This window comes from Grammomys surdaster, unplaced genomic scaffold, assembly GCF_004785775.1.
Source record: "Grammomys surdaster isolate TR1022 unplaced genomic scaffold, NIH_TR_1.0 205, whole genome shotgun sequence".
Lineage (NCBI taxonomy): Eukaryota > Metazoa > Chordata > Mammalia > Rodentia > Muridae > Grammomys > Grammomys surdaster.
In genome coordinates, this window is record NW_021604650.1 from 1,058,356 (window position 1) to 1,124,643 (window position 66,288).

The 66,288-nt window shown below is 49.5% G+C and overlaps 8 protein-coding genes and 1 long non-coding RNA gene across 14 annotated transcripts in view; 6 read left to right on the forward strand and 3 right to left on the reverse strand.

Annotated features, from left to right (window-relative positions):
- The first annotated feature begins 6,176 nt into the window (after nt 1-6,176).
- On the forward strand, nt 6,177-25,362 carry Stip1 (stress induced phosphoprotein 1). Its single transcript, XM_028771204.1, has 14 exons — nt 6,177-6,329; nt 10,263-10,472; nt 11,617-11,758; nt 11,906-12,047; nt 13,376-13,544; nt 17,037-17,163; nt 17,256-17,358; nt 17,516-17,636; nt 20,173-20,269; nt 21,258-21,382; nt 23,670-23,706; nt 23,839-23,942; nt 24,148-24,320; nt 24,891-25,362. Exons 1-14 carry the CDS (start codon nt 6,321-6,323, stop codon nt 24,961-24,963), a joined length of 1,632 nt encoding a protein of 543 aa, XP_028627037.1. The 5' UTR covers nt 6,177-6,320; the 3' UTR covers nt 24,964-25,362.
- A 1,147-nt stretch (nt 25,363-26,509) lies between these two features.
- Fermt3 (fermitin family member 3) lies at nt 26,510-44,942 on the forward strand. Of its 2 annotated transcripts, none has more exons than XM_028771202.1 (15): nt 26,510-26,709; nt 27,115-27,291; nt 31,044-31,277; nt 31,447-31,566; nt 31,665-31,833; nt 31,943-32,045; nt 40,176-40,283; nt 40,462-40,596; nt 40,685-40,734; nt 40,818-40,942; nt 41,088-41,194; nt 41,320-41,559; nt 41,887-42,011; nt 44,140-44,281; nt 44,394-44,942. In XM_028771202.1, exons 2-15 carry the CDS (start codon nt 27,132-27,134, stop codon nt 44,571-44,573), a joined length of 1,998 nt encoding a protein of 665 aa, XP_028627035.1. In that variant the 5' UTR covers nt 26,510-26,709; nt 27,115-27,131; the 3' UTR covers nt 44,574-44,942. The 2 variants fall into 2 exon arrangements, with proteins under 2 accessions (XP_028627035.1, XP_028627034.1); XM_028771201.1 differs by having other exon boundaries at nt 27,118-27,291.
- Trpt1 (tRNA phosphotransferase 1) lies at nt 44,863-47,833 on the reverse strand. The gene is made up of 7 exons (XM_028771205.1): nt 47,445-47,833; nt 47,194-47,275; nt 45,766-45,935; nt 45,502-45,676; nt 45,311-45,367; nt 45,128-45,238; nt 44,863-45,017 (listed from the first exon to the last, which is right to left on the reverse strand). The coding sequence occupies exons 1-7, from the start codon at nt 47,502-47,504 to the stop codon at nt 44,923-44,925; spliced, it is 750 nt and encodes a 249-aa protein (XP_028627038.1). The 5' UTR covers nt 47,505-47,833; the 3' UTR covers nt 44,863-44,922.
- Nucleotides 47,834-47,863: 30 nt separating this feature from the next.
- Nudt22 (nudix hydrolase 22) lies at nt 47,864-50,774 on the forward strand. Its single transcript, XM_028771206.1, has 6 exons — nt 47,864-47,945; nt 48,203-48,696; nt 49,047-49,145; nt 50,044-50,141; nt 50,271-50,364; nt 50,590-50,774. Exons 2-6 carry the CDS (start codon nt 48,220-48,222, stop codon nt 50,746-50,748), a joined length of 927 nt encoding a protein of 308 aa, XP_028627039.1. The 5' UTR covers nt 47,864-47,945; nt 48,203-48,219; the 3' UTR covers nt 50,749-50,774.
- A 98-nt stretch (nt 50,775-50,872) lies between these two features.
- On the forward strand, nt 50,873-55,218 carry Dnajc4 (DnaJ heat shock protein family (Hsp40) member C4). Of its 4 annotated transcripts, none has more exons than XM_028771209.1 (7): nt 50,873-51,182; nt 51,452-51,565; nt 52,855-52,948; nt 53,428-53,612; nt 53,703-53,864; nt 54,851-54,937; nt 55,021-55,218. In XM_028771209.1, the coding sequence occupies exons 1-7, from the start codon at nt 51,124-51,126 to the stop codon at nt 55,130-55,132; spliced, it is 813 nt and encodes a 270-aa protein (XP_028627042.1). In that variant the 5' UTR covers nt 50,873-51,123; the 3' UTR covers nt 55,133-55,218. The 4 variants fall into 4 exon arrangements, with proteins under 4 accessions (XP_028627042.1, XP_028627040.1, XP_028627041.1 ...); XM_028771207.1 differs by having other exon boundaries at nt 50,879-51,182; nt 53,700-53,864; XM_028771208.1 differs by having other exon boundaries at nt 50,879-51,182; nt 51,455-51,565; nt 53,700-53,864.
- On the reverse strand, nt 52,452-55,946 carry LOC114624301. The gene is made up of 3 exons (XR_003711905.1): nt 55,858-55,946; nt 55,142-55,317; nt 52,452-53,377 (listed from the first exon to the last, which is right to left on the reverse strand). It is a non-coding gene; the product is annotated as an uncharacterized LOC114624301 (long non-coding RNA).
- Vegfb (vascular endothelial growth factor B) lies at nt 55,462-60,178 on the forward strand. 2 transcript variants are annotated; one of them, XM_028771211.1, is made up of 7 exons: nt 55,462-55,774; nt 56,300-56,342; nt 56,628-56,824; nt 57,010-57,083; nt 57,277-57,312; nt 57,517-57,752; nt 59,788-60,178. In XM_028771211.1, exons 1-6 carry the CDS (start codon nt 55,715-55,717, stop codon nt 57,728-57,730), a joined length of 624 nt encoding a protein of 207 aa, XP_028627044.1. In that variant the 5' UTR covers nt 55,462-55,714; the 3' UTR covers nt 57,731-57,752; nt 59,788-60,178. The 2 variants fall into 2 exon arrangements, with proteins under 2 accessions (XP_028627044.1, XP_028627046.1); XM_028771213.1 differs by having other exon boundaries at nt 57,618-57,752.
- Nucleotides 60,179-62,009: 1,831 nt separating this feature from the next.
- On the forward strand, nt 62,010-64,607 carry Fkbp2 (FKBP prolyl isomerase 2). Its single transcript, XM_028771006.1, has 6 exons — nt 62,010-62,121; nt 63,371-63,539; nt 63,877-63,989; nt 64,106-64,152; nt 64,345-64,380; nt 64,456-64,607. Exons 1-6 carry the CDS (start codon nt 62,024-62,026, stop codon nt 64,605-64,607), a joined length of 615 nt encoding a protein of 204 aa, XP_028626839.1. The 5' UTR covers nt 62,010-62,023.
- Nucleotides 64,608-65,007: 400 nt separating this feature from the next.
- Ppp1r14b (protein phosphatase 1 regulatory inhibitor subunit 14B) overlaps nt 65,008-66,288 on the reverse strand; it is a 7,738-nt gene continuing 6,457 nt past the window's right edge. The window contains exons 3-5 of the mRNA XM_028771007.1: nt 65,704-65,787; nt 65,443-65,475; nt 65,008-65,350 (exon numbers count right to left, since the gene is read on the reverse strand). Coding sequence (XP_028626840.1) covers nt 65,282-65,350; nt 65,443-65,475; nt 65,704-65,787 — 186 coding nt within the window. The 3' untranslated portion in view covers nt 65,008-65,281. The remainder of the gene's footprint in view (nt 65,351-65,442; nt 65,476-65,703; nt 65,788-66,288) is intronic.

Genomic DNA, 66,288 nt, shown 5'->3' on the forward strand with positions numbered 1-66,288 from the left:
AAATTTTTAAATAATTTTTGTTGCCTGGCGGTGGTGGTGCATGCCTTTAATCCTAGCACTTGGGAGGCAGAGGCAGGCGGATTTCTGAGTTTGAGGCCAGCCTGGTCTATAGAGTGAGGTCCAGGACAGCCAGGACTACACAGAGGAGAAACCCTGTCTCAAAAAACCAAAAAAAAAAAAAAAAAAAAAATTTTGTTTGTTTTTTTGGTTCTTTAAACACGGTTCTCATTGTGTTGGCCCAGTTGACCTGGAAATTGCTGTGTGGACCAAGCTGGCCTTGAAATATATGGCTTGATTTTTGCTGGATTTTGAACTTATTATTCAGCGGCTTGAAAAGATTGTGTTGCAATTGGGCCTGGAGAGGTGGCTCAGCGGTTAAGAGCACCTGTTCTTATGGAAGCCCCAGGCTCAATTCCCAGCACCTGTATGGCAGTGGCTCACACCCACAGCTGTCCATAGTTCCAGTTTCAAGATCCTTTCCTGGCCTTTGTAGTCACCGCATGCAGGTGGTGCAGACACATGGAAACAGGAACACTCATACACATAAGGAGAAATCATCTAAAATGAAAGTTACAATAAAAATATATAATTTGATGTGGGTTTTTTGAGAAATGAAATGGAAAGGTAAAGGTATATTATTTATTAACTTATTTATTACATATATATGTGTGTGATGTGTGTGTGTGTATGTGTCTACCTACTCAAATGTGTATATGCATATGTGTATGTGGGTGCATGTGCTCATGGAGAGTGACAATCAGTCTTTCCTGTTTGTTGTTCTCCTGCTATGTGATCTCTCTCTCTCTCTCTCTCCCTCTCTCCCTCTCTCTCTCTCTGTTCTCTGTGTGTGTATGTGTGTGTGTGTTAGTGTGGATGTGAGCATCACATCCTTTGTATGGAAGTCACAACTTTCAACAGTTTGTTTTTACCTTCCAGTTACCTTTGTCTTTAAAGATTTGTTTGTTTGTTTGTTTGTTTATATGCAAATACTGTAGCTGTCCTCAGACATATTAGAAGAGGTCATTGGATCCCATTACAGATGCTTGTGAGCCACCATGTGATTGCTGGGAATTGAACTCAGAACCTTTGGAAGAGCAGACAGTGCTCTTAACCCCTGAGCCATCTCTCCAGTCCCCATTTTGTTTTGTTTTAAAGATTTATTTTTTTAATGTATTAAATTAATTTTTTGCCTTTTTTTTTTTGCAGCATCTTTGCAGCATGCATGTTTGTGTATTACATGAGTGTCTGTTAACCACAGAGACCAGAAGAGAGTGCTTACTCCTCTGGACTAGGAGTTATACAGACAGTTGTGAGCTGCCATGTGGATGCTGGGAATTGAATCCAGGTTCTCTGCAAGAGTAGCCAGTGCTCCTAACCACTGGGCCAACTCCTTAGCCCCTGGTTTGCTTATTTTCATCCAAAGAACAGAATTCTTCTCTAGTAAATAAAATTGTAGGATGACTTGGGTGCACTGTACAGGTTTGCTGGATGATAAGATAAAAAATTCAGTGCCGGGCGGTGGTGGCACACGCCTTTAATCTCAGCACTTGGGAGGCAGAGGCAGGTGGATTTCTGAGTTCGAGGCTAGCCTGGTCTATAAAGTGAGTTCCAGGACAGCCAGAACTACACAGAGAAAACCTGTCTCAAAAAAACAAAAACAAAAACAAACAAACAAACAAACAAGCAGTGACCATGTGGGGAGCCAGCTGAGGGGACACTCTTCTTGGCTTCTGCTCACATATCCACACACTCATACATCCAAATATGTGCTCTGTCACACACATACCCACAAACACATCATACATCACACACAAAATAATAAATAAAAAATAAAAATGAAGTTAAATGGCTGAGACAGATGTGGTAGCTCACACTTGGAACCCCAGCTCTCGGGAGATGGAAGCAGGATTAGAAGTTGGAGGCCAGCCTCAGACACAAGAGCTACTGTCTCAAAGACTTTTATAAGACCTGGTGAGGTGGTACCTTTAATACCTGCATTTGGGAGGCAGAGGCAGATGGATCTCTGTGAGTTGAAGACTAACCTAGTCTACATAGCAAGTTTCAGGTCAGCCAATGATACTTACCTTGTCTCAAAAAAAGAGACCTTTTTAAAAGGCCAAGACATGGTGAAGAGATGGCTCAGTGGCTGGAGCACTTGTGCTCCTGCAGAGGACCTACTTTTGGTTCCCAGCACTCACATGGTTGCACACAATCTTCTACAACCTCAGTTCAAGGAGATCTGATGTTCTCTTCTGGTATCCATAGGCACCAGAGACTCACATGGTGCATAGACACACATGTAGGCAAATACTCATGCACACATACCAGTGTCAGAAAACGTTACCCTAGAAACTGAGGCTCCCTCCACACGCGGTGGTCTCCAGTTGAGAGATGGTGTGAATCCCTAACCTTTGAGGGGAATCCTGAGCTCCTGTTTGCCAGGGCCAAGGCAGCCAGCCTCGCTTCAGTGCTCTTCTGAAGGATATAAGTCCCCATCTATCCCTTGCCCTGCTGCACGCCTGACAAGACATGACCTGGGAGCACAGGCTGGGAAACACTTTGGGAAGTTGTCCCTCTTACTCACTCCCACATCAGAAAGTCAACACAGCTTTCTCTGTTGCTATCAGAGGAGGAGGTGCCAGGCCCCTCTAGCTGGGCTGGGTGAGGGGTATGAATGAGGAGACTCAAGAAAGCCGAGCAGGGCAGGGCGGGTCAGGCCTGTGATTGCAGCACTTGGGAGGCTGAGGCAGAAGGATTCCAATGTCAAAGTTACAGTAGGGCTACACAGCTAGAACTCTCCTGTCTAAAAAACAAAACAAACAAACAAACCTTCAGCTTCCAGATAACACTGCTGGAGGTCTAGTGATGTCACCATCGATGGACTCCCATGCTGGAGCATAATTATGGGACCTGAACTACATTCCTGGAAGTGTCTGCCAGGCATGAAGAAAAGAAATCAGGAGGCAGGTAGTCAGACAAGCCTGGGAGTTGGGAAGCTGAAATGCTAGGAGTCATTTGAGATGGTATTTATAACCACGGGGCTGGTGGAGACACCCTGCCCCCCCACTGCCCTCGGCTGTCTGATTAGTGATTAGATAATTACCATTGTTCTGGGCCTCCAAGCATCTGGCACAGGGAGGACCTGGTGCTCCGTGCAGGTTCACAAGAACTGAAGAGAACTTCCCCCTCTTTTCTTTCTCCTCCAACTTTCCCAGTTCATCAGGACTCAGCCTCTTTGCAGGAGACCTAGGAGTCAGAACCAGAGAACCATGTCCTCAGTGGAAGAAGGAAGCCAGAGCTATCTCAACTCCTCTCTCTAGCAGTGGAAGGTCTCTCAGAATTCTAAACAACAAGCACTGTTCACCGCACACCACACTGCCATTAAGAGGCAACTGTACAAGTTGGGTGTTTGCTTCGCTGGTCTCACACTGAGTCCAGATATGGCCTTTGCTTTCCTGCCCTCATCCTGGACAGCAGCATTTTGGAACACAGGCCTGAGTCACACAGGGTATGCACAGGGCCAGATGCCCCTGTAGTGACTCTGCTGGATTCAAGGGACCTGAGAGGAGAGAAGGGGACATGGGCTTTCCTAGCACAGCTCATGTCAGAGGGGTGGGACCTAATAAGAGCTCACATTTCTCAGTGTTCAGTGTGACTTTGTTGTGACACTGGAAGCTTAAGCTTCAGAGTGTCCCAACAGTCTCCATCTAAAGACTCACACCTTGATTTTTTAAATTATGTGCCCGTGCATGCCTAGGTTTTCATGTGTGAGTGCATACGTGGTGGTCAGAGGTCAGTGGAAGGGGTCTTCAGTTATTCTCTGCCTTTCTTTGGATCTCTATCTGTTGTTTTTGTTTTGTTTTTTGTTTTGTTTTTGTTTTTTTGTTTTGTTTTGTTTTTTTTTCAAGACAAGGTTTCTCTGTGTAGCCCTGGTGGTCCTGGAACTCTGTAGACCAGGCTGGCCTCGAACTCAGAAATCCGCCTGCCTTTGCCTCCCAAGTGCTGGGATTAAAGGCATGCGCCACCACTGCCCGGCTCTTGTCATTTTTTTAAGGTTTTAAAAAATACATTGTCATAGCTGGACAAGGTGGCACATCCCTTTAATCCCAGCACTGGGGAGATAGAAGCAAGTGGGTCTCTGAGTTCAAGGCCAGCCTGGTCTACAAAGTGAGTTCAAGGACAGCTCTGTTACACAGAGAAACCCTGTCTTGTAAAACTAAAAAAGAAAAGAAAAAGTATCGTTCATGATGAGTGTGAAGCACTTGTGCCACAGTTGTGAGTAGAAAACCCTGTGACATCAGATATCAGTTCTGTGTGTGTGTTCTGGGGATCAAACTCAGATTGCCTGCCTTGCATTGTTGGGGAGTAAACACCTTTTACCACCTTTTCAAGCTATCTCAGCCTTGCCTTGCCTTCCTTTCCCCTTTTCCCTTTTTTTCTTTCCCTTTCCCCTCTCTATTTTCCCTCCCTTCCCTCTCCTTCTTCCCTTTCTTCCCTTTTCCCTCCCTTCCCCCTCCTTTCCCTTCTTTTTTTTTTTTCATTTGCTTAGGCTGGCCTTGAATTCTGATGGGCCCACTTTTTCCAACTCCCAAAATTTGGGATTGTAGTCGTGCACTTTTCTGTTGTTGGAGGTGTCTCTGTTTTTTTCTTTTTTCCAGACAGGGTTTCTCAGTATAACAGAGCCCTTGCTGTCCTGGAACTCACTTTGTAATCCAGGCTGGCCTCCAACTCACAGAGATCCACCTAACCTCCCACCCCCATCCCAGTGTTGGGAATAAAGGTCTGCGCCACCATGGCCAGTTTGGTCGTGCACTCTTTATACATGACTTTCGTAATTTAAAAAAATTGTAACGTTTGTATTTTTTTTGTCAAACAGAAGGCTGGAGGCTCAGGAGTAGAGGGCTTGTGTAGCACAGACAAGACCCTTCTTTCAATCTCCAGTCACCCAAAAAGTACTTTGCTTGCTTGTTTTTCGAGACAGGGTTTCTCTGTGGCTGGCCTGGAACTCAGAAACTCGTCTGCCTCTGTCTCCCAAGTGCTGGGATTAAAGGCGTGCGCCACCACTGCTGGGCTCAAAAAGTACTCTTGCCACATTTGGCTCACACCTGTAATTTCAGCACTCTCCCTCTCCCTGAGACGGGGTTCTGCTATGGATATATAGTCCTGGTATGGAGAGTTCTGGCTGTCCTGGACCTCCCTATGTAGACCAGGCTAGCCTCAGAGATCCGCCTGCCTCTGCTTCTTGAGTGCTGTATGCCACCACCGCTCATTTCCTCTGATCTTAAGCGAGGCAGGAGAAAGTACTAGGTAGATATAAGCGAGCACATAAGGGGTAGCCGGATGGAGAGGATGTGCATTGGCGCTCCTGGCATAGACAGAGCACCACAGAGCCCAAGTTCCTCATCCAAGCCCTGTCCTGACCGCTGGTTATCAGTCTCTGTTGTTCCATAAACTACACGCTAAGCCTGAAACCAAAGGCAGGCCGCGGTGACCAAAGTCTGCAACTGAGTTTAGAGGGTGTGCGGCTCCACTAAGGACAAGCAGCCGGCCAGCCGGGACTCTGCCGGCAAAGCCGAGGCCTGTTGTGGCCCGCAGCATATGGGGAACATTCAGCGCAGGCCTATTATACATTTTAGGAATATTCGCGGCCTAACAGCCGGGATGTGAGGAAGCGCCGGCCAACACACGCAGGCTGGCTAACGGAGTACAGCCGATATAACGCTGTAGTGTCGCTCGGCTACACCCGGCCAGATGCTCGACTCCCACGCACCACCAGCTCGAGCAAACCCTTACAGGGCAGCGGCCTAAACCAATCAGCATCAAGTATAGCCAATTTCTCCCCACCCAGCCACCCAATTGACTTTTTCCTCTGAAAGGCGGTTCCGTCTAGGAGTTCTTCAGCCCAATGAGAGTTGTGGAAATTTCCAGAAAGATCAGGACCAATGGGCGCGGCCAGGTCAGTTACAATGGACGGACTCGCCAACCAATCCGTGTCGTCAAGACCCGCTCCTCCCTCAGTTAGCCAAGCCCTGAAATGGGCGGGGCTTGTCGCGGAGTGTCCAATCCCGAGGTGCAGAGGAGGCAGGGCTGAAGAGAAGATCCGCAGAAAACCAATCAACGAGAAGTCAAGATGATTGACTGAACTTTAAACCAATAGTAGAGGCGCACAGAGCCTCCTGGACGCGCTCAACCAGTGAGCGGGCGAGGAAGGGGCGGTAACCCGGGGGTCCCGGCAGCTTCTAGTAGGTTCCAGAAGGCGGCGCGTGCGGTTGGGAACGCGGAGCGGACGAATTCGATTCAACGGGGTTCCGGGCCAGACTATGGAGCAGGTGAAGGGGGAGGGGCGGCCGGGGCTCCGGGGCAGCGCAGGCCTGTTGGCGGGGAGAAGCGAGTGGTCGGGGGCCGGGCCGCGCGGCTGAGGCGCGGGCGTGAGGGCCGCGGTCGGGCGTGTGAGGGGAGAATGGCGAGCGCCCGTCGCCCCCGCGACCCGCCGAGTGGAGCGGGAACAGGCCGGGCCGCGGCCCGGCCCCGAGGCTTCTGTGTGCCGGGCCGCCTCAGCGTGGGGAGGCCCGGGTCGGCCGCTGCGAACTTGGAGGGATCCGGTGACCGATTACCCCGGCAGCCTTCGGGGTACACGGCATCTGTGTGCGCCCGGGAAAGGGGCCCGCGCGACTGTGCGGAGAAGGCGGGCGCGGACAGTGTCACCCAGTCTTCCTGAGGCTCCAGATACATATGTCTCCCCTCCCCCAATTTTTCTTGGTGACTGTAGGGTGACTTAGGATCTGACCCTTAAAATTCCGTTCCCGATTACACAGGATTTAGTGGTTTTAGACAGTTGTGAGCCGATAGCGAGGAGCTAGAAGTCCCTGCCTGTACCGCTCAGCATCTGGGGCGCAGAGAGAGGCTGTCCTTACCTTGGTGACTTAGCTCAGGCCACAGTGGCCTGCATCTGTGAGGCCTGGAGAGGTTTTGTTACCTTGGAAGCTGTCGTTGAACCGTTGTGATTCATCCAAACACACAAAAAAGAGCACAACTTACTACTTTTACTGTGATGTATAAAGTGAAACCTTTTGTTCTGGAATACCCACTGTGAGGGACCATGGGGCCTCTCTTGTTAGTAAGATTAAATGGAGAGGTTAATCAACTTTTTGTACCCTTGGAGTAATTAAGTTGTGACTGGAATAGATAGGCTGCAGTACAGACAAGAGAAATGCTTTTTGGAATGAGCAGCACCTTGCTCTGTTACAACAGAGGTTATTTTCCTTTATTATTCATTCATTCATTCATTTAGTGTGTAGTGCTAGGGATCAAACCCAAGGCCTGGAGAATTCAGAGCTGTGGTCTACCACAGCCATCCTCCCCACCTTCCTCAGGGAAAAAAAATCCTGCCAGCCATTATACAAGTGTGCAAGTGTTGATGTAGACAGTAAGGGAATGGCTGAGCCCAGGACTGCAAACTTACAGTAAGATTGGGCAGATTTGAGTGTTGAGCTTATGGATGGCTCAGCTGATAAGGAGTTTGGTGTGTAAGAATGAAGACCCGAGTTCAGATTTTTAGTAAAATGTCGGGGGAGGGGAGACTGGAGGATCCCCAGCCAGTCTGTGAGCTCTGGGTTCATTGATAGATCTTGTCTCAGAATAAGGTGGAGAGCAGTAGAGGAGGAGACTTTGACTTCCAACTTCTGTGCACTAGCATACACACAAATAAGTTTGAATATTGAAAATTGTACGTTTGAAGAGAAGAACTCCTTCAGGTAACTCCTACAGTGGCACATAGTTTACATTTTAAGATTTATTTCTGCTGGGCATGGTGGTGCATGCACTTAATCTCAGCACTCATGAGACAGAGGTAGGCTGATAAGTAACCAGACTGCCAGAGAGAGTTGCATAGTGAGACACTCTGTCTCAAAAAACCCGAAACATTATTTTTAATGCCCTGTGTGGTGGCTCAGGTCTTCAATCCCAACACTTGGAAAGCAGAGGTAGATGGATCTACACCTTTGCATAGTGGAGTTATGGCTCAGCTGTAGCTACATAGAGAGACCCTGACTGCAAACAAGGATGTATTTTTATTTGTGTACTGTGTGTACTTTTTCTCCCTTGGCCTTCCTGTAAAGGAATGGCATTTTGGCAGTTTTGTGTCTTTTCCTTTACCTCTGCTTGCCCATCATCCTCCTTCCCTGAGAACATGGTCCCCTGCCTCTTCCTAAGTGTTGAGATTACAGGGCAAACACTGTGTACATGGACATTGGGACCTCTGTTGTATGGAAGTTTCTGATTGGTGTGCCTTGAGATTCTAAAAGCATTTGAAAGAAATAAATTCTTTGTCAGTCTTTTGAATCATGAGTAGGTGATAGTTTCATAGTAGGTGCTGTAATCATTTCAATACTGCTTGACTCAGTGGTTTGGTCTTGGCTAGAGTTAGGTCTCTTGTATCCCTGGCTGGCCTCACATTTACTGTATAAGCCAAGAGATAGCCTTCTTACTCTCCTTCCTCCACCTCATAAGGCTTGAAGTAATAGGTATATGTCACCATGCTTGGTTCTGGGATCCAACCTGGTGTTTCGGCTATCACGTGAGCTACATGCCCATCCCAGTGACAAAGTATACATCCTACTCCACTCATGTTCACGCTATGCTTGGCTTTAAAAGGGAGCTGTGAGCCTGTGATAGTTTTAATCTGAGCACTTAGGAGGCAGAAGCAGGCAGATCTCTGAGTTCGAGGACAGCTAGGGCTACACAGAAAACCCCTGTCTTGGAAAATCGGTGGTAGTAGTGTGTTGTATTTTTTTCCATAGCTAGCTTATATGCAGGGTTTTTGCTTTTTTGCTGTTCTTTTTTTTGTTTGTTTGTTTTATTTTTCTGAGATTGAGTGTCTGTGTAGCCCTGGGTATCCTAGAACTCAGGTTGGCCTGCAACTCAGTGGGTGCCTCTGCCTCCCAAGGCATGGGCTACCACTGCTCTGCAGCGTGAAGTTCTTGACCTTCTGTAGGTCAACATGACTAAAAACAACCCTTTATACACATACACACACACACAGATAATGAAAAGAAAAGCCTTTAGACCTCTAATCTCAGCTAGCGGGTGACCAGAACAGGAAGATCTCATGTTCAAGGCTAGCCTTTGAAAATTAAACTGAGACCCTGTCACAAAATGTTAAGAAGGGGAAGGGGGAAAGGCTGGAGGTGCAGCTTTGTGATGACTAGGGGAAAGGAAAGTTAATACTCTGCTTAGGCAAAGTCTCCTTCATGTTATGAAGCTCCTTGGAAATGGAGAGAATAGGATTGGATGATATTTGTCTTCATTCTCTTACCGTCTTCCTGATAGATTAATATAAAACATTGGTGGGGACTAGCTCTTCCCTTCAGGGTCAGCACAGTAAGTCTTTTTTGGCTCTTGCTGATAAAGGGAAATGGCACTAGAGCCATAATGAACACAGAGGAACAGGATCCTCTTATTCTGGAGCTTCTAGGGCATGAGAACATGTGTGCACATGTGCACATATGGCCATTACAGGGTGACCTGGTGGGGTTGGTTCTTTTTCACCCTTTACTATCCAGGTATCTAACTTAGATTGTCAGGCCTGGGGTTTGTTTGTTTGTTTGTTTGTTTGTTTAATTTCATTGGGGCCCGATTTTGAGACAGTGGTTTCTATATAGCCTGGAAGTCAGATTCCTTCAGTCCTAGGAGTATAGGTGTGTGCCACCATGTGTCTGTCTGCTCAGTCATGTATCTGAGCATGTTCAGCTCTTCCTACGTTCAATATACCATTCAGATTTTTTAAAATTTTATGTTCATTGGTGTTGTGCCCGCACATATATATGTATATCTGTGTGAGGGTATCAGAGGCCCTGAAATTGGAGTTACAGATAAACATGAGCAAGCTATGAGGGTGTTGGGAATTGAACCCAGGTCTTCTGGAAGAGCAGCCAATGCTCTTAACTACTAAGCCATCTCCAGCTACAATTCAGATCTTTGGAAAGCTTTGACAAATGAATTTGCTTTTCACAGTAAGCCAGTTTGCACTAGAGGGGCCGAGTTCTCTACCAGTGGAGGACAGAGAAGTCTTCGTGCCTGTTTTGTTTTCCCTGCTAGTTTCCAGAGGTATAGGAGAACATGGCTGGATTAGCATTTTTCTCTTATTGAGCAGTAGTGGCCAGCTAGTTGATACTTCAGAAGAATAAGTAAAGTCTTAACACCCCAGGGGAGAGAATTCAGTTCTGTGGAGTGAAGCTGTACTGAGGCCTGCCTTTCCTCCTCAGGTGAACGAGCTAAAGGAGAAGGGCAATAAGGCCCTGAGTGCTGGGAACATTGATGATGCCTTACAATGCTACTCTGAGGCAATTAAACTAGATCCCCAGAACCATGTGCTCTATAGCAATCGCTCTGCAGCCTACGCCAAGAAAGGAGACTACCAGAAGGCCTATGAGGACGGCTGTAAGACTGTTGACCTGAAACCTGACTGGGGCAAGGTAAGCTGAATGAAGAGTTGCACTCTGCACAGGTTTTCTAAGAACCTTGGGTCTTGCCGGGCACACGACTTTAATCCCAGCATTTGGGAGGCAGAGGCAGGCAGATTTCTGAGTTCAGGGCCAACCTGGTATACAGAGTGAGTTCCAGGACAGCCAGGACTATACAGAGAAACCCTGTCTCAAAAAACAAAACAACAACAAAAAAAAAAACAAAAAAAACTTTGGGTCTTGTCTGTAGTTCCTAATTAGCAGGCCCTCCTGACCTGTCTAGTTGACTGTAGGTTGCTCCTTAGGACCTTCCTGCCTACCCTGTCTGAAGGTACCCCTTGAAGCAAGAACACTTACTTCTCAAGTTTGTTACTGTCAATTGTAAGACAGGTTTTATTAGTTGTGCAGATAAGAAATGAAGCATTACGCCAGGCAGTCTTGGTTCACGCCTTTAATCCCAGCACTTGGGAGGCAGAGGCAGAGGCAGGCGGATTTCTGAGTTGGAGGCCAGCCTGGTCTACAGAGTGAGTTCCAGGACAGCCAGGGCTATACAGAGAAACCCTGTCTCGAAGAAAAAAAAAAAAAAAAAAAAAAAAAAAAGAAAAGAAATGAAATGAAGCGTTGCTAAATAAACTTGACAGTTTGTGACCATGGGTTGCATGGAGATTTATGCACCTTTGTCTGGATTCTTTTAGTATCAGTGTTGATGTATCCTTTCCCTATTTGCTGGTTGGCCTTGGGTCTAAAAAGTACATGGCAGGAGGGCCAACCAGAGTAGCATATACCTTTAATCCCAACACTTGGAAAATAGAGACAGGTGGAATTTGAGGCCACCCACAGCTACATGAGACCCTGTCTTAGGAAAAAAGGGAGGGCTGGTGAGACAACACCGTTGGTAGCTCTTCCAGAGGACCTGGGTTTAATTTTCAGCATCTACATGGTGGATGAGAACTGTCTTTAACTCCACTCTCAGGGAACCCAGTGCCATCTTCTGGCCATTGTAGATACCAGGCATACATGTGGTGCACAGATACACACGCAGGGAGAACACCCTTATGCGTTAAATGAATAAAAACAAAACCCTAATAGGCTCTTTGAGTTGATCTGAATTTACTTCTGTATGACCTCTATTTACTATAATTTTTGGGCTGTTCAGGGTTATTCAAGAAAAGCAGCAGCCCTTGAGTTCCTAAACCGGTTTGAAGAAGCCAAACGAACCTATGAAGAAGGTTTAAAACATGAAGCCAATAATCTGCAGCTTAAGGAGGGCTTGCAGAACATGGAGGCCAGGTTGGCAGGTGGGTACTCACATTCTCTTTTATGTAATGGGATTAATTTTTAAAACAATGCCATCCTCCCCAAAGTGAAGGTAGGTAGGATATGTTGGATATCATGGAGACTGAAGTTAGCTTTTCATACTAATGCACTTTCTTTCATTTGGGCAGAGAGGAAATTCATGAATCCTTTCAACTTGCCTAATCTGTACCAGAAGTTAGAGAATGATCCTAGGACAAGGACACTGCTCAATGACCCCACCTACAGGGAACTAATAGAGCAGCTACAGAACAAGCCTTCAGACCTGGGCACGTAAGTAGAGACAATAGGAACTCTTTTTTTTTTGTTTTTGTTTTTTCGAAACAGGGTTTCTCTGTATAGCCCTGGCTGTCCTGGAACTCACTCTGTAGACCAGGCTGGCCTCCAACTCAGAAATCCGCCTGCCTCTGCCTCCCAAGTGCTGGGATTAAAGGCGTGTGCCACCACCACCCGTTGACAATAGGAACTCTTAACAGAAGCTCTCTGATAAGGACCACGGAGTAGGACGGGTTTTGTAATTTGCATTTATAAAAAAAAGGTCGGAGCTGGGCGTGCTCCTTTAATCCCAGCACTTGGGAGGCAGTGACAGGTGGATTTCTGAGTTCACAGCCAGCCTGGTCTACAGAGTGAGTTCCAGGACATCCAGGGCTAAACAGAGAAACCCTGTCTCTCCTAGAACTTTAGCTTTGCTTATTTTTGTAATGCTGAGGATCAAACTCTGGCCCTTACTCATGCTAGGCAAATGCTGTTTCTGAGCTGTACTCTTGGCTTTCATCATGTTAGTAGGTAAGAATCATCCACATATAGGAATCTGTTAATAAGTGCACAGGTAAGGAGCAGTTGTAGAAGCCAGCCTTGGTAGTACACATCTCTCATTCCAGCTACTTGGATGATTTTCTTGCTTTTTGTTTGTGTTGTTTTTAGGGAGTTTTTGTACATTACCCTGGCTGTTCTGGAACTCACTATGTACATCAGGCCAGTCCCTAACTAGAGCCCCACTTACCTCTGCCTCTTAAGTGCCAAAATAAAGGAATGCACCGTTGTAGCTGGCTTTTTAAAAGTTCTTGTTTTTTTGTTTTTCCCCTGTCTTATAGCTGGAGTTACAGTGTTTGTGAGCCACCTGATATGAGTGCTGGGATCTGGGCTCTGGTATAATTAATTTTTGAGGCATCTCTCCAAACCTTCATTTCTCTTTAAAAATATTTATTTCCTTATTTTATTTTAACTTTTATTTGTTCTGAGACAGTCTCTCTGTGTAACCCTGGCCATCCTTGAACTCCCTCTATAGATAAGGCTGGTCTTAAGCTCAGAGATCTGCCTGCCTCCAAAGTGCTGGAATTAAAGATGTTTGCTACTACTCCTGGCTTGAAATTTCAGTTTTTATTATTTTAAGTTAATATATGCTTGTTGTCTACATATGGGCAGGCATGTGTGAGTTCAGGTGCCTGAGATCAGAGGTGTCTCTTTGAGCTAGAATTTCAGAAGGTTGGGAGTTGCCAAGCATGAGTGCTGGGAACAGAACTTGAGTCTGTGCAAGAACAGTATGCCTTCTTAACTATAGAGCCATTTCTCCAGCCTATTCTTTCTTTTGATCAATCTAGGAAACTACAAGACCCCCGGGTCATGACTACTCTCAGTGTTCTCCTTGGGGTTGATCTGGGCAGTATGGATGAAGAGGAAGAGGCAGCAACACCCCCACCCCCACCTCCTCCCAAAAAGGAGGCCAAGCCAGAACCAATGGAAGAAGATCTTCCAGAGAATAAGAAACAGGTCTTGTTTTTTTTTCTCCTTTAAACTATCACACATTTACATAATGCCAAACTGATTAGAAAGTAAACATGGGTATGTCTGCAGATGGTAGCTGAGAAATGGTTTGGAGCTAGGGGTATACTTCAATTTGTGAGTGCCTGCCAAGAATGCATGGGGCCCTGGGTTTGAAACTTAAGAAAGTTTCATTATGCATCTTAGGCTGGCCTTAAACTTAGGATGAGTCTCTTCTCAACTGCTGGAATTAGTAAGTTTTTATGTTTTATTTGGTTGGTTGGTAGTTTTGAGATAGGGTCTTACCATAGAACAGGCTGGTCTTAAACTCAGATCTATCTGCTTCTGCCTCCTGGATACTGAGATTAAAAGTGTGTGCTTTATTTTTACTTTATGTGTATGAGTGTTTTGTTCCCCATGTATGTCTCTGCACCACATTTGTCTTAGTTTGCATTTCCATTCCTGTGAAGAGACATCATGACTTAGGCAGCTCTTTTGAAAAAAAAAAGGTCAAGTATTTAATTGGGGCTTGCTTACAGTTTCAGAGGTTTGGTCCATTATCATGATAGCAGGAGGCATGGCATCATATAGGCAGACATGATGCAGGAGGAGCCAACAGTTCAACATCTTGATCTGAAGGCAGCTAGGAGGAGACTTTGAGTGTTTCATACTTGGGCAGAGCTTGGGCATTTAAGACCTCAAGGCCACACCACCTAATGGTGGCCAGGTATTTAAACACATGAATCTGTTGACATCATACCTATTTAAACTACCACATTCATGCCTATTGCCCATGGAGGCCAAAAGAGGGTGTCAGATCTTTGAATCTGGAGTTAGAAGTGGTTGTAAGACAACATTATGGGTCCTCTATAAGTGCTTAACTGTTGAGCCAGCTCTCCAGGGCTGTCATTCTATGGCTTAATTCTTTACATGGATTCTGGAGAATTGAATTCAGATTCCTGCGCCTGCTAGGTGAATACTTTACCAACTGATTAATTGGCTCTCTAGTCCATTTTTGAGTATATGGTATGTGCTGAGCTTGCTGTTGTTGTTTGAGTGGCTAAGAATAAAAGATCACGCTGGGTGGTGGTGAAACACGCCTTTAATCCCAGCACTTGGGAGGCAGAGGCAGGCAGATTTCTGAGTTCGAGGCCAGCCTGGTCTATAGAGTGAGGTCCAGGACAGCCAGGGCTACACAGAGAAACCCTGTCTCGAAAAACCAAGAGGGAGAGAGAGAGACAGACAGACACAGAGAGAGAATGAGAATATATGAGAATGGAGCATCACCTGAGGCACAAGTGTTTTGAGACCTGCCTGGGCAATAGTGAAATTGTGCCTGAAAGGGAAAAAAAAAGTTCAAATACATCAGAGGATCAGTGAGATGTCTTAATAGGAAAAGGCATTGCTGCCAAGCTTAACAACCTGATTTTTGTCGTTGAGATCTACATGGTACAAGAGAACTAAATATTTTGCAACTGTTAGGTGGAGATTAGAAGGATGCCAACAGTTCTTCAGAGGACCCAGTTTTGATTCCCAACACCCACTTGATGATATACAACCATTAGTAACTCTTAAGTACCTTCATTGGTGTTTTTGCCTGCATGTATGTCTTGTGTGAGGATGTCAGATCTTGGAGTATAGACAGCTGTGAACTACCATGTGGTGCTGGGAATTGAACCCTGGTTCTCTGGAAGAGTAGTCAGTGGTCCTGACTGCTGACCCATCTTGTCAGTCACCTAAAATACATGTTTTAAAAGTTAAAAAATAAAAATTTAAAGTAAGTTTGATTTTTGAAAGTGTTCTCTGCATAGGCCTGGGTATCTTAGAGCTGGCTCTATAGATCATTCTGGCTTCAAACTTAGAGATCCACCTGCCTTTGCCTTCATAGCTGGGCAGTGGTGGCACACACCTTTTATCTCCCAGCACTTAGGAGGCAGAGGCAGACAGATATCTGAATTTGAGGCCATTCTGTTCTACAGAGCAATCCAGGACAACCAGGGCTACACAGAGAAACTGTCTCCTAAAACCAAAATAAACAGCAACCAACCAAAAAAATTGTTTTTGTAGCAACAACTTTTTTTTTTTTTTTTTGGTTGTGCATGCCTCTTATTAAAGAAATTCTGTCTTGAACACCCACTCACCCCCTCCAGAGTTTTGTATGTGTGTGAGTGTTTTCCTGTGTTTATCTGCACCACATGCATGCCAGTACCTATGGAGGTTACAGGAAGGTGTCATCCTCTGAGACTGGAGTTAACAATGAGCAGTTGTGAACTGCTATGGGTGCTGAGAACTGAACTTGGATCCTTGGCAAGAGCAAGAAAGAAGTGATCTTAATTGCTGATCTAGTTTTCTAGCCGCCAGGAACATAGATATATAAAATACATGAGGAAGAATTCCTAGCCAGGCAGTGGTGGCGCACGCCTTTAATCCCAGCACTTGGGAGGCAGAGGCAGGCGGATTTCTGAGTTCTAGGCCAGCCTGGTCTACAGAGTGAGTTCCAGGACAGCCAGGGCTACAGAGAGAAACCCTGTCTCAAAACACACACACACACACACACACACACACACACACACACACACACACACACGGAGAGAAAACAAAACCAAAAAAAGAAAGAATTCCTGTGGTGACAGGAGGATTGTGAGGTAGCAGTTTGTGTTGCACAGGGAGACTCTGTTTTGTTTGTAAGTGTATGTTTGAAATGTATGTTTGCTCTTTACAAGCCATTTCCTAGTAGTGCTAGGGTATTGGAGTGCTTCAGCAGTGACGATGGACCCTCCTCATGTGCTGTCAGCATGAACACTGAGTAGAGCAGATAGAATTGTGAGGGGTAATAGGCCCTTCTTTGCTCAGAGTATGGTGTCTGCATCAGTCCCGAGGCTTTGGCCTCCTGATGGGATATGGTTTCAGGTGGGTGTCCACTTGGCGATGCTCTTCCAGAGCAAGAGACATGTGTCTAAAGAATTGTGTTTCCCCTCTCATAGTCAGAAACAGCAGATTGTTGCCAAATTTAGTACTCTTAAATGGGTGAGTGCTGGTTGCTCAGGGTGCCTCAGCTGGAAAAAGGCCCTCCGTGTGGGTGGAGAGAGCAGTTCTGAAGACTCCTGCTGTTCCTTTGGCCCTTTCTGATCTTCTTACTGTGCCTGTGTTCCCTAATAGATAGCCAAGATCTCAAGATAGCCACAACAGCCAGCTTGTGGCTGCCTCTCAAAAACATGACACCAAATTATACCATCTTCTTCAGTTGCTTTGAGTTGAGAGGATTTCCTCTCTCTCAGAGAAGCCCTCTGCTGCCTGGTAAAGATCTAAGAGAGTAGATGGAAAAACGAGTCAGATAAAGTACACTAGAGCCCTGACTCACTTGACTCTGACTAGTATCTGAAGAGACCTTTATGAGGGAGGACTTACTTCTGGTAATGTTGGGGCACGTGCTAAGTGACCCTGTGACAGAGCATGCACTTGGCTGGCAGGTAGTGATGCACCTTTTCCAACCCCATCTAGGCACTCAAAGAAAAGGAGTTGGGAAATGATGCCTACAAGAAGAAAGATTTTGACAAGGCCCTGAAGCATTATGACAGGGCGAAGGAACTGGACCCTACCAATATGACTTACATAACTAATCAAGCAGGTGAGGCTTAGAAACCAGGGTCAAGAGAGCTGTTAGGCACTCTCGAGGGAAGAAACAAGGACTGTCTTGATTGTTCTCATTCTTCATGGCAGCTGTGCACTTTGAAAAGGGTGACTACAACAAATGCCGGGAGCTCTGTGAGAAGGCCATTGAAGTGGGCAGAGAGAACCGAGAGGACTACCGGCAGATTGCCAAGTATGCCTACCACTGAACCCACCATGCTGGGACCTGAAACCCTTGTTGAAAGCCGCAATTCTAGGCTGCTTAGCCAGCTTTGTTTAGAATCAGTTTGTATTTTCTTTGAGGGTTGATCTTGTTTCTGACTCTGCTTTTTCTCTCTTGTCTTCATCAGAGCTTATGCCCGTATTGGCAATTCCTATTTCAAAGAAGAAAGGTACAAGGATGCTATCCATTTCTACAACAAGTCTCTGGCAGAGCACCGAACCCCAGATGTGCTCAAGAAGTGCCAGCAGGTGGGTCTGAAAAGAACAGGGCTATCATGTACCTGTTTTTGTTTTATATGTGTTGGTGTTTGCTTGCATGTCATTTAAATGATTCTAGCCCTATTGTTTGGTCATATCTTGTAGGAAATGCTCTGGACCTATTAGCAAGGTTCTTTTCTTTTTCCTTTTTTTTTTTTTTTGGTTTTTTGAGACAGGGTTTCTCTGTAGCCCTGGCTGTCCTGGAACTCACTCTATAGAACAGGCCGGCCTCGAACTCAGAAATCCGACTGCCTCTGCCTCCCAAGTGCTGGGATTAAAGGCGTGCACCACCACCGCCCAGCCTGTTAGCAAGGTTCTAATCTTGTTACAACTTCTTTTTGTTTTTCCTTTTATTGTTAAGACAGGGTCTAGCCAGGACTACACAGAGAAAACCTGTCTTGAAAAACAAAAAAAAAAGAAAAGAAGCTAGCCTGCTCTATCTACAGAGTGAGTTCCAGAACAGCCAGGGCTACACAGAGAAACCCTGTCTCGAAAAACCAAAACAAAACAAAAAAAAAAGACAGGGTCTGTCTCTATTATATAGCACTGACTGTCCTGGAACTCTATATAGACCAGAATGGCCTAGAACTCAAGAGTAATCCGCCTGTTTAAATGCTGGGATTATAGGCTTGCACCACGATGCCCTGTCTCATTATTTTGGTAGCCAGAGCAGTATGATGCCATTTGTAATAAATAATGTAGTGGAGTGTTTTGCACTCAGTCCTCTGTTGCTATGAAGAGACACCATGACCAAGGCAGCTGCTTGTTTGTTTGTTTATTGAGACAGAGTTTCTCTGTATAACTGCCCTGGCTGTCTTGGAACTATTTGTAGACCAGGCTGGCCTTGAACTCAGAGATCTACCTGTCTCTCCCTCCCAAGCACTGGAATTAAAGACATCCACTGCCCAGCAAGAGAAAACATTTCATTGAGGAGCTTGCTAGCAGTTTCTGAGGTTTTGTTCTTTTATCATTCTGGGGGACATGGTGGGAGGCACATAGGCACTGGAGTAGTAGCTGAGAGCTACATCCAGATATGTAGGCAGAGACAGGGAAACTGGTCCTGGCATGGGCTTTTTAAACCTCAAAGTCCACACACAGTTACATACTTCCTCTAACAATTGCATAGCCCATATATTCCCCCACCCCTACAGCTAAGTATTCACATATATGAGACTATGGAGGCCATTCTTTTTTGTTTTGTTTTGTTTTGTTTTGTTTTTTTCGAGACAGGGTTTCTCTGTATAGCCCTGGCTGTCCTGGAACTCACTCTGTAGACCAGGCTGGCCTCGAACTCAGAAATCCACCTGTCTCTGCCTCCCAAGTGCTGGGATTAAAGGCGTGCGCCACCACCGCCCGGCTTATGGAGGCCATTCTTATTCAAGCTACCACAGGGAGTAATTTCACAAAATGATTTGTCAGGCTCAGCATTGTAGCACATGACTGTATTCTGAGCTACTCTGGAATCCAAGACTCTGGGGTATCGTTCAGAACCAGCCTGGGTAGTATATAGTGAAGGATCCCAACCAGTCCTTCACTAACTCTCGAGAAAATACTGTGCTATGTTTAGCTTTCATAGAGCTGCCCTCTTGTGTGTTTTTACATTTTACACATTTATTCGTTTGGGGTTGGGTATATGTCACAGTGTAGGTATGGGGGTCAAGACAAAATTGCAAAGCTTAAGTTGGCCTCCCATGTATGACCTTGAACTCCTTATAATTTTACCTATATTCCTCTACCTTGCGACAACTGGGATCACAGGTATAGGCTGCCACAACAGTTGTACAGTACTGGTGATTGTTTGTGAGCCCTCATCTATGTTAAACAGACAACTCCACCACCTAAGCTGCATCCCCAACCTAAGTAGGGCTGGGTTTTGAATCAAACATATGCAAATACTTTTCTGTTTTAACAGTGTACCTTGATAAGGAGAAATGTTTTTTAAATATATTTTTTGTGTTGCCTATGTGCTTCACTGAGCAACATCTTCAGCCCAAGAATGAGATGAAAATCTTGCCCTAGAACTCTGAAATGCAAAATCCTAATAAGGGGCCACCCAAAGGGCCAAGCAGGTTACGGTGTTTACCACCAAGCCTGACAACTGTACTGGAGTTCAATCCACAGAACTCATGTTCTAGGGAACTTAAGGAAAACCACCTGGCTGGGCAGTGGTGGCGCACGCCTTTAATCCCAGCACTTGGGAGGCAGAGGCAGGCGGATTTCTGAGTTCGAGGCCAGCCTGGTGTATCTACAGAGTGAGTTCCAGGACAGCCAGGACTACACAGAGAAACCCTGTCTCGAAAAACCAAAAAAAAAAAAAAAAAACCAAAGAGAGGGAGAACCACCCCAAGTTGTTTCTGATCTCCACACAGACAGTGGTGTACAAGTACACATACACATAAATAAATGTAAAAAGGTTTTGGTTTTAATTCTAATTTGGCCTTTCAGTATAGTCAGTGTTTAGATGTTTAAATTACTATGCTAATTTTTGTCGTCATTGATTTTGTTTGTTTTGTGTTTTGTTTTTTAGGCAGAGAAAATTCTGAAGGAACAAGAGCGACTGGCTTATATCAACCCTGACTTGGCTTTGGAGGAGAAGAACAAGGGCAATGAATGCTTCCAGAAAGGTACCAGCGCTGTCCAGGAAGCCTCAGCTCTGTGTGCGGCTTCTGCACCTGCTTGCAAGGCGTACTTTGCAGGAGAGGGAAGGGTGGTTTTTGGCTATCATAAAAGTCTTCTTTTTGCTAAATGTTGTGGCTTCTGGGGAGGATGTTGATATTTTTTTTTTCAAGATACAGATTTCTGTGTAGTCCTGACTGTCCTGGAACTCAGATCCATCTGCCTCTGCCTCCTAAATTTTGGGATTAAAGACATGTACTATTAACCACCCTACCAATTTTGGGAGGAAGGTGCTTGTGGGTTTTTTTTTTTTTTTTTTTTTTTTTTTTTTGATTTATTTATTTATTATATGTAAGCACACTGTAGCTGTCTTCAGACACCCATATGAGGGCATCAGATCTCATTGTAGATGGTTGTGAGCCACCATGTGGTTGCTGGGATTTGAACTCATGACCTCTAGAAGAGCAGTCAGTGCTCTTAACCGCTGAGCCATCTCACCAGCCCCGGTGCTTGTGTTTTTAATCCCAGTACTCTGGCTGAAGCAGGAACTCTATAGGCAGAGTTCTCCAGGCTTGATGACAAAAAAGAGTTCAGGCCAGTTGATGGTACTTAGTGAGACCCTGTCTCAAAAACAAACAGATGCATGTGATTCCGACAATTGGGAGACTGAGACAGGCAGATCTCTGGGGGGTTCCAGAACCCCTAATTACAATGGGAAACCCTGTTTCAAATAACAGAAACAGCTGGGTGGTGGTAGCCTATACCAAGCAGGAGGATTTCTTAAGTTTGAGGCTAACCTGATCTACACAGAGAAACCCTATCTTAAAAACCAAATAAATAAACAAAATAGCAGAAGCAAATCATTCCTAGCTAGCTAGACATGGTAATGAACATGGCAGTCCTGATACTCAGGAGACTGAGGCAGCACTACAGCCTGAGCAGCTGCAGTTCCAAGCCAGCTGAGCTAATGGAAGTTGTTGTTATGTAACTATCTAGGGGACTACCCCCAGGCCATGAAGCACTATACAGAAGCCATTAAAAGGAACCCAAGAGATGCCAAACTGTACAGCAACCGAGCTGCCTGCTACACCAAGCTCCTGGAGTTTCAGCTGGCACTCAAGGTGAGGCCTGAGAGTTCTGGGTTTACTTGAGGTGAGACCTGGAGTTACTATAAGCCTTTGCAGGGAGCCAAGCCTCTTTTTCTTGTCCTCTCTTCAGTGGGTTAATGTTCTTAGTAAGATTCTAAGTTGACAGTAATGGTAGTCTTTGTGGGAAGTTGGAGACCTGTGTCTGCCTGACCTCCCCAGCCCTTCAAAGTCAGTGGTTGAGCTTATGTAAGTCTGTGTGGCTCCTGTGCTCTCCCTAAATCTCCTGGGGCTTTTTCCTTCCCATTCTTCCTCAGTGTTTTTCTTTCTGTATTTTTTTTTTTAATGTGTATGAGTATTTTGCCTGCATTGTACATATGTGTGCCAGGTATGTAACCTCATGTCCTCAGAGGTCAGAAGAGGGCATTGGCTCCCCTAGAATAAGTTATAGATGGCTGCAAGTTAAGTGGCTGCTGGGAATTGAACTCAGGTCCTTTCAAGAGCAGTAAGTATCCTTAACTGCTGAGCCATGTCTAGTCCCCTTTTCTTTTTTTCATATTTTCTTTAGAATAGTCCACACTGGCTTCAAACTCACAATTCTTGTCCTTCAGCCTCTTGAGTGGCAAGTTGATAGCCAGTTACAACACCTGATTCTGTGTCTGAGTGCATGTGCTCAGTTGGTGATGGTTCCACAACTGCTGCAGGCAGGGTTTGCTCCGTCCAGTGAGCCCCAGCACTGGGATTTTAAGTGTCTCTTCCCACGCCTGGCTTTTATATGGGCACTGGAGGAGAGTGGATGCAGGTCTTCATGCTTGCACTTCTTTGACTCAGCCAGCTCATCAGCTCCTGATTGTGTTTTTTGGTAGGGTCTCACTAGTATAAGCTCAGGCTGGCTTCAAATTTGAGCTCATTAGAGATGTGCCACACTGCTTGGCTTCAAGTTTTATTTTTGGTGCCATCATCTTTGTGGTGTATCCTGAAAGTAACATTGTAGCTGCACTTTGATACTTTATGGGTTCTTTTTCCCAGGCTTTATCATCATCATCCCCACCATTTCACCCCTATTACTAGATAGGGTAGAAAAGATAGAGGAGAGAAGAGAGAGATCCCTGAGCATGACTGCTAACAAACTGTATCCAGTCACCTAAACAAACATCACACAATCGCAGAAACCATCTGCAGCCAACAAAACCATGCCTTTGTAAGAACATAAGGCAAATCATAGTCAGCTGCTTCAGACAGTAGGTCCACATCCCACACCTGGGATTAAAACGGAAGCACATTCTTACAATATTTCTGTAGTTTTTAAAGAAACCAAAATTTCAGAATTGTCAGTACATAACACACTGGCTGCAAGGGTCACATCAGAACCTGATGAACTTATGAGGCAGTGTATCCCAACTGTAGATTCTCTCCCCCTCACCTCCCAGATTGACTCCTCACAGGAAAGAGTAGGCCTCCAAAGGATATCATCCAAACACGGCACAAGATAATAAGAGCCAGGCACAAACCCTTACGTCAAGGCTGGGCAAGGCAACCCAATAGGAGGAAAAGGAGTCCCAAGAGCAAGCAAGAGAACCAGACTCCCCTAAACACCAAACCAACAACCATAACATATGCAAAGGACCTAGTGCAGATCCATGTAGGCTCTGTGATTGCCACCACTTGATACTTCATTTGATACAGTTCATTTGAGCCCTGCTTAGCTAATGCCTCCGGCTGTGGTCTCCCACTATCTTTGGCCACTCTGGCTTCCATAATTCTTCCCCTCCCTCTTCCATGAGCTTTCTCAAGGTCTGAGAGGAGGGACCAAGTGGAGTCCTCCACCCTGGACTCTGTCTCACACAGGTTGGGATGCAAGTTTCTGCGTTCACTCCCATCTGTGCCAGAAGCAGCCTCTCTGGTAACAGCTGGACTAGGCACTGATTCATGAACATAGTAGTTCTTTGCTGTCTGCTTTCTTTTTTGAGTTAAAAGTCTCATGTAATCTTAGCTGATCTGGAACCCAGAGATGATTTGTTTACATTTTTCTGTTTGTCCAAAGTGTGTAAAAGTTTCAAGCATAATTCTTAATTAAGGCAGTGAGTGTTGTTTCTATGCCTGCTCTCAGGTAGAAGTGTCCTACCTATTCATGTTGATCATAGCACCAGCTTTGAGGGGTTGGTTATCTGGAGCTGTCCTTTTTGGTACTCTTTCTCCTTTTAAGTTGCTCTCCAGGAACCCAGGGGCCTGGATTTGACAGGATCAGCAGAGTCAGGGCATAGTAGCTGGCTGCTGTGCACCTTGGAGGGGAGAGAACCTAATTACTTTTCTTCCTTCCTAGGACTGTGAAGAGTGCATCCAGCTAGAGCCAACCTTCAGTAAGTTTTCATTTTTCTCCTGTGCCATGATATTGTCCCCAGAGATTTTGAGTGCTTCTGAAGCATGTAGGCAGAAAGGGAGGATCTCCTTCAGAAACTACTGAGTTGGTGTCTTACCTGTCTTATTTGTAGTCAAGGGTTATACACGGAAAGCAGCTGCTCTGGAAGCCATGAAGGACTATACAAAAGCCATGGATGTGTACCAAAAGGCATTAGACCTGGACTCCAGCTGTAAGGTGGGCTGCTGTTGGCCTGTAAGGATCACCCCCATTGGATTTTCTTTTGGGTGTTTTCTGTGGTCCTTCGTGTCCTTCCCAAATGCTTCAGTTTCTAATGTCTCTCCTTTTTTTCCCCTTTGTCAATGATCAGTTGTCTTGGACCTGCTCAAACAGTGAGCCAAACATGTTGACCGCCACTCTCTTGGTCTTTTCTGGAATGTAGGAAGCAGCAGATGGTTACCAACGTTGTATGATGGCACAGTACAACAGACACGATAGCCCTGAGGATGTGAAGCGACGGGCCATGGCTGACCCTGAGGTGCAGCAGATAATGAGTGACCCAGCCATGAGGCTCATCCTGGAGCAGATGCAGAAGGATCCCCAGGCTCTGAGCGAGTAAGTTGAGTAGAAATGCTGGAGAAGTGAGGGAATTCTGTCAGTCTTTTTTTTTTTTTTTGGTTTTTCGAGACAGTGTTTCTCTGTGTAGCCCTGGCTGTCCTGGAACTCACTCTGTAGACCAGGCTGGCCTCGAACTCAGAAATCCGCCTGCCTCTGCCTCCCAAGTGCTGGGATTAAAGGCGTGCGCCACCACCGCCCGGCTCTATCAGTCTTTTAATGTATGATTTAGGTAAGTGCTCTGAGTCATCTTTCCATCAATAACCACTGGGCCATCTCTTTAGCCCTGAATCAGCAATCTTAACAAAACAGTGGTGGTGCAGAGAGCCTATGGGCTTCCTTTTCCTATTAGTCTGATAGCCAAAGCTTCTGTTGGGAAGGGTGTTTATACTAGGCTTTCAACTATGCAGACACACAGTAGGATAGGCACGTTCTCCCTGTCCTGTCTGGTGAAAAGGACTTTTGCCTGACCAGAGTCTTTGAGAATACTCTGCAAGCCAAGGAACTTGGGTGGAAGGAGATAGCAGCTCTCTAAGAACAAGTTTCAGTTAACTGCATCTTTTTTTCTAGACACTTAAAGAATCCTGTAATAGCACAGAAGATCCAGAAGCTGATGGATGTGGGTCTGATTGCAATTCGGTGATAACTTGATTTTCCCCTCTTCCCTTCGCCGATGAGGAAAGGCGAGCTGGGACGGTGGCGAGCAGCATTGGGCAGAGGGGGGAGAAGAAAGGCTTATCTTTATATTTATACATGCCTACAAGGAAGACAGACTCATCCAGCGCCACCTTGGGCCCTCCCAGCACACGCATGGTCTCTTCACTGCTGCCCTCAATTCCGAGTGTCCTTCCCTGCCCACCCCCAGCCTCCCCGTCATTGTCTCGGCTGCTCCCCTATAGTTGGTTATTTTTTATTTGGGGCAGTGGGTGCATACGGGGAGGGGAGGGTATTCTTCCCAACCTAGGGTCCCAGCTGTCTTTACTTGTTCTTACCCACGTCCCTCCTCAATAAAACAAGCCAGTCAGGCGTGGTTATATGTTGCTATGGTCTCCAGTGACTTTCTTCTCTAAAGACACACAGTAGTGCTGAGTTGGAAGCCAACACTTCCTGCCTGAGCGTGGCCTGCCTTTTCTAGAAAGCCTTGAAAGAAAGGTTGCTGAAGAGTGAGCTGTTTTGTCAGGGTGGCCACTAGGTGGAAGTGTTGCTTAACAACTGATGACCTACCTGTAGGCTGATCAGCTTTGGGTTGATGTTCCTGTTGTTCTTAGTAGTCTTAGAGTAAGCCTGCTAGCTGCAGAGAACACTAAACCTAACCTAGACCCAAAGTGGATCAGAAAGCAGGCCTCCTGAGAGAGTAGTACCGACAACAGCTCCTGCTGCTCTAATCCTGAGCTCAACACCACTGTCTTCCTCCTACACTGACCAGCACTGAACTTCCTCATTTGCTCCCAAAAGACTGCTTCCTGGGCTAGCAAGATGCTGAGGCCAGCAGCAGGCTGTAGTATCTTCTACCGTTGCCAAAACTGACTTCCTGTCCCAGCCCCCTACTCCACCCTCCAGGACTCCTCAGAGCAGCCTCTCCTACTCACTTAACTTAGCCTTATCTTGAGGATGGATGACGGCACATGCCCTTAATCCCAGCAGACAGATCTCTGAGTTCAAGACCAGCCTCATCTGCAGAATGAGTTCTGGGGCAGCCAAGGCTACACATAAGCCCTGTGTGGAAAAAATAAAAGCCTCACCTCCATTAAGGGTAGGCTGCTGCCAAGGTCATTATCCCTGAAAAGGCTGTATTCCTGCTCAGCTATCACTGAGAGCCTTGTACTTAGAGCAATTTGCATCCCAGTGCCTGGCGTGTACATGAGGCTGTTGGACCACCGGGGCCCTCTAAAGGGATAGAACAGGGATCCTGGAGGAAATCACATTGAAGTTTCATAAGAGGCAGGGAGGCTCTGGCTGGGGAGTAGAGGCTCTGCCATCACTGGGCAGATTTAAGGCTGGTAGGGTTGGAAACAAGTCCTGTTTGAGGGTAGGAAAGATTGGAAAGGTTTTACTGCTGGCTGTAGGCAGTCCCACTAAGCAGGCTGGAGAGGCAACCAGTGGATGACTGGGGGTAGGGTAGAGAGCTTTGTGGTGTCACCCTAGCTCTGTTCTTCCCTCATTTCCTGTGGTAACAAAAGCAAGGGCCATGGAGCCCTCTGCGTGATGGCAGTGTACTTCCTGTACCCAGCAACGGCCCGCCCTGGGGAGGGACTAGCACAACTTTGACGATAAGGCCACCACAGGCTGACCTCTGAAGGAAGCAACTGAGCGGGACAAGGCCAGGCCAGCCCAGGCCAGGGTAACAGGTGTTCACTGCCACCTGCAGCTGCAGCCCCTTGCAGGCTAGGTAAGTGAAAGACCCAGGAGGATTTGCTTGCCCCCCTGCTCGGCCATTCTGTGCACAGCAGCCACACTTGCCACCACCCCAGAGACTTCTGTGGGTTTTACTTGCTGTGAGCTGTGGACCAGGACTTGCTTTCTGGGATAGGTGGGTTTGGCAGAGCTGTGAGTAGTTATCTAGCAGGGTGCTCTACAGTTAGTATTGGGCCTTGGTGTTCCCACCTGTGAAACCTAAGTTGGTTGGACAACGTGGGCTCTAAGGAACTGTCTCTTCAGCCCAAACATGATAGTAAGATGGTCTTATATTGCTGGATCACAGTAGCTCTCTGTACCAATGCCCCATGGGTACCCAGGGTACCATAGAGCTCCTGCTTATTTGTAGGCAGCCCAGTGTCTACTCACCTTTTCTCAGCAGAAGCAGCCGCAGCCATGGCAGGCATGAAGACAGCCTCCGGGGACTATATCGACTCTTCCTGGGAGCTGAGGGTGTTTGTGGGCGAGGAGGACCCTGAGGCCCAGTCTGTCACGCTCCGAGTCACAGGGGAGTCGCACATTGGTGGGGTGCTTCTGAAGATCGTGGAGGAGATCAGTGAGTCCCTGTGACCCTCTCTATCCAGTTTGGTGTAGCACACAGGCAGTCATGACAACTCTCCCTGTCTCTTCTGGGCCTTTCTTGCTTCTACTCATGATAACCTTGTCGCAATGACTCAGGCAACAGCTTAATTGTTTGGTTCCAAAGAAGATATTTCTTCAACTTCCCTCTCCATACTTCCTCCAGCTCCCGGCTCTGTCTAGTCTCCAAGAGACAGACAACATGGTCCCCTGTACATCTTGCCTATGCTGGGGCCTATTATGTTCCTGGAGTCTGGGATGACTAGGAGGTTCCTAGGGACCTGTGGCCTACTCTCCTAAATTTCCTCCCCAGCAAACTACTTGGCAGACTGCTGACAGTGGGTGAAAGACCCTGCCCCCACAGGAAGTTACGGCAGAGTAGGCTGTGGCGATATCAGTCACCCAGAAGGCCCCATGGGGTTTTTCATCAACCTTACCAGCAGAAAATGAGAATTATCACTTCCTGGGAGGATGGCAGGAAAGCCCCGATAGTCTGAGCCGGAAGACATCCCACCATGAACTCCCGATAGCCAGAGACGGAAGGCATCTCACCGTGAGCTTGTGTCCTAGGCCTCTGGAATTGGGACAGGGATAGAGGCAGGCTTTCTAGACTCAGCCAACCCTGTATGTGCATGCAGTCCAAGACAGGGACCAGAGTGACTAGGCAGGACAAGCCCCAACACAGCCAAATAACAGGGCTGAGGCGAAGAACGGAACTGTTGGAAGCAGGGCCCAAAGAGGCCGTGAAAGCAGAAGTGGGAACAGGGTTAGTCTCTCAGAAACTAGATGTCAGACGAAGCTGGAAACATGACATGGGTCAGGACAGAAGGGCTGGAGATGATAGGAGTCTAGGCCAAGAGCCCCAGGAGGGCTGAACACCCAGCCAGCTACACCTCACCATGCACCACTGCTGGATTCCTCAGGCCAAGTCACTTCAGTTCCCTGAAATAGGGGCATTATCCCCAACCCTCCACTGCCAGGCAGTCGTGAGGCTAACCTTCCTCATGGTAGCATGCTGCTACCAAATGCTGAGAGCTTCCTGGGGAGCCTGACAGTAGGAAGAACAGGAGATTTCCAGAGAGGCCTCTAAAATAAGGAAGAGATAGCCTTGATGCCAAGGACTCGAGGAGGCTTTGGGTTAGGGTCTCTGGACAATAAGGACACCTGGTTTGCGACAAGATGGGAAAGCAGCCCTGGTGGTTCCCTGACAGCCTGGGAGGCCCTGAGGCCTTCTTGAGGGACTAGGTGCCTCCTTTGGAAACAAGGGGCAGGGCTACGTTAAGGCAAAGCTTTGCAGGCCCCTTTATCTGAAGGAGAGGCAATTTGTAGTCAGGGAGACCCAAGCAGGCATCCGATCATCTGGGTGAAATGACGAGGGCTGCAGAGGCCAAACAGGCGGGGCAGAGGGACGGGTTTAGGAACGACATTAACAGTAACACAAGGGCCGGGCGGTGGTGGCGCAAGCCTTTAATCCCAGCACTTGGGAGGCAGAGGCAGGCGGATTTCTGAGTTCGAGGCCAGCCTGGTCTACAGAGTGAGTTCCAGGACAGCCAGAACTACACAGAGAAACCCTGTCTCGAAAAACCAAAAAAAAAAAAAAAAAAAAAAAAACAGTAACACAAGGAGGAGCTAGAAGTCAAAACCATGGTGCTGGAGTCTCACAGAGTCCTTGGTGGATGGATGATCTGGGAGGAATGGCTCCTCTGTCCAGCCACAGTGAGTGTCAGTACAACACTTGGAAGGTGGGGCTAGTCCTGCTGCTTTTAATCCTCTAGCACTGGTAATGAGGCCGGGTGAACAGGAGTCTAGAATGAGGAAGCAATGGATATCCCCCTTAGAGTGGAGATGCCATGCAGATCCTAGCAAAAGGTAGCGTCTGATGCCATAAAACAGGAGACCCCGGGCTGGAGAGATGGCTCAGCGGTTAAGAGCATAGACTGCTCTTCCAGAGGTCCTGAGTTCAAATCCCAGCAACCACATGGTGGCTCACAACCATCCATAAAGAGATTGGATGCCCTCTTCTGGTGTGTCTGAAGACAGCTACAGTGTACTCATAATAAAATAAATAAATACATCTTTAAAAAAAAAAAAAAAAAAACAGGAGACCCCAACCCTCAGAAGAGGACATGGCTGAGGACAGAGAGAGAGGTTTCAGACTAAATCCCTGGAAAAGAGAAAAGGGGTAGATGGGGCAGTCTCCTGAAGAGAACAAAGCCACAGTAAAGGTTGCTAGGCATGGAGACAGTCCCAACCCTAGTGAATATGCAGCCCACATCACAAAACCCTGTCTCAAGTTTAAAAACTAAAAGAAAAAGGCCAAGAGGAAGCCAGGTGTAGCAGCGCACGCCTTTAATCCAGTATTTGGGAGGCAGAGGCAGGTGGACCTCTGAGATCCAGGCCGACCTGGTCTACAAAGGAAGGCCAGGGTTATTCATTACACAGAAGAATTTCTGTCTTGAAAAACCAAAAACAGCCGGGCAGTGGTGGCGCACGCCTTTAATCCCAGCACTTGGGAGGCAGAGGCAGGCAGATTTCTGAGTTTGAGGCCAGCCTGGTCTACAGAGTGAGGTCCAGGACAGCCAGGGCTACACAGAGAAACCCTGTCTCGAAAAACAAAAGCAACAACAACAACAACAACAACAACAACAAAAAAGCAAACAAAAAATTCAGTGGGAGGTCCAGAGAAAGGCCTAGAAACTTAGCTGGTGGAGGGCTCGCCTAGCATACACAGCCCTGGGTTTGATCCTCAACACTGTATCAACCAGGCGTATATCTGTAAGCCCAGCTTTTGGGAGCTGGACACAGGAAGATCAATAGATAAGGGTTGTCCTCAGCTACACAGCCACTCCAAAACCCTGTCTGAAAACAAAACAAAACAAGAACCTAGAAGCCAAGAAATTGGGTCTCTGCAAATTCTAGGAGGCCATGTACCCATCGTAGCTTTTTGTCCCATTTGTTTCTGTATTCACACTTCTTTGGGGGAGGATGAGGCATCATCCTGTGTCATCTATTGTTAGGACCCAATTCTGGCTAGATGGCATTCATATTTCTAACTGCATGCTTCTCTTAAGTATCAAAATTGCACAACACTTTGCATATAGCAGCCATTGGTTAGCAGTCATGAGTCAGGGTGATCGATATGTCTTACGAACTAGAAAGCTGAAGCTAGAAAAGTTAAGCACCTTGACCCAGGAACTGGTAGGTACTGAAGGCCCAGAAGACCCACAGATGTTGATGCGGTGTGGTGGTACGCACTTTTAATCCCAGCACAAAAGAGGCAGATGTGGGTGGATCTCTGTGAGTTTGAAGCCAGCCTGGTCTACAGGACAAGTTCCAGTACAGCTAGGGCTACACAGAGAAAAACTGTCCCAAAAAAACTTAAACAAAAGAAAGAGAAAAAGAAAAAGACAGATATATATAGAGAGAAAGGACATTGAACCAAGCATCCCTCAGGACACACTGGGCTGTAAGGAGAAACTAAATAAGTATATGAGGTGAGGTCATTGACTTGGGGTGTCCATATTCTGGGTTGGGGGGCTCCCCTGAGGAAATAATGTAACAATTGAGCCCAGAAGGACTGGCAGGAGTCAGCTAGCAAATAGCCATTCCGCCATCACTTTGGAGCCAACCCAACCTGGCCTACCAATGGCTTCAGTGCTGGGACAGAGATAAAGAACAGAACGCTTGGCAGGGTCTTTGAAGGCCAATGGGCACCTTGGGTCCTCACAGATCGCAAGCAGGACTGGTCTGACCATGCCATTTGGTGGGAGCAGAAGAGACAGTGGCTGCTGCAGACACACTGGACGCTGGACAAGTATGGGATTCTGGCAGATGCCCGCCTCTTCTTTGGGCCGCAGCACCGACCTGTCATCCTGAGACTACCCAACAGACGTGTGCTGCGTCTTCGTGCCAGCTTCTCCAAGCCCCTTTTCCAGACTGTGGCTGCCATCTGCCGCCTCCTCAGTGAGTAGTGGGGCCCCTTTCCTTTCCCAGGCCCAGCTCTATAACCTTTTTCTTGCCATAGCCTGATCTCCAGTTTTCCGAAGGGCTGTGACCTCCCCCAAGGTGTCTATGTGGGAAGGTAGGGAGGTGACCTAGCAGAGCCTTGATACTGAGGTCTTATTCCCTTCAGGTATCAGGCACCCGGAGGAGCTGTCTCTGTTGCGTGCTCCAGAAAAGAAGGAGAAGAAGAAGAAGGAGAAGGAGCCTGAGGAGGAGGTGCATGACCTGACAAAGGTTGTCCTAGCCGGCGGTAAGTGAGCATGGCTAGCCTGGGCTGGGGCCACGGCGGAGTGAGGCATGTGATGTCCGGTCCATGGCCAGACCTGATTGAATCCACCTGCCCTGCAGGTGTGGCACCCACCTTATTCCGAGGCATGCCAGCACACTTCTCCGACAGCCCCCAGACTGAGGCTTGTTACCACATGCTGAGCCGGCCACAGCCAGCCCCTGACCCTCTCCTGCTCCAGCGCCTGCCAAGGCCCAGCTCCCTGCCTGACAAGACTCAGCTCCACAGCAGGTGCATGGCCCACACCTAGGTCACCCTACCCAAGGCCTAGCTGGCCTACACTCTGCCTCCTGCTTCTAGGCCCTTCTCTGTACCTTGACTCCGCTTCTGCCATACTCAGGTGGCTGGATTCATCACGGTGCCTCATGCAGCAAGGTATCAAGGCTGGGGATGTGCTTTGGCTACGATTTAAGTACTACAGCTTTTTTGACCTGGATCCCAAGGTGAGCTGGGTTCTGGAACTCGAGTGTCTAGCTCTGAGAGGTCAGCCCCTGGAGGGTTCAGCTTATCTGACCATGTGTTCATCTGTGCCTTTGTGTGTCGATCCTCCCAAGGCACCACAGGGCCCCCAGTGCCAAGGCAGATGGGGACAAGTCTCAGTGCTGGTTTCTTTAGAACCCGCCTACTCAGGGCTCATGGCAGAGACCTATGTAGACACCCAGAGACAGTGGTGGGTGCTGGGGAGTGTGGGTCTCTCGTGTAGAGAGGGAGGCCTGGTAGGTGGGGAAGGAGATTTGCAGGGTAGCCTGTGTGCCTTCTCCTAGGCTTCCCTGACTTTTTTCCTTTGCATCATTGCTGTCTAAGCTTCTGCTTCCACAAACTGCCCAGGTTCCCACAGGCTCCCCTTCACTGCAAACATGCACATGGTAGTCTTCAGAGCACTTGGTTTCAAGCTGTCCACAGAGACCCCCTGGTGCCTTCTACCCATACACGAAGGACACCTGCTGCCCATGCGGCCTGTTCCACGGTTATATCTCACCTACACTTTGTTTTGGTAATAAGGATTGGACCTAGGATTTCCTCATGCAAGACAAATGCTCAACTATTGAGCTACTATCCCAGGCTCTTTAAATTATTTTAATATTTTTTGTGTAAGTGTGTTTTTTCTGTATGTAGTATGTCCGCATAGCATTTTTGCCTGGTATCAATGGAGAGCAGAAAGGGTGTCAGATCCCCTGGAACTGGAGCTACAGAGGGTTGTGAACCACCGTATGGGTGCTGGAAACTGGACCTGGGTGCTCTGGAAGAACAGTGAGGAATCTTAATTGCTGGACCATCTCTCCAGCCCCGTTTTTTGTTTGTTTGTTTTGTTTGTTTTGTTTTTTAATTTGAAGTAGGGTCTTAGTAAGTTATCAAAATTGTGGCACTTGGCCTTGAATTCCTTCTGTAGCCCTGCCAGGCCTTGACTTTCCAGTCTTCCTGCTTGAGCAGTCCAGTGGCTGGGATTACAGGCCTGCATCTTACCTGTTCATTTGGGCATGGGCATAGGCAATGCCACTTCCTCTGGAATACTCTTTCTCTCTCAGCTTCTGTGCTACATGGGCTCAGGGTGTTTGCCTCTTCCTGCAGTAGTACACAGGCTCTTAGCTTTCATTCCTCCTCTCCTCACCTGTCTATTGTATGTACATGAAGGCAGAGGTCACGGTCTGGTGGTGTCTTCTATCATTGTCACAGAACCCATGATTCATCTGGCTGGGTGGTTAGCGAGGCCCAAGGTCTCTGCCTTGAGTGCTGGGATTATAGGCTGTTTACACGGGTGCTGGGGATGTGAGCTCTGGTCCTCGTGCTTCCACAGCAGATATTCTACAATTGAGCCATCTCCCCAGTCCCTTCTTCTTTTTTTTTTTTTAAATCATATTTCTTTATCTATTTGTGAGTGTATACGTATGTGTGTGTGTTTGTGTGTGTGTGTGTGTGTGTGTGTATGAGAGAGAGAGAGAGAGAGAGAGAGAGAGAGAGAGAGAGAGAGAGAGAGACTAAGAGAGAGAGACTAAGAGAGAAAGACTAAGAGAGAGAATGTGTGTTCTATGTGCTACACACAGTGCACTTGTGGAGGTCAGTGGACCAGGAGTTGGTTCTCTCCTCCGACCCTGTGGATCCCAGGGATTTAACTCAGGCTGCCAGGCTTGGTAGCAAGTACCCTGATCCACTGAACTATCTTGCTGGTCTTTTTAATAAATTGAATTTTATTAACTGATTTATATGATCAGTAAATCTTTATGGCATAAATTTTAGTGAGTCAGTACATGTAATAAAATGCATAATCGTCAAACCAGGGTAATAGGTATTTTAAATATTTTTTTAACATTTAGTTTTACTTTATGTGTTTTTGTGTTTTGCCTGAATGTATGTCTGTCAGCAAGTGTGTGCCTGGTGCACATGGAGTCAGGAAAGAGCATTGGATTGCCTGGAACTGGTGTCACAGTTGTGAGCTGCCATGTTGGCGCTGGGAACTGAGCCCAGTCACTCTGAAGAGCAGCAAGGGCTCTTCTTGCAGAGCCGTCTTTCACGGCCCTGTGCATCTTAAGATTGTTAAACAATCTTCACCATGCCCCGAGCAGTCAGAGACAGTTCCTCCTCTCTAGTTTTTGGTGTTTCTGCCTTCTTTAGCAAGGAATATATGTTAAAGAGTTTCTTATGAACTTATTTTTAGATTACTTATTTTGTGGGTACGCACATGTGGGTATGCTGAGGCAAGCATGTGGAGGCCCAAGGACAGCCCCTGGGAATCCATTCTCACCTTCCACCTTGCTGAAGCAGGGTCTCTCTCTACCCTCAAGCTTCCGGGCTTGTTTCTGTCCCCCATCTGCCTATGGGAGTACTGGCCTTGCAGTCACGGTCACCACACATAGCTTTCCCAGGTAGGCTCTTGACAGCAAACCTGGCACCAGGCTGGTGTGCCTACTGTTTTTAACCCATTGAGCCACTTCCGAAGCCCATAGTCGCTCAGGGGCAATCCTACTGCCTTTGCCTTCTGAACACTGCGTTTATGGCTATTCGTAAAATAGTTCTTTAATTATTTGGTTTTATTCCCTGATGCTGAATAAAATACTCTGAAAAAAGCAACTGAAAAAAAAGGGAGGGTTGGGCTGGAGAGATGGCTCAGCAGTTGAGAGCACTGACTACTCTTCCAGAGATCCCTGAGTTCAATTCCCAGCAACTACATGGTGGCTCACAACCATCTGTAATGGGATCTGATGCCTTCTTCTGGTGTATATCTGAAGACAGCCACAGTGTACTCATATACATAAAAACAAATAAATACTAAAAAAAAAAAAAAAAAAGAAAAAGAAGGGAGGGTTTATTCTAGCTTAAAGCTCAAAGTACCATCCGTCAATTCAGGGGAGTCAGGGCAGGAGCTTGAAGCAGTTGGTCACATGACACCCACAGCAATGAAGGAATGCCTCTGCTGCTCAGCTCCAGGCTCTATTTCACACAGTCCAGGACCGCCGCCGAGGGAGTGGTGCTCCATCCCCACAGTGGGTGGATCTTCCCATATCAACTAACATAAAGTAATTCCTACACACATGCCCAGAGGCCCATCTCCTGGGTGCTTCTAGTATAGTCAATTTGACAACTCTGACCATCACAGTATTATAAAATCTTGTTTACTCCAGCTTGAGGCAGAGCCCAGAGGTAGAATAGCTGCCTAGCCTGTGTAAGACCCTGGGGTGATCAACATTGGCAAACAGATCAAGTATAAAAATCCTTGTTTGGAGATGAAGATAAGGTCCTGAGAAAACAGTCTGACCCCTCCAAAGTTTGCCTCTAACCTCATTGATGTCTGGCTACAGCTGCAGTCCTAGTGTAGGCTCTGATGCCCACGTCCTGTGAGGCTTTGCTTTCTCCCACGTCCTGTGGACTCTGCCTGCTCTCACTGCCCCCTTCTGCTCCTCCCAAGCCTCTGCTGGTCTCCAGCTCAGTCTCCCACTGCCTCCCAGTGACTTGGATGCCTCTGCTTCTCCACCACACGTGCCTGGTCTCTGAGACAGCAGGCAGCTCTGTGCGGTTTGCTCCCACCCAATACGGAACCACATTTTCTCCAGCCCTACATGCTCTCAGCACTAGCAGCAAAGCCATTCTCTGCTTCACTCTGCCTTAACCCAGATCCTATTCTCTGGGAAATGTAGACTTGAACAATATAGGGTTTTATTTTAGTGTAGACTTTCTCTTTTTTTTTTGGTTTTTTGAGACAGGGTTTCTCTGTATAGCCCAGGCTGTCCTGGAACAGCCCAGGCTGTCCTGGAACTCACTCTGTAGACCAGCCTGGCCTCGAACTCGGAAATCCTACTGCCTCTGCCTCCCAAGTGCTGGGATTAAAGGCGTGCGCCACTACCGCCTGGCGACTTTCTTTCTTATTTATCTATTTATTTAAAAGACTTACTTGTTTTATGTAAGTGCACTGTTGCTCTCTTCAGACACACAGAAGAGGGTATCTGATTCCATTACAGATGGTTGTGAGCCACCATGTGGTTGCTGGAATTGAACTCAATGAAGAACAGCAGACAGTGCTCTTAACCCCTGAACTATCTCTCCAGCCTGCTTTTATTTATTTCTTGTGTATTGGTGGTTTACCTGTATGTACATCTGTATGGGTGTGTCAGGTCCCCCGGAACTGGAGTTACAGACAGTTGTGAGTTGCCATGTGGGTGCTGGGAATTGAACCTAGGTTCTTTAGAAGAGCAGCCCGTACTCTTAACCATTGGGCCATTTCACCAGCCCTGTATTTTGTCTTATAGCCACAAAATTTCAGCAGGATAGCCTGCTGTCCCGGGACTTACTTATAGTCCAGGTTGGCCCCAAACTGGAAGCAATCCTTCTGCTTTAGCCTCCCAAGTGCTATACCTGACAGGCATGTGCCACATGTCCTGTTGTGTGTGTGCTGGAGCTGTAGCCCAGAGCCTGTGTATGCTAGGCGAGTTCTCTGCCATTCTGCTAAATTCCTTCCTTCTTCCTTATCCCCTGCCTTCAATGGAGTCTCATTTGTTACCTATGATAGTTTTGAACTTAAGCCAAAGCTATCCTTCTGCCTCAGTCTCTTGGATAGCTGGGATTTCTGTGTTCGTTCCTGAACCCAGATCCCTAGTCCTTGACCTTGCACTTTTGCACACAGCTATTGGTTGTGAGAAAGATGAAGACTCAGCTGTCCTAGCCTCTCCCCCTCCACACAGCACACACATTTCTAAGTCTTACTAATCTAGTGGTGTTTATAGTGTTTGGTGAAAACAGGCTATGTCTACGAATAGTAACATGTAAACAGTGTTCTTAGCAGAACACACAATAGCTGTGTTCATATTTCCCTTCATGGTCAAACTTCTTTGGAGCAGGTAGGCGACATGTGTGTGTCGTGGGTTGAACCCGGGACTTGCAGGGCTGGGTTCCTCCTCCACTGAGCTCTACCTACACACAAAGGTAACTGTCCATAGTGATAAGAGAGGCTACAAAGGACTACCTGGACATTCCCCACGTACTGTGACCTGCTGCTGGGGTTTGCACAGGAGATCTTAACCCAGGCCTTCCTCCCAATATCTAGCACAGTACCACTTTCAGAGCAGGTGAGCAAAACCAGGCCTGGTGGTGGAATCTCAGCAATATGGGAGGCTGAAGCTAACTAGCAATCATAATAATGATAGTTATTATTATCATTATATACATGCATACATCTATCCATCTATCCATCTATCCATCCATTCATCCATCCATCCATCCATCCATCCATCTATCCATCTATCCATCCATCCATCCATCCATCCATCATCCATCCATCCATCCATCCATCCATCCATCTATCTATCTATCTATCTATCTATCTATCTATCTATCTATCTATCTATCTATCTCTTAGTGGGGTCAAACTATTTTTTCATTATCTGTGGAGGTGGGACTGAAGAAGAGCACCAAGAAAGCTGGGCAGACAGCTCCAGGTCCTGGCCTGGGAGAAGAGCTCCTTTGCTTAACTATTGCTGTCCCCTGTACTTTAAGCCATCTTTAGGTAACTAGTAATGTCCTACCCAGTGTATATTTTTCTCCCTCCCTCCCTCCCTCCCTCCCTCCCTCCCTCTCTTTCTCTTTTTTTCTCTCTCCTGTGTCTTTCTCTGTGTGTCTCTCTCTCCTTGTCTCTCTGTCTTGTGTGTGTGTGTTTGTGTGTATGAGACAGACAGAGTGACACAGAGAGACAGAGAGAGTGTGTAGTCATGGATAGTCTGTAACTTGCTATGTAGACCAGGATGGCTTTAAAACTCACAGAGATTCACCTGCTTCTGCCTCTCAAGTGGTGGGATTAAAGGCATGCCACACTGTGTGGTGCTACACTCCTTTCATGCCAGTATTCAAACTCAGGAGGCAGAGGCAGGAGAATTTCTGTGAATTCAAAGTTAGCCTGGTCTACATAGCAAGTTACAGACTATCCATGACTACACACTCTCTCCTTGTCTCTCTGTCTTGTGTGTGTGTGTTTGTGTGTATGAGACAGACAGAGTGACACAGAGAGACAGAGAGAGTGTGTAGTCATGGATAGTCTGTAACTTGCTATGTAGACCAGGCTAACTTTGAATTCACAGAAATTCTCCTGCCTCTGCCTCCTGAGTTTGAATACTGGCATGAAAGGAGTGTAGCACCACACAGTGTGGCATGCCTTTAATCCCACCACTTGAGAGGCAGAAGCAGGCGAATCTCTGTGAGTTTTAAAGCCATCCTGGTCTAAATAGTGAGTTCCAAGACAGCCAGGGCTACATAGTAAGACCCTGTCTCAAAAACAACAACAACGCCATGTTCTCACTCTATTCCAGGCTGTTCTAGAATTCACTATGTCACTCAGCCTGGTCTGGAATTTGTGATAATCCTCCTGCTTCAACCTCCCAAATTATGGGATTACAGAGAAAAACCACCATACTCCACTAGTTCCAATCCTTCCCCCAGCATTACCAGTCTGTGGTTGGTTGAATCAGGGTCTGGAGCCTGCAGATGTGAGGCTGAATGTACATCTTGGGGACACTGTGTTCATCTATTTCAGAGGAAAAAAGGTAGGACTCAGGGCACACAGACACCGCCAAGGTAGGACCTCCTCCGTTAACAGAAGACAGTTTTGGTGACCCCAGGCTCAGCAGCACTTGGTACTTGGTTTCTTTGACAGCGCAGCCACCACGCCAAAAAACTCTCCCACAGCATCGCTGTGTAGTCTCACATGCCAAAAGTGCCACCAATATTGAACAGTTAATTTTGGTCATTATTGTACGTGGTGTACAACCACCATCACAGCCAGTATTAAGCCATTTTTTATTTATTTTTTTTTGCTGTTGTAGAGAAGTCTCTATCACCCATTTCTAGTTTTCTATCCTCAACACCCACCCTGGAGAACTATCAGCCTGACTTTCCCTGTGACCTTGATTCACACTTCCCCAGTGACTAATGGAGTCCGGCTCTTTTTTAGCTATGAGAGAGAGAGAGAGAGAGAGAGCGAGAGAGAGAGAGAGAGAGAGAGAGAGAGAGCTCCTGAATCCACTTCTCCACTCTATGTGTTGCCTTAAATTTTCTTGCATTTTGACAGGGTTTCTCTGAGTAGCTGTCCTGGAACTTACTCAGTAAACCAGGCTGGACTCATACTCAGAGCTCTGCCTGCCTCTGCCTCCTGAGCACACTGGGATTCACACTGGGATACACACATTCGCCACCACACCCTACTTGCCTTTTGATTCTCTTACAGTTTGAGAAACCATTCTGTTCTGCCGTTGTTTTTTGTGATTGTGACAGTCTTACGTAGCCCAGGCTGGCCTCAGTTGCACATGTTGACCCTCTTGCTTCCTCTTCCAAAGTATTGGATTATGAGCTAGCCCACTAGGCTCAGTTTCTTGCAACACTGGGAATCGAACCAAGAGCTCTGCTCATCCAAAGCTGTCTCTCTTCTCTTTGCCTATGTGTGTGTTGTTAACTATTCTTTTTCTTTCATTAATTAATTTATTCATTCACTTTACATCCTGATTGCAGCCCCTTCCTTTGGTTCCCCCCTTTTGCCTGCTTGTGGATCCTGTCCCCCTGAGATGCCTTGTCCTCTCTCAGTGGGAGAGGATGTCTGTGCCTAGTCCTGTAATGACTTGATGTGCCAGGGTTGGGTGATACCTGGGGTGGGGGTTCTCCCCTTTTTCATTGTTCTCAGGCCTAGTGAGTCTCCAGGTGTCCCTGCCCTTGACTCTAGAGTCCTTTCACTCCTTCTTCCCTTTGGTGGCCCACTGTCAGCCTGCGGGACTCTGTCCTGTGGGTCACTTCCTAGAGAAAATGCTGGAGTGCTTTCCTGTGGCCTGTATGAGCTACCCCAGAGGGAACTGTCTTCTTTCTACTCTTGAGCAGCTCATTCAGGGGTGGGCGGTCTTGCTCCTCACTTGCCTGTTCTTAGGAGGAGGCTGGCCTGTGGCTTGTCGCACAGTAGAGTAGACATTTATAGAGAGCTGCACTGCCTGCCTTGGCATCAGGCAGGTCGGCAGGGTAGAGATGGGGTCTGCTGCTCACGTGGCTGAGCTTGGCTATCCAGCACAGGAACCATCTGACTAGCTGAGCCTCCCCTTCCCCTGCTGCTCCAGACAGACCCGGTACGGCTGACCCAGCTGTATGAGCAGGCCCGCTGGGACTTACTAACAGAGGAAATCGACTGCACTGAGGAGGAGATGATGGTGTTTGCTGCCCTGCAGGTGCCAGGGGCCCAGGGCTGATGGGGTGCAGGGTCGAAAGGCCTCCCAGGAAAATGGAGTGGGTCCATTTTCAAAGAAGTCCCTCTGACTTCTCTCCCCCCGCCCCAGGATAGTCTTCATGGGTGCTCTGTGGGACAGATGGCCTCAGACTCAGCTCTAACTGACTATGTGTCCCTAGTACCACATCAACAAACTGACCCTGAGTGGGGATGTAGGGGAGTTGGCCTCTGGGGACCTGGGGCTGGATGACCTGGATGCAGCCCTGAACAATCTGGAGGTGAAGCTGAAGGGGTCAGCACCCTCAGACATGCTGGTGAGGAGGGGCTTGGGCCTGGGAATAGGGCTGGGGTCAGGGTCCGAAAGGGCATCCAAGGCCCCCTCTGACTTGTCTCCTCTCCCAGGATAGCCTCACCACCATCCCAGAACTCAAGGACCATCTCCGAATCTTCCGGTTAAGTGTAGGGCCTGCCTAGTGAGAGTGGAGGAGGGGTAAGGCAGGGAGGCTAAGGCTCACAAACTTCCGGCTCTCCCCAGGCCCCGGAAGCTGACCCTGAAGGGCTACCGTCAGCACTGGGTGGTATTCAAGGACACCACATTGTCCTACTACAAGAGCCAAGATGAAGCACCGGGGGACCCTATCCAGCAGCTCAACCTCAAGGGTAAAGGAATTTGGGTAGCAACTGCTCTCAGTCTGTTTCCTCCTTGGGGTCCTGGGTGGGCACTGTCTACCCTGAGGAAGCTGTAGGTGGTGAGGCTGGCTTTCAGACAGGCGCCTCTTAGAAAGCCACCTCCTTTTTCTTGCAGGCTGTGAGGTGGTCCCTGATGTAAATGTCTCCGGCCAGAAGTTCTGCATCAAACTCCTGGTACCCTCACCAGAAGGCATGAGTGAGATCTACCTGAGGTGCCAGGATGTGAGCATGCTGGACCAAGGGGGGATCAGGAGTGAGAGGGGCAGTGGGTAGGAGTGAAATTGCACTCAGGGTAAAAGTAAATATGGCCAGCACTTACTCGCCAACCCCCTCTGTCCTTACTCCAGGAACAGCAGTATGCACAGTGGATGGCTGCCTGCCGACTGGCCTCCAAGGGCCGTACCATGGCGGACAGCAGCTATGCCAGCGAGGTGCAGGCCATTCTGGCCTTCCTCAGCCTGCAGCGGGCAGGCGGGGGCAACGGAGGCTCAGGGAACAAACCTCAGGGTCTTGAAGCCTCTGCCGAGGGCCTTAACCCCTATGGCCTTGTAGCTCCTCGATTCCAGCGGAAGTTCAAGGCCAAGCAGGTGCCTGAGGGAGTGGGGATGGGGACCGCTGCGTTTCCCAGCCACCCTTGATCCCTGGACCACAGAGCACTCTCCCTTAGGGAATCCTTGTATCCACACCTTCCCAATCCTGCCATGCCCGCACCCAGACTCCCCCGGAAGGGTTCCAGGTCCGTTGTAGGACCGGATTCAGTCACATCTGCACTTTGGTGGCACCACAGTGGCCACTTTCTCTTGTTCGAGGCCTGGGGTACTGTGCCTTCAGTCAGCAGGGCACACAGGTGGGGGAAGTCAGGGACTTTGGATAAGGGGAAGCCCTGTCAATCCCTTACTAATATGGCCCTACAGCTCACCCCACGGATCCTGGAAGCTCACCAGAATGTGGCCCAACTATCACTGACCGAGGCCCAGCTGCGCTTCATCCAGGCCTGGCAATCCTTGCCTGACTTCGGCATCTCCTATGTGATGGTCAGGTAGGATTCCAGTCCTGCCAAGCACTCTGCTCTCACTTGCTGCCAGATACTGTGTGCTCGTATATATACCAAGTGGGCCCCGGGCACTCAATCCAAACCTGTTCTGCGGATATCTCTCTCCCTGGGGGTTGTGTGTATTCTCTAATGTATACTCTCATAGATATATCCAAGAGATAGAACCCATGCCAGGCAAGCAGAAGACCCAGGGCTTGTCTCAGCTCTGTTCTGGAACCTTTCCTCTCTGGGCCTTGGCCAGCTGTCCTGCAGAACAGCTCCCATGGGAAGGTGTTATAGGGAGGTCCCTGAGAACCCAGTTCCCGAGTCTGCAGATCGATGAATGGCCTGGTTAATGATGACATGCGCAATCATCACTAATCATCACTGGAGACACGAGCTATTTGCTTAATGGTACTCTGATAACCCCGCCTTGGACGAACTTGTGTATTTGAGGGTAACCTCAGGTGTTCCTCAGGGGCTGCCCAACTTGTTTTTCTTTTTTACATTTTTTAAGATTTAGTTCTGGCAGCAGATGGTGGCACAGGCCTTTAATCCCAGCACTTGGGAGGCAGAGGCAGGTGGATTTCTGAGTTCGAGGCCAGCCTGGTCTACAGAGTGAGTTCCAGGACAGCCAGGGCTACACAGAGAAATCATTTTGGAAAACAAACAAAAATAAACAACGATTTAGTTTTTAGTGTTTGTTTTTTGACTTTTTAGTGTATGAATGTTTTGCATATATATGTATATATATATATGTATATATATGTGTGTGTGTATATATATATTTATATATATATATGTGTGTGTGTATGTGTATGTATATATGTCCTGCATGCAGTGCCCACAGAGGCTTCCAGAAGAGGCACCAGATCCCCTGGAACTGGAGTTATGAGCCACCATGTGGGTGCTAGGAACTAAACCTGGGTCTTCTGCAAGTGTTCCTAACAGCTGAGCCATCTCCCTAGCTCCTTTGTTTTATTCAATGTATTTATCTTGTGTGTGTCCACATGTGGCAGTCAGAGAACAACTTACAGGAAACTGGTTCTCTCTTTCTGCCATGTGGGTTTGGGGGATAAACTCGGCTCATTGGGCTTGAAGGGGGCTGAGTCATCTTGCTGGTCCTATTTTTTCTTTATTCATATTTATTTGTGTATGAGTGTACACGTGTGTATGTCTGTGCACCACATGTGTCCATGGTGCCCTTGGAGGCCAGAAGGCATTGGAGTCCCCTGGAACTGGAGTTACAGGTGATTGTGAGCCACCATATGGGTGCTGGGAACTGAACTTGGGTCCTTTGTAAGAACAGCCAGTGTTCTTAATTGCTGAGCCATCTCTCCAGTGCTTCCCGCCCCCCCCCCATATTTTTTCTTAATGTTCTTATTTTAAATCTGTGTGTGTGTATCTGTAGCATGTATGTGGGGGTCGGAGGATAGCCCTTTAGGTCAATCTTTACCTACCACCTTGTTTGAGATAAGAGTTCTTACTGACTACCGTGTGGCTAGCTGGCCCCAGACTTTCCAGTCTCTGCCTCCCATTTTGCTGTAAGCACACTATTGATGTATTAGATTTGCAAGGGTTCTGTATTTTCACACATCTGTGGCAAGAGCCATTATCCACTGAACAATCTCTCCCAGCCTGTCTACCCTGTTTTTGAGACAAGGAGACAAGGTCTCATACTGGCCTGGAATTCATAGAGTAGGGTGGGCTGGCTGACCAAGAAGCCCCAGAGATCTCAAGCACTCATGGGTCTTTATATGCACAAGGCAGGTGCTTTATGGACTTGGGCATTGTCCCTGCCCTTCCTGGTTTTGAGACAGAGTGCCTTTCACCATGTATGGAGATCTGAAGTGAACTCCTGCCTCAGCCCCTTTGCTGGGGTGACAGATCTACAGTACCATACCTGCCTAGCATAAGTCCAGGAATAATTGCATTTTTTCAAAGTAGGAGCTTAAGGCTAAGAAAAGTGGAGTGGCTGGCCACCTCAGGCTCAGCAGCTGCAGAGCTGCAGACCTGGGGCAGACAGGTGAGGCTGTTCCCCACCCTGAGGTCTCTGCAGCAATATACACGTGGGGTGTGTTCCAGGGCCATACGCAGTGTAGCTCTCACTCACGTCCTTTGTCCCTGGCATCAGGTTCAAGGGCAGCAGGAAAGATGAGATCCTGGGCATTGCCAACAACCGCTTGATCCGAATTGACCTGGCTGTGGGTGACGTGGTCAAGACCTGGCGCTTCAGCAACATGCGGCAATGGAACGTCAACTGGGACATACGGCAGGTAGGCCCCAAGGGAGGCCAGGGACAGGGAGCCAGCTCAGACCCAACCAGGGCAGGGTAGAGGCTGCTGCTTGTTGTTCCAGCTCACTGAACCTGTGACAACCCATCTGCAGGTGGCCATTGAGTTTGATGAACACATCAATGTGGCCTTCAGCTGTGTGTCTGCTAGCTGCCGCATCGTGCACGAGTACATCGGGGGCTACATTTTCCTGTCCACTCGAGAACGGGCCCGAGGGGAGGAGCTGGATGAGGATCTGTTCCTGCAGCTTACAGGAGGCCATGAAGCCTTCTAAAGGCAGCCCCAGCTCCACTCACCACCTCCAGGGACCCTCCCAAGGCCACACCTACCTGAACTCACTGCTCATCACTCCCAGCCTGTACCCTGGTGGGCACCCTCACTTGTCACCAGGCAGGCCAGGGCCCTCGCTGGGGTAGATACTACCACCACCCAGTCTAGGGATGATGGGCCCTGAGCCACACAGAGCCCCTCCTCTTGCCCTGTTGGCAAAAGCTCACACCCCTGACTATATTTAGTCCCTAAGCACATGACGAATGCCAGACACAGCTAAGGAACAAGGAATCCTGGTTTGAAGCTGGACTTTCTTTCTGTGTTTGTTTCAGTTTTTTTAATAAATAAATATTTTATTGTTGGGTCTTTCTTCTTCCTCGTCTGGAACTGTGCTTGGGGCCACTCTGAGACCCTGTCTCTTTATCACCAGCCAGGGAGAGAGGCTTTCCTGAGGTAGAGACAAAAGTTGCTATGAGAAAGGAACATTTGCCTAAGGTGTGGAGCTTTCAAAGAGCTTGAGGGCAAAGGGCACGAGGTGGGTGATGGTTTGCTTCTCACGGATAGGTCGGAGCTGCAGGGCCTCCTTGAAGTACTTGGGAAGCAGGAAGCCTTCAGCATTCCCTGGAGTCAGGATCACCCCGTTGGCAGAGCGGAAGAAAGAGATTCCATCTGCTCACAGAGCTAGAGATGTGACTGGTGCCCCTCTCTGACAGGGAGAGCCCCTGCAGGGCCCACACTTACCTGTGAGGGCTAGGGGTCCATCGATGAACACTGCCACTTCACAATTTGGACGAATGCCTGCAGGGACAACTAGATTGGGGCCCTCTAGTGGGGTGGGGAGATGCTGCCCCATGTAAGGCTATGTGGTGACTGCTCACAAAAGAAGCTTGCTGGGGACCTGGGAGGACAGAATAGATGATGGTGACACTGACCACTGATGACACCAGGGTCCCCAGGCAATCCTGAGGCCAAGTGGATGTGCGTCCTTCCTTGGCGTGACAAGCCCTTCAGTAGAATAGATGGCCAATGCTTCCAGAATGTACCATGGACTAGCGTCAGGGGCAGGGCTTGTGGTGTCTCCAGGGGCATCAGTTCCAACTCAGGGACCTGTGGATAAGTGTGTGAATGGGCATCAGTGAGCCCCCTGTCATGAACTGGAGCCCCACCTGACTCCCCACCTGCCCTTTGGCACCCACTTGTAAGGAGTGGCCTTGATTGGCTCTGATGAGGGGCCCAGTGCTCGGCTCGCCTGGTTGCAGGGTAAACCGCTGCTTTTCATTGGTTTCCACCACAAGCTGCACATCCTCAATTGAGAAGCTGTGGAACTGGGGCAGCTCCAGGAGGGCTTGCAGGGGCACGAAGCCATCTACAGGCAGCCAGGGGGGGTACGCTCAGGAGGCAGGGCTATAGTCACCAGGGAGCCCCAGGCAGCTGGAACAAAGGCTAGCCTGGGAGATCACATGAGCTTCCTTTCTGTGACTTTCAGGAAGGCTTTCCTTTTTGGGTTTCACATTGTTTGTTTGTTCGTTTGTTTTCTTTCCCCCACTAGACAGGGTGTGAACAACAACAAAAAAGCCGGGCGGTGGTGGCGCACGCCTTTAATCCCAGCACTTGGGAGGCAGAGGCAGGCGGATTTCTGAGTTCGAGGCCAGCCTGGTCTACAGAGTGAGTTCCAGGACAGCCAGGGCTACAGAGTGAGTTCCAGGACAGCCAGGGCTACACAGAGAAACCCTGTCTCAAAAAATAAAATAAAATAAAATAAAATAAAATAAAATAAGATAAAATAAAATAAAGGTGTGAACCGCCACCACACAGCCCTTGTTTTGTTTTTTTCTGTGTTGGTGATTGAAGCCAGAGCTTTGCACCAACTGGGAGAGGGCTCTACTAAGGAGACACGTTTCTATCCCAGGACTCATTTTATCTAACTTACAAGAGACGGTGACCAGCTTCATGGTGGACATGTTGGTAGATGCCTATAAGCCTAGCACCTGAGAGGTGCAGGCAAAAGAATCAAGAGCTCAAGGTGAGGCCAGCTTAGACTACATGACATCTTGTCCCAAAAATGAAAAATGGTGCTTTATAGATGGTGCCACAATTACGAGCACTGGCTGTTGGTCATAAGGACCTAGGGTCGGATTCCCAGCTCTCACGTGGCAGCTCCCACTCTATTGGATGCAATGCTCTTCTGGCCTCCACAGAACCAAGTATGTATGTGGTGCAGGCAAAACACTCATGCACATAAAAGATAAAGAAAAAAACACTACAAAAAGAAAACAGACTAGCATATCTGCTTCAGGGAGAGTAACATAGCTAGGTATTGAATGGTCCAGAGTGGCCATTCAATAAACATCAGTTGCTTCAGTATGCCCCTGTCCATTCTTGGGAAGTGTTTACTGGGCCAGTTGGCTGAAAGGGACATCATGAGGCCCAGCCTAGACAGGGCTTCTCTTCTAGGAGGTATGAAAGAGGTTCTGGGCCTTGTTTTTCCTGTACACTCGGAGGGTGTGTCTGTTTATTCTGCGTTCCTCTTGGAGCAGTGTTAAGAATTAAAGTTGAGAAGACAGAGGTTCCAGTTGCTCCCTGGGCTCCCACCATCCCTCCCAGCCTCTAGCGTGCTTACTTACCAGCTCGCATGGGAAGTCCCAGCTTTAAGGCCCCGTGGCGAAGGGCATAAGACAGAGCCTTAGACAACTGCACACCTCGGTCCTGAAAGAGTCCAGTGATAGTCTGGGTTTCAGTAACCAGTCCTGAATGTCCTACTGCAAAGGTAGGCCAGAACAGCTCCCATGGTGCTGCAGTCTACTCCACCAAGAAGCTAAGACTCAGGGTCTCTCCCATGTTCTCTCATAGTGGGTAAGGCTGGAAAGGTGCGCACCTGTTCCCGGGATGTATGAGTCCTTCTACCTTCCTGCCTCCTTCCTCCAGGGGCGTTCATGACCAAGACTTGTAGGGAGCAGGGAGTGTGGCTCTGTCCAGAAACTTACAAAAGCTCAGGGTAAGGACCACACTGTTCATCCCACCCTAGTTCACACAAGGGAACCTGAAGCCCAGCAGGCGAGACTTGCTCAAGGTCACACTGGCAGCCTCGAGGCCCGAGGGATCCGAACCAGACCTCGAGCCCTGAAATCAGATCGCAGCACGATTGCCGAGTGCACGGGCTGGCGTGCGGGTTGACACGAAGGAGAAGAGGTCGGCGTAGACCTGAAGCGCTCAATTGCGGAGGGCAGGATCGGCCCGGACACTGACTGGCCAATGGGAAGCCACGAAAGAAAGGGGCGGGTACTTCCGCTTGGGGGCCGGGCCAGCCGCTGAATTCCTGAGATTAAGCTTCCAGGTTGATCTACCCAGAAGTACATCAAGCGTGTCCAGGTTGGAGGTACGACTCCTAGGTCTAGGGGTCTTGAGTTGTTTTGGGGACATAGTGCTGCTGAGTGGTAGGGTTGCCAGAGGCCTTAGGGGTTTGGGACCGCAGGATTCCAGGCGCTTGCTGAGCTCAGTACTCTTGCTGGAATGATGCTCGCAATGAGTAGTCAGGGATCTGTAAAAGGGCTGGGGAGCACTCAGGAGTTCTGTGGAAGAGAGGGTCAGCTCATCTCCTAGAGTAACAGGATGGCCATCTGTGTCCTCTGCCAGAGCTGCCCTGTCAGACTATGGACCCCGAGGTGTCCCTGCTGCTTCTGTGCCCTCTTGGGGGACTGTCCCAGGAGCAGGTAGCAGTGGAGCTAAGCCCAGCTCATGACCGTCGTCCATTGCCCGGAGGAGACAAGACCATCACTGCCATCTGGGAGACCCGGCTACAGGCTCAACCTTGGATCTTTGATGCTCCCAAGTTCCGCCTTCACTCAGCCACACTGGTGTCCAGCTCACCTGAGCCACACCTGCTCCTACGCTTGGGTCTAACTTCCTACCGGGACTTCCTGGGCACCAACTGGTCCAGCTCAGCCTCCTGGCTGCGACAGCAGGGAGCTGCAGATTGGGGTGACAAACAAGCCTATCTGGCAGACCCACTGGGGGTGGGTGCCGCATTGGTCACGGCTGATGACTTCCTTGTCTTTCTGCGCCGCTCTCAGCAGGTAGCGGAAGCACCTGGACTGGTGGATGTGCCTGGTGGGCACCCTGAACCTCAGGTAAGATGACTGGCTAGGTACAATGGTTCGAGTCCAAACACTCCTGGTTCTGGCTTCATCTTCTCATAAAGGGAAGATCGGCTTGGTATTTCTGAGCCTGCAGTCATAAGTCTAAGCTGGAGCACATCTATGGAAGCTATGGGAGAAGAGCTGAAGGGGAGATGTCTTTTCTTACTCAGTCCATGTACTCCTGTCTAGCTAGGCTTCTGATTGCTTATTTGGAATAAGTGGGCCTGGTTTAGGGATTGCCAAGACTCTCATACTGAGTTTGCCCTACACCTCCATGGCCAGAAAGAGAAAAGTGGTGTGGGGCGTGGCGTAGATGAACTCTGAGCCTAAAATTTTCACAGGCCCTGTGCTCTGGTGGCATCCCCCAGCACAAGGACCTCTCTGGGGAGCTGGTGGTACAGGAACTCTTCTCCAGTGTCCTACAGGAGATCTGTGATGAGGTGAGTGACAAGGGCCCCAGACAGCATGGAGGTTATGGGCGAGGGGGTAGAATTTACTAGAAATCCACAGGTCTGGGCCAGAGTGAGTCTGCATGACCCTAGCTGGCATTGAGGAAGAGTGTGATGATAAAGCCAGGCCCATGATTCCGTGATCCTCAGGTTCTTTTTCCCCACAGTGGAAACAATGAAAAAATGTCTAGTCTGTGTCTTTATCTGCTGAAAAAGTAATGAGTGAAGCGTCTGTTACTAAGACAGCTTCACTCGGGTAAAAGGACTTCCCTGGACAATTTGCTCCGTTTCTCATCTGTAAAGTGAACATACCAAGAACCTGTGTTCTGTGTTATGGAGCACTTGATCAATAAAACAAAATGGAAGGGTCACAAGCCATCGAGGACTGGGGATACACTCGGCTTAGCTGCTAGACTGTCTAGCAGAGCGGGTCTAACCTTCCTAATGCTGTGGTCCTTTAGTGTAGTTCCTCGTGTGACCCCCAACTGTAGGATTTGCATTGCTACTTCATAACTGTCATTTTGCTACTGTTATGCATCACAATGTAAATATCTGTGTTTTCCAATGGTCTTAGGCACCTCCTGTGGGGTTATTTGACTCCCTACTGAAAGGGGCCACAACCCACAGGTTGAGAAACACTGGCTTAGCATGAACAAGCCCGGGGTTTGTACCATGTGAACTAGGTACTGTGATGTATACCTGTAATCCCAGCACTCAGGAGGTCGAGGCAGGATCAGAAACTCATAGTTATCTTTGATAAATACTGAGTTTAAGGATAGCCTGGGCTACACAAGGCCCTGTATCAACAAAAACAAACAGAACCACCAAACCAAACCAACCAACCAGGTTATTGAGAAGTCAGCCTGACAGGTAGGACTCCCTGCCACAGGTGAACCTGCCGCTCCACACCTTGGGCCAGCCACTGTTGTTGGGCATCGCTTGCAATGAGACCAGCGCGGGCAGAGCCAGTGCAGAGTTCTATGTCCAGTGAGTGGGTTCTCGGGCACAGGATCCTGGGTGAGATGGGTAGGGAAGGAGTGGGTTTAAGGCAACCAGAGTTTTGCAGGGGTCCTATAATCCGGATATCCACCAGGCCACCTTCATGTTCTTTTCTAGGTGCAGCCTGACTTCAGAGGAGGTCAGGAGTTATTACCTGAGTGGGGGACCTGAGGCCCACGAGTCTACAGGAATCATCTTTGTGGAGACACAGGTGTGGAGTTGAGGTCTTCTAGGTGGTCTGGTTATGGGGGTAAGGATATCTAGGTGAGGTAGAGGACTTCCGGGTCTCCCAGTTTCCAGAGGCACAAAGCTTGGCTCCTACCTAAGGGAAAAGACTAGGCACAGGGACAGTCCAGGAGTACTAAGGTTTGGCAACTCTGGGCACAATCCCAGTAAGAAGGGAGGCCTGATGTCTGGTCTCATTGATTTCCCACAGAGGGTACAGAGACTGCAGGAGAGGGAGATGTGGGCACAACTCTGCCCCTCGGCCAAAGGCGCCATCCTCCTCTACAATCGCCATCCACCTCTACAGTCAGGTGCTGAGAACTCCCACCTGAGTCTTCCCAGCATCCCAAACCTATCACTACAGTTCTGAAGGCAATAAAAGACTTTATTCTTGTATTCTGTTGGCTTCTGCTGCTTTCCTGGGAGTCTGGGATCCTCTGAAAGAACTCGGGTAGGTGAGAGGAGCAGAAAAGAAACAAAACAAGAAGCCCCATGGTGAGACCTCCGTGTCTGTGTCCCTCTTGCTGGGGAATGCGAGCCACGGCGCGGTAAAGGAACCTCTCCGACCCGTGCTCCGCTGCTGAGAGGGATGGGGCGGAGCAGGAGGCCTTCCTGGAGGTCAAGCCCTGCCTCCACCCCCGCCTCTTCGGTTTGACCACTGTACCTTTCTGCCGTCCCATGCTTCCGCTTCGCGGCCGCGGTGTCCTAGGCCAATGAGCGTGTGGGGGGCGGGTCCTTTGATGCAATGAGGGCTCAGGGGCGGGGCCTTCACAGGCGCAGGAAATGGCGGCGACCGAGGAGCCTGTGAGTGGGGCAGGGGCGGGGCTTGGCTGTGTCTCCTCCGCACGCCCCCTAACGATTTGGGTGGGTTAGGGGTACCCAGGTGCCGAGTGGGTGGTCTAGACTTGGAGGGTGGTGCTGGAAGGTCCAGGGCACCCCTTGTCTGATTCTTAGTAAAGAGGCCTACCCCGAATTTGCCTTTGTGGGAAACTGAGGCAGGTTCCTTCTGCCACAATCCCCAAAGTCCGGCCCGATTGGGACCCAATGGACTTTTGGGGGCCTCTCTTTCTCAGCAGCCCGCCCGCCGTCGTCATGCCGTCCCTGTTGCTCCAGCTGCCCCCGCGCCTATGCCGGCTGTGGCCCTGTAGCCCTCCCACCCGACTTCTCACAGCCGCCACAGGACAGCGGTGAGTTGAGCCCCAAAATTTGACCATATTCAAATTCGGTGGTTTTCAGTGGTTTTTCTCTTCAGAGCCCGCCTTGCGTTTTCAGATAGTTGTTTCAGCATTATGTGTCAAGTACCTTTCAAGGTTTGTCCCAGACAACCTTCGCCTTCAATGCTGGACACAGTATCAATAGTTAAGTAAGAATTGAGCCCCAAGATTAAGTGAGTTAAGTGACAGATCAGGACTCTAAACTCAGGTCTGCTCCTGCCATAGCTCTGGTATGTTGTCAAGCTTCACTGTGTATATATACACTGGGAAAGAGGAGGGTGAATACAAAGATTTAGATTTCTGTGCTTGAATCTGGATGCTGGTCAGGAGGAATGAAGTGGGGCATGGGAATCTGCCTTTTCCTGTGAGATGGAATTATACTATGTTGTCCAGGTAAGCCTCCAGATTCAATCAATGGAGTACCTAGAGTTCAGGGACAGCCACCATACCTGGCTTGGAAATCTTTTCCCTGGGTACTGGCACTGGAACATAAAACCTCATGCATAAGAGGCCAGGAATATTTGAGGGGAGTGGGGGCTGAGATCTCATGTAGGCTAGGCTAGCCACAAACTTGCTTGTAGTCAAGGGACCTTGAGTTTCTGACTTTGTCTCCACCTCCCAAATGCTGGGATTACTGGTGGATATCACCTCATATCACAAAACCTGCAGTTTTAAAGAAGTTTTTAGGTCTGAAGGGATGGATGTCTTAGAGAGTAAAAGCACTTGCTACTTTCACAGAGGATCCAACTTTGATTCCCAGCATTCATGTGGTAACTTACGAACACCCTCTCTGACCTGTTGGAGGTACCAGACATGCACATGGTGCACATACATACAAACACTCGTAAACACAAAATAATATAATTTTAAACGATCTTTAAAGAAGCTTTTTAGCCAGGATAGTGGTGCACACACACCTTCAGTCCCAGAACTTGGAAGGTAAAGGCAAACTCTGAGTTTAAGGCTAGTCTGGTCTACTTAGGGAGCTCCAGGTCTGATGGGTAGTAAGACCCTATTTTGTAAAAAAAAGAAAGAAGAAGCAGCCTTTTGGGTTTGTGGTGTAGAAGAGGACTACACTTTGAAAATGAGAAAACCTGACCATTCTTGAAACACCTAAAGGGCAATCTGGGGCTAGATGTGTCTTGGGACTAACTTCAGTTCCTGGTAGCTGAATTGAAGGTGTGGCTCTGGGAGGGTGGCAGACAGGGCGATGGTGCTCTCTGACCTCCTAAGCCTCTGCAGGTTTGGGCTTTTCTCCACAGGTCTGTCCCTACTAATTACTATGAACTGTTGGGAGTGCATCCTGGTGCCAGCGCTGAAGAGGTTAAACGTGCTTTCTTCACCAAGTCAAAAGAGGTATTGGTGCCCTCAAGGTGAGGGAGGAAGAGGAACTCTGAGCCTGGCACAGGGGCACTCTGACTTCCTGGGATAGGTCTGTATCTCTAGCTGGTAGCACCTTCTTTCCTCCTGCATGGATAGGAGGTACTCAGTATCTGCTATGATCTAAAGGACCAGGCAAGGCCAGGGGTCTTTCTGATTTTGAGACAAGATCTCACATTGTAGCCCAGACTGATCTCAAACTTTCAGTGGTCCTCCTGTCCCCACCTCTCTAGAACCGGAGTTACAGATGTGGTTGGTTTTCTTGAATGAGAGGGATGAGGAATCTGTACTTTCTGACGATGGCCTTTGGGAGGGGTCAGCAAGCCTGTGAGTGAGGGCCAGTGTCCAGGTAAGGTCTGTGGGAGTGAGGTCAGTCTTTATGGGTGGACATCAGCAGGACAGGTCCTAGGAAGGGAGATGGAGAATGAGATAAGGGGTCCCCTGCCTCACCCCAGCTACACCCTGACCGAGATCCTGGGAACCCAGCCCTGCATAGCCGTTTTGTGGAGCTGAATGAGGCATACCGAGTGCTCAGCCGTGAGGAAAGTCGTCGTAACTATGACCACCAGCTGCATTCAGCCAGTCCTCCAAAGTCTTCAGGGAGCACAGCCGAGCCAGGGTATACGCAACAGACACACAGGTACAGTACAGCAGTCCTGACCCCTGCTGCCCTTACCCTCAAGTCTTTCTGAGAGCCCCAGCTTTCCATTGTCCTTTTGCTCTCCAGCAGCTCCTGGGAACCCCCCAATGCACAATACTGGGCCCAGTTCCACAGTGTGAGGCCACAGGGGCCCGAGTCAAGGAAGCAGCAGCATAAACACAACCAGCGGGTACTGGGGTACTGCCTCCTGCTCATGGTGGCAGGCATGGGCCTGCACTACATCGCCTTCAGGTGCCTCCCCATCCTTCCTGGGATACTGGGTAGAGGGTGGGTCAAGTGTGCTGTGGCCAGGCAGCTACAGCAGCCTATGACCTGCATACTTTGTCTCTCCCAAGCTAAGGACTTTGTGAAATCATGAGTTGGAGCCTTGCCTTTCTGGGTAAAGGCAGATCTGCACACAGGGCTGAAAGTGTTCTCTGTTTCTCGTAGCTCAAATGTTAATCTTTGGATGCTGCTTGCTGGTGGGGCTGGAGCCATCCAAAACCACACACAAAGAGGGCACGGTCGGACCCAGTGGTTCTCTCTTAGCATGTCACGAGACTTTTTTTTTTTTTTTCTGAGACAGGGTTTCTTTGTGTAGAACTGGCTGTCCCAGAATTCCCAGTGTAGACCAGGCTGGCCTCAAACTCAGAGATCCACCTGCCTCTACCTCCCAAATACTGGGATTAAAGGTGTGAACCATTACCACCAAGCAAATTTTTTTTAAGTTCAGGGTCATCGTTGGTTATATATTGAGTTTGAGGCTAGCCTCGGCTACATTAAACTGTGTCTCTGTATAGAAAGAAAAAAAGAGGGAGGAAGGACATGAGCAGTGTAACAGAGACAGTCCTTGATAGCTGCCAGGGCTTCAACCTATACTTTCATGCATGCTGTAATACCAGTTTTCTGCAGCATAGAAACCCAAAGGATGGAGCCCACTGTGCGTACTGTCTAGCAATGGAGATGACTTAAATATGCCCCCTTTCTAATCTTCTGGGAGAGGCACCCTGATTCCAGAGCTGTTTCACCAACCTTCACAGGACAATCAGGGACTTAGGGTACCACCCAGCTCTGGGACTTGGGTCGCTTGGTGTCTTTTTTTTTTTTTCAACTTATCACAGGTGTCTGTTACAGGGAGAGATGTAAAGTTGTGTGAGATATGCTGTAGCCTAGTCAAGGACAAGGGTGTAGGGACACCAGAGTTCAGAGACTCAGGGTTAATTGCAATTCCCTCACAGGAAGCTGGAGCAGGTGCATCGCAGCTTCATGGACGAAAAGGATCGGATCATCACAGCCATCTACAATGACACTCGGGCCAGGGCCAGGTCTGTCACTGCTCTACCTGACTTTGCTTCCTGCTTCAGCACCACCCTCCAGGATCCCTGTCCTGATCTGTCTTTCCTTCCAGGGCCAACAGAGCCAGGATTCAGCAGGAGCGCCAGCAGAGGCATCAGCCTCGGACAGAACCCTCCCTGCCTCCAGAAAGCCCCAGGATCATGCCCCAGGACACAAGCCCGTGAGAGGCTTACCTAGGTGGGACCTGTATTGGTCCGCTCCTTGTTGCCTGTTCAGGACTACACGTGCAATAAACTCGTTTTCAGACTCCTGTCTGATTCGGTCCTTCAGGTCACACATCTTCTCGCCCCTCCCCTCGTGAGGCAGCGACCCCGGAGCCCGGCCTCCAGGGCTGTGTGTCCCCTTTCCCCTGCAGCGGCGGGAGGGGGCCTTTGGAGGGGACCGGCTCCGCCCCAGCCCCGCCTCCGCCCGCGGCCCGGTGGGGAGCGCGTGTTTAGGTCACATGAGCCTCTTGCCCGCCAGCCCCGGCCAGGCCCCCTGCCGCCCCCGCCGTCCCCGCCGTCCCGGCCACCACCACCACCACTACAGGCCGCTTGCCTGTCTCGTTCCTCAGGCCGCTGCTGCGGCGCTGCGTTGCGCTGCCTGCGCCTAGGGCTCGGGAGGGGGCCGCGGAGGAGCCGCCCCCCGCGCCCGGCCCGGGGTCCCCGCGCCCGGGCCCGCGCCATGGGGCTCTGGCTGCCGCCGCCCCCCGCGCCGCCGGGCTAGGGCGATGCGGGCGCCCCCGGCGCTCGCCCCCCGCGGGCACCATGAGCCCCCTGCTCCGTCGCCTGCTGCTTGTTGCGCTGCTGCAGCTGGCCCGCACCCAGGTACGTGCGTCCGCGACATCCCGCTCGCTCGCCCGCCCGCGGTGCCCTCTCAAGGTTGGCGGAAGTGGGGAGGCGCCCGCTACCTCTGCCGAGGGGATCCTCTGTTCAGACCCGGAATATCCCTGAAGAGCTGCCCCTCGAAGCAGGCCCGCTAGTCCTAGCCCTTGCCCCCGGGGCCACTCCCCCACTCACCCCATCCCCTGGGCGGTTGTAGGGCGGAGCTGCCTCTGTGCCCTCCGAACCTCGTTTGTCTCCCACTATCCCGACTCCTGACCTAAAACAAGCCCAACTCTAAGGCTTGGGGTTTAGTACCATTCCCAGAGTATGCCTGGTAGGTCTTGGGCCAGGGAAAGTACCAGATGGCTGAGTGTACAAGAAAAATTAGAACCGAGGTCCTGGGAACAGAACAATCTGGAAAGATGTCAGAAACGCACAGAATCCTGACTCAAGGACGGAGCCCTTACATAGCTACAGGGCCAGCCCTTTTAGAGTGCATCTTGGGCCCAGGTATCTTCTTTCCCACAGGCCCCTGTGTCCCAGTTTGATGGCCCCAGCCACCAGAAGAAAGGTAATAATAGTTAACAATAACTTGACACCAGCCAGTACTAAGAGGGGTTAGCACACGTTCTGATTTCATATCCTTTATCTTATGTGATCCCAACTCCTTTGGGAGATGCCATTCCACAGAGGAAGAAACTGAGGCAGAGGGCTTAATCATTTCTTGAGAAACAAGGCAGAGAAAGACAGGTTTAAAGGATGGTTGGGGTGGTGGTGACAGGGTGTCAGAGAGGTTACCCTCAAAGGAGCTGCAGGAGACCTGATAAGAACTTACTCCATCTGGGTCTGCCCACAGTGGTGTCATGGATGGATGTCTATGCTCGTGCCACATGCCAGCCCAGGGAGGTGGTGGTGCCTCTGAGCACGGAGCTCATGGGCAACGTGGTCAAACAACTAGTACCCAGCTGTGTGACTGTGCAGCGCTGTGGTGGCTGCTGTCCTGACGATGGCCTGGAATGTGTGCCCACTGGGCAACACCAAGTCCGAATGCAGGTATGGGGCCTATGGATCAGGCATGTGCATGGGACAGTGATGCCCTCGGGGCTGGGTCAACCCAGAGACGGGCACGCAGGAGGCGGGAGGTTCTGGCCATTCTGTCTCTAGCCTATCTAGTATCAGCTTTTTCTGTCTTTCTACTGCCCCGCCTCACTGTCTCTTCCTCATTCTCCTGAGTACAGATCCTCATGATCCAGTACCCGAGCAGTCAGCTGGGGGAGATGTCCCTGGAAGAACACAGCCAATGTGAATGCAGGTGCCAGCCAGGTCCAAGTCCCAAGTTCACAAAGTGTACATGGGGTGGGCATATCAGGCATGGGATTGTCCCTTACTTAGTAGGGGCCAGGTGACTGAGAGTAGAGCCAGAAGTAGGCATGGGTCTGGGGCAAGAGAGCGGGAGGCCTGGGTGTCTTTAATCTTTCTCCCACCCCACCCCCCTCATTTTTCAGACCAAAAAAAAAGGAGAGTGCTGTGAAGGCAGACAGGTGAGTTCATGGGATTCTTGGTGCTGGTCCAGGAGAAGTGCTCACGGGTGGGTTAGGGGGTGCACAAGTGAGCCAGGAGGCTGCAGCCTGCTCCTCTCATCTGACTCCCCTTCCCTTTTATACTCCCCAAATCCACGCACTCTGCCCTAACCCTAGCTCCCGGGAAGACTCTTCCTACCCTAGACATGTTGCTTCTCCTCCTAGGGTTGCCATACCCCACCACCGTCCCCAGCCCCGCTCTGTTCCGGGCTGGGACTCTGCCCCGGGAGCATCCTCCCCAGCTGACATCATCCATCCCACCCCAGCCCCAGGACCCTCTGCCCACCCTGCACCCAGCGCCGTCAGCGCCCTGACCCCCGGACCTGCCGCTGCCGCTGTAGACGCCGCCGCTTCCTCCATTGCCAAGGGCGGGGCTTAGAGCTCAACCCAGACACCTGCAGGTGAGGAGTCTGTGGCCCTTGTGTGGAAGGCAGCAAGGTTGTGTGTCCTGGAGCAGGTCCAGATAAGCCTGCCAGTGATGGAAAGACCAGGGAAGGAGGAGCCAGGTGCATGGGTTAAATCATTTACTGTGCATCTGCTGGCAACCAGATTATTAAAACTCAGCTCAAGACTAGATGCACAAGTCAGACGGTGGGAGGGATGATCCCAGCACCAGTAGAGGATGCTAGGCAGTGTAATGGGGGCATCCATCTAATCTAAGCAATCAGCCACCTCCTGGAATGGAAATAAAGAAGACTTTTTCTAATTTGCAAAGCTTTATGTGATAGATATTTGCTCCATTCTGGAGACCTGAGAGAGCAAGTAAAGGTGTATGAGAGCCCCTTATGCCTCTGCCTGGAGTGCTCATGTAGCCCTTCTGTGCTCTATAGTGAGACCATGGGATCATTTACAGGTCAGGCCCTGGAGGCTTCCAGAGAGTATCCGAATAAAATGGGGCTCAAAAAAGAAAATGCATCAAGAGGGCTGGGACTGAACATGGTGGTACATTCGGGGAGTCTTGGCACTCAGTTGGAAGCAGGAAGATCAGGAGTTCAAGGTCATTCTCATGAAAGCTTTTTTAGAAAGCAAAATCTCACAGAAGACAAAGAGTAAGTGCTGGTTTGGGGATGGTGGTGCACACCTGTAATTCTAGCACTCGGGAGGCAGAGGCAGGAGGATAAAGTGGTCTCCACAAACAATGAGGATAAAGAGGCACTGGGGACGTAGCTCAGTTGGTAGAGCGCTTACCTAGCATCCAAGAAACCCTCAGTTTGATCATCACCAAGTGCACTCAAAAGGTCAAGGTCATTCCTTAGTGACATAGTGAGTTTGTCACACAGAGAGTAAATAGGGGCTGGAGGGATGGCTCAGTGGTTAAGAGCACTTCCTGCCCTTGCAGAGGATCCAGGTTTGGTTTCTGCCACCCACGTGGTGGCTCATAACCACTCATAACTCTAGTTCCAGGATATCCAATGTCTTCCTCTGGCTTCTACAGAGACAAGTCATACATGTAGTGCACATACATGCATGCTTATACTGAATATAAAGGGTATCACTGGTAAATAGGTAAATAGGGGCTGGAGAAATGGCTTGGCTGGTAGAGTATCTACTATTCAAGCACGAAGACTGTGTAGGAGTGATGTATTATAACCTAGTATTGGAAGAGCAGGGAGGGACAAAAGGAACCCTGGAGTCTGTTGGCCAACCATGGAAGCAGAATCAGTCAGCTTCACACGTAGTGACTCGGTCTCAAGAGATAAAGGTGGAGAGAGGTGGTGTAAGCCAGCTCACTGCGGCCGCTGCTCTGTGAAGACTGAGTGTAGATCTCAGAACTCACTTGGTTGAGGGCTGCCACATCAGCTGCAGTGATCAGACACTCTCCTCTGGCCTAGTCAGGCATCTCTATACATGTGCTTATACACTCAGACATACACACACCTAAATAAAAATAGTAAAATACACTTTTGGTTAGTTGGTTTTGTTTTTGAGACAGTGACCCTCTACATGGCCCTGGCTGTCCTGGCACTCACTATGTAGACCAGCCTGGCCTCAAACTCACAGAGATCTATCTGCCTGCCTTTGCCTCCTTATGCCCGGCAAAAAAAGGATAAAGATGGAGGATGATTAAGTCACAAGTACATAAAATGCACATACAAGCACACACATGCACATGCCCATGAGCGCAGGCCAGTCTCTTTCCCACAATTAAAAAAAAGTTATTTATTTCATATGCAGGCAAAAATACATTGGTGTTTTACCTGTATGTCTGTGTGAGGGGGTCAGATCCTCTGAAATCAGGCTATAGGCAGTTGTGAGCTGCCATGTGGGTGCTAGGAACTGAACCTGAGTCCTCTGGAAAAGCAGCCAGAGTGCTTCACCACTGAGCCATCTCTCCAGCCCATTTAACAACATTTAAAACCTAAAAATGAATATATACACAAGAGGAGCTTGGGGCTGAGCTCCAGCCAGCACTGATGCCCTTCCTCCACTCCCCAGGTGCCGGAAGCTGCGAAAGTGACAAGCTGCTCTTCAGACTCCACAGGCCTGTTTGCCTCACAGGCCCTTCTTCACAGAGAGAAGAGTGGAGCATAGGAGAACCACCTCTGTCTGGGAGCACAGCTGCCCCAGGACTCGGACCGTTTAGAGAGCTCTCTTGCCGTCTTTCATCTCCTAGAGCTGCCATCTAACAATTGTCAAGGAGCCTCATGTCTCACCTTAGGGGCCAGGGTGCTATCTCAGTTAACCACCCTGGTCAAGTGAGCATCTTCTAGCTGGCTGTCTCCCCTCACTATGAAGACCCCAAACTTCTACCAGTAATGGGATTTGGGTTCTGTTATGATAACTGTGATACACACACACATTCTGATAAAAGAGATGGAAGACACTATCGCTGCTTCTGTCATTGTTTGCTGCTCTCCGAGCTGACCAGCGTGCAACACTGCATCTCAGTTCTGCCTCCTGTCTAACTGCCTGTGTGCCCAAGGCCAGACAGCAGTTAAAACCACAACCACAGATTGATAAAGTCCTCGGTATATAAAGTCTCTGCCTCCTGCTCACAGGGTTCTGCCTGCCCTGGCGAGAAATTAAGGAGAGACCCAGATGGTTAGAGCTGCTTCCCCTGTTCACATGGCAGGAACAGATAAGTGGCACCATTGGAACCCTTTTGGCTCTGAACCAGTGTGACTTGTTTCATACAATAGGAGGTATCACCCATTTCCCCTGTTGAGTGTGCAATATTGTTCCTTCTGGCTGCCCTTTTCATGCCTCAATCTGGCCTTCATATGGCTGGAAGGCCTTTCTAAAGAAACACAGCCGTAGTCCTCTCCACCTTCACAATCCCTGGTATCCCAGGATTCATCAGCTGCTGCTTGAGATTCCTACCTACTCTGTCCATGCTCAGTGTCCACCCGTCTCCAGTCTCCTGGATAGAGTGGGAGGTTTGGTCTGCTATAGAACATTCAGAGGCAGAATTGACTGAAAGTAGCCACCCTAATGAAGAGACTGATACTGAGGGGATGGTGATGATCTTGGTGGTACCAAAGCAGGAGTAGGGTAAACTAAAGAATTCCTCATGATGATGATCATTACATCCTTACCCATTAGTGAGTCTCATGTAGCCCAGTGGGGCCTCAAAGTCCTTATGTATCTGAGGGTGACAGATTTCTAATCTTCTTGCACCCACCTCTCAAGTACTAGAGTTTTAGGTTTGTCCCACCACACCTGGTTTGTGCACTGCTGGGGATCAAACCCGACTTCATGAATGCGCTGCAAATACTAATGATTTACTGCCATCTTCAGCCCTGATGCTGTTTTTCAACTTTTAAAGGCAATGTCTCCTGTATCCCAGGCTAGCTCAGAATTCTTTATGTAGCTGGGGATGTCCTTGAACTTCTGATCCTCCCACCTCCACCTCCAAAGTGTTGACATTACAGGCACGAGACAACACACAGCATGTTTATTATGTTTAAACAGCTTTCTCAGCAGTGATATTGGTGATCATGTTCTGGCTCGATGATGGTGAGAACCTGAGAGCTAAGGAGTAGGAACCCACGAAGCTTCATCAGACATGCAGTATGCGTCTCTTAGCATCAACACCACGACTATCTTCCTTTGTCATCTGAATAAATGGTCTTAGCAAGGTAAACTGGCCTAAGACAGGTATGAAATCACTCGACTCCATAGCCTAACTTAGGTTTGCCTTCCTCCAAATTTCAGGATCTTTAGGTTAGAGAATGTTTTCTGGGCACCGATAGACCTGGCCCAGGAGACATTTGTTCAGCCAAAGACGAGCCTGGATGCTGCAGACAAGATGGAAGGGGTCCACACAGCACAGGGCCATGTGGTGTGGTTGTCATAAAGCACACCCACCAAGAGATCGAACTTACTCAAGGTCACGCAGCCAGGCAAGAAATGAAAGAACTGAGATTCAAATCCCGGTTGTCGCTCCGAACCGAACCCTAGGCTCTTCCCACTACAACTACCCAAAGGCGTGTCGGTCATGATAACAGAAATCAGCACCATGCTGGCAAGAACCTCTCCTGGCACGTGCACTCATACTTGCTTGACCATGTCACCTTGGCTGGTACTGCCTTCTGTCTTTCAGAAACAATTCTTGCCAAACTGGACCTGCGATTTAAACCCCGGAAGTGACGTTATCAAGCAATCACTAAGGAGGGAGGGCCAAATGAGAAGCCCCGCCCTGAAAGTGCCGCAGCGGGTTTTGGACGGTCCAATGAGGGCGGGCAGCGTGTCCCGCCCTGTAGCGACAAAGACGCGCCTGCGCAGAAGTGACAGCACGAGCGGGATTGGCTCCGGGGGCGCGGCGAGGAGGTGAGCGGGGGGCCACAGCCCAGGCTGGGGAATCCGGGTGCAGGAGGGCAGCCCGGGGCAAGCCTGCCTGAAGCGGGCCGGAGTCCACGTGCCAGCCAGGGACAGCAAACGAGGGAATTGGGGCTGGGGTCTGGCGTCTGGCAATGCCGCAGGGGGCGGGCTCTCACGCTGTACGGGGCGGAGCTCTGGGGCTCGGGGAGGGACGCGAAACAGCGGTGGGAGGGACAACGGAGCCAGTGCGGGTTGAGGGCAGAACCCAGTGCCCCATAGCTGGATTAGGAGGTGTGGGGGGCGGGGTTTGGGTTTTAGAGGAGGAGCTGGAGCAGGTGGAAGGTGGAGCCTTGGGCTCGGAGCCAGAGGGCGTTAGATCCCAGGCGTTGGGGGTGGGACTTCAGCCCGTGAGTGGCGTGGCCCCTCTGCAGGAGACTAGGTCTAACATTGCCGAGGGCGGAGCTGCAGGTCAGGGGGCGGAGCTGCACGCCGTAAAGGGTGGGGCCAAGGAGCCTTGTGGAGAGCTAATCGTGAGCTATGGCCCGGGGCGCCCACGCGGGGGCGGTCTCCGTGGTGGCCGTGCCTGGGGTCGCGGGAGACCGAGAACTCCCCCTGGAGAGGTTGTGTGGGTGGAGCGGGCTCGGCGCCCCGCTGACTCTGAGCCAGTCTGGGTTCCCCGGAGGCCCCCAAGAGCTCAGAGTTGGGGAGGTGCCCCTGGTGGAGGAGGCACGGGGCCGGACTGGGGGGTGCCTCCGGAGGACCGGGGTTCCTCAGAGCCACCTAGTGGAGATGTGTGGGTGCCTCGGGGCCGGCCACCTGCAGTGGCTGCAGATGTGTGGGTGTGCTGGACAGGGAGCAGCTGGGTGTGGCGGGAGTGGGGTCGTCCCGTTGGGACAAATCCGGTGCAATCAGATAGGGTTTGGACTTTGCGTAAAGGGGCTAGCGGGAAGTGAAGAACGGAGATGGGGACCGGGAGAGAGAGAAGGTCAAGTAGTGAGCAAAGGGAGGGGGCACTGGCTGCTGTGGCCTCCCCTGACCCCCTCCCCTCGCTGCTGGGGTCCTCGGCCAAGTCCCCTTCTCACTGGACTGGTAAGTATGGCCACAGAGCCCAGGGGAGCGGGTGGTGGCCCAGGACAGTGGTATTCCCTAGAAACAGGCAAGATATAATGGGGAGTTGGCATCCTCCTGATATAGACTTAAGTTCCATGACCCCACCCCCCAGTTTTTTGGTTGGGGGTGGGGTGGCCTGTGCCTACAGAGACATGAGGCTGAGCTGGACCCTGACAATACTGCCCATTTGCCTGAGTGCCCTGGCCACAGCCACAGGGGCCGAAGGCAAACGGAAGCTGCAGATTGGAGTGAAGAAACGTGTGGATCACTGTCCCATCAAGTCTAGAAAGGGAGATGTCTTACACATGCACTACACGGTAAGTGTCAGAGTGGAAGAGCCTCTGGGGCTTTGACAGTTTTTCAGGACCAGAAAGGACTTTGGAATCCCATTTTTTTTTCCCAACTAGGTAGATAACCTTGAACACATCACCCCTTTGAACTAAGCTCCTTTCCATGATTTTATCTTGCTTTTCAGTTTACTCATCAGCTAGGTATCAGCATGCAAATTACCATACATGAGCTACCCAAAGCATTGACCCTTTTAAGAAATGTGACCATCAGTGCTGTGGTGACCACCTTAATGGGATGAATAGCTGGGTGGAAGACCTGTGGAATGGTCACCTCTTCCTTACTAGTTTTCCCATGCTCTCACAGGGAAAGCTAGAAGATGGGACGGAGTTTGACAGCAGCCTACCACAGAACCAGCCCTTTGTTTTCTCCCTTGGCACTGGTCAGGTCATCAAGGGCTGGGACCAGGGGCTGCTGGGGTGAGTCTGGTCTGGGGTACAGGTTGTAGATCCAGGACGTGAGCTGTGGGAGGAAAGGCCCAGCTGTGGGCCAGGGCTTTGGATGCCTCCCCCGCTGAGCATGCCTCATCTTGCAGGATGTGTGAAGGGGAGAAGCGCAAGCTGGTGATCCCGTCTGAGCTGGGTAAGAGGCCCTCAGGGTCCGGCAGCAGGGCTTAGGTGTGCCTAGGGATGAGTTACAGCCACTCCAGCTTCCCTGTCCTCTCTCCATCTAGTCACTGTAGCATATATGCCACTTCCAAGCCTGGCTGTGTTCAGCAGCTGGGTCCTTTATGTGTGACCACAACTTACTCTGTGTCTCTGTGTTTTTTGACAGGGTATGGAGAGCGGGGAGCCCCCCCAAAGATCCCAGGTAATACCCTTAACACCCTCAGCCATCGTTCTCCCAGAGTCCCAGATCCCAGCCTAATCACACTTCTCCCCCCAGGCGGAGCAACCCTGGTGTTTGAGGTGGAGCTGCTCAAGATTGAGAGACCTTTCAAAAAGTTTGCGGCGCGGGGGGGGGGGGGGTGTCGGAGGCCCTATCAGGGACCAGACTGTTTAAAAACAAACAAAAAACCTTTAAAACCCCAAGTGTGAGTCTGTGTTTCTTTGTGGATCCTGAGATTGAAAGTAATACCTTAGCATCAGTGTTGGAGTAGGGCACTGGTCTAATGCGAATGGATCCCTAAGTTGGATCTGCAGCATTGGGGGAGGGAAAACAAAACCAGCTTCAATCTCATTTTTCCTTCCCTGATAGTTGTGGAGCCTTGAGGTCTAGCCTCAACAGCCTAGAGACCCTTACCCAGTGAGGATAAAAAACTCTGAGACTGTCGCTAGCAATGCTGTTCCCCAGCCACTTGGCACAGTGATCTGGGAGTCAGCATGGGTCATCACCATGGCTACATGGCCTCCAAGAAGGCCTAGGATCACCTGGGGAGTAGCTGAGCTGGTGACAATTGTAGAGCAGTGTGTCCCCGTAAAAGACCAGCCAAGCCTGTTAGCTGCTCCAAAGGCTGTATCCTAGCTTTATTTTTAAAGGGCCTGCGCCGCAGAGTCAATATAAAAACACAAAAAGTCCCGTCAGTTTAATAACAATAAAAAACCCCAAAAGTGGAAAACTGAGGGCAAGGGAAATGTCCCCTGGGCAGGGGCACGGGGATCCCTGCTCGTGGCACCAGGCCTGGCTGCAGGGTCCCCCAGTATTGCTGTTGCTACGAGGTTGGGGGGCAGCGATTGTCCTGTGGGAGCCTCGGTCATCTGAGTCAGGACCCTTACTTCTTCTGGGGTGTGCTCAGCTTCTGCATCCCCCGGATCTTGTCCAGCAGGCCAGAGATGAAGGCCTAGATAGGAGGGAGCCGTTAGAGAGGCCAGGATCCAGACGATAAGCTGCCACACATGCATACACACCCTAAGGTCAAGGAAAATGACTTACCTCCGTGGGTTTGTAACAGTCAACTAACAGCTCCTGGTAAGGGAGAACACAGCATGAAGTGAATTCCCGAGACAGGGGCTCACTGTTGACTTACACCCTCCCCAGAGACTAAGGCCACTTGGGAACATAGCTAAGTTAAGTTCCACGAGGCTCATTTTTCCAGAGGCAGATGACCCAAACCAAAGAAGGTATGGCACTAGGGCCAAGCCTCCCCAAGGGGCAGTGTCTCCAGACAGCCCTCACTGGATGACCTCAGCTTACCTTGACTCTAGCAGCCCGGGTATCATCACTTTCCATGTCCAAGAGTTCATCCACATCTATCTCGAGCTCTGGGATCTCCTCCTCCTGGGGCAGGGGTGGGAAGAAGCAGACAAGTGCCTCAGCCAGGAGAGGGTGTGGAAGGACTCCCTGCCTAACTCAAAACCAGACCAGCCCTTCTTGCCCAGCAAAGACAGCTGCTCTGGGAAGGAAAACAGATCAGGTCTGTGCCAAGGCAAATTGCCCAATGAGGGGGAACTTCCTGTCCCTGCCAGTGGGCACCAGGGGCGCCAGACAGACAGGGCTGGGGACCTTGGGCTTAGAACCTAGCAGATGTGCCTTCTCAGCATCCGGGACCTCTAGCTCACCAGAGTCCTGGTGGGGCCAGCTGTCCCAATTCATCACAGCCCCTCCCCTCCCCCAAACACCTGTCACAGCTTCCTGGGAGGAAGGAGGAAGTGAGGGTTAGGGGTCAGTGTGAAAGACCCATGCTTGATAAAGGGGAAACAAAGAGCCCATGCTTTGAGGAGAAAGGGGTACATCCCCTTTCCCAAGGGTACAGCTATCACACTTGGAGCCAGCTGCATT

Bases quoted from the DNA above. Each gene is read 5' to 3' on its own strand.
- Vegfb (XM_028771211.1), top strand. From the start codon at position 55,715: ATGAGCCCCCTGCTCCGTCGCCTGCTGCTTGTTGCGCTGCTGCAGCTG. The intron at 55,775-56,299 runs GTACGTGCGTCC...TCTTTCCCACAG, and splicing joins TGCAGCTGGCCCGCACCCAG to GCCCCTGTGTCCCAGTTTGA. The intron at 57,084-57,276 runs GTGCCAGCCAGG...CTCATTTTTCAG, and splicing joins CACAGCCAATGTGAATGCAG to ACCAAAAAAAAAGGAGAGTG.
- Fermt3 (XM_028771202.1), top strand. From the start codon at position 27,132: ATGGCAGGCATGAAGACAGCCTCCGGGGACTATATCGACTCTTCCTGG. The intron at 31,834-31,942 runs GTGCATGGCCCA...TGCCATACTCAG, and splicing joins AAGACTCAGCTCCACAGCAG to GTGGCTGGATTCATCACGGT. The intron at 40,735-40,817 runs GTTAAGTGTAGG...GGCTCTCCCCAG, and splicing joins GACCATCTCCGAATCTTCCG to GCCCCGGAAGCTGACCCTGA.
- Stip1 (XM_028771204.1), top strand. The intron at 12,048-13,375 runs GTAAGTAGAGAC...TGATCAATCTAG, and splicing joins AAGCCTTCAGACCTGGGCAC to GAAACTACAAGACCCCCGGG. The intron at 23,707-23,838 runs GTAAGTTTTCAT...TCTTATTTGTAG, and splicing joins CCAGCTAGAGCCAACCTTCA to TCAAGGGTTATACACGGAAA.
- Trpt1 (XM_028771205.1), bottom strand. From the start codon at position 47,504: ATGAACGCCCCTGGAGGAAGGAGGCAGGAAGGTAGAAGGACTCATACA. The intron at 45,936-47,193 runs GTAAGTAAGCAC...GGCTGCCTGTAG, and splicing joins GGGACTTCCCATGCGAGCTG to ATGGCTTCGTGCCCCTGCAA. The intron at 45,239-45,310 runs GTAAGTGTGGGC...CTCTGTGAGCAG, and splicing joins TGGACCCCTAGCCCTCACAG to ATGGAATCTCTTTCTTCCGC.
- Dnajc4 (XM_028771207.1), top strand. From the start codon at position 51,124: ATGAGGGCTCAGGGGCGGGGCCTTCACAGGCGCAGGAAATGGCGGCGA. The intron at 51,566-52,854 runs GTGAGTTGAGCC...TTTTCTCCACAG, and splicing joins ACAGCCGCCACAGGACAGCG to GTCTGTCCCTACTAATTACT. The intron at 54,938-55,020 runs GTCTGTCACTGC...CTTTCCTTCCAG, and splicing joins GACACTCGGGCCAGGGCCAG to GGCCAACAGAGCCAGGATTC.
- Nudt22 (XM_028771206.1), top strand. From the start codon at position 48,220: ATGGACCCCGAGGTGTCCCTGCTGCTTCTGTGCCCTCTTGGGGGACTG. The intron at 48,697-49,046 runs GTAAGATGACTG...AAATTTTCACAG, and splicing joins GTGGGCACCCTGAACCTCAG to GCCCTGTGCTCTGGTGGCAT. The intron at 49,146-50,043 runs GTGAGTGACAAG...TCCCTGCCACAG, and splicing joins TACAGGAGATCTGTGATGAG to GTGAACCTGCCGCTCCACAC.
- Fkbp2 (XM_028771006.1), top strand. From the start codon at position 62,024: ATGAGGGCGGGCAGCGTGTCCCGCCCTGTAGCGACAAAGACGCGCCTG. The intron at 62,122-63,370 runs GTGAGCGGGGGG...CTGTGCCTACAG, and splicing joins TCCGGGGGCGCGGCGAGGAG to AGACATGAGGCTGAGCTGGA. The intron at 64,153-64,344 runs GTAAGAGGCCCT...GTTTTTTGACAG, and splicing joins GGTGATCCCGTCTGAGCTGG to GGTATGGAGAGCGGGGAGCC.